General features: G+C 47.6%; 3 protein-coding genes across 11 annotated transcripts; 2 read left to right on the top strand and 1 right to left on the bottom strand.

Moving 5' to 3' along the window:
- The first annotated feature begins 21,243 nt into the window (after positions 1 to 21,243).
- LOC124696346 (ATP-citrate synthase alpha chain protein 2-like) lies at positions 21,244 to 23,966 on the top strand. Of its 9 annotated transcripts, none has more exons than XM_047229080.1 (6): positions 21,244 to 21,360; positions 21,431 to 21,500; positions 22,289 to 22,375; positions 22,477 to 22,528; positions 22,797 to 22,881; positions 23,707 to 23,966. In XM_047229080.1, exons 1-5 carry the CDS (start codon positions 21,308 to 21,310, stop codon positions 22,838 to 22,840), a joined length of 306 nt encoding a protein of 101 aa, XP_047085036.1. In that variant the 5' UTR covers positions 21,244 to 21,307; the 3' UTR covers positions 22,841 to 22,881; positions 23,707 to 23,966. The 9 variants fall into 9 exon arrangements, 7 of the variants coding, with proteins under 7 accessions (XP_047085036.1, XP_047085039.1, XP_047085038.1 ...); XM_047229083.1 differs by having other exon boundaries at positions 23,606 to 23,966; XM_047229082.1 differs by having other exon boundaries at positions 23,566 to 23,966.
- A 3,818-nt stretch (positions 23,967 to 27,784) lies between these two features.
- LOC124696345 (E3 ubiquitin-protein ligase Os03g0188200-like) lies at positions 27,785 to 29,020 on the top strand. Its single transcript, XM_047229077.1, has one exon. It carries the CDS (start codon positions 27,834 to 27,836, stop codon positions 28,911 to 28,913), a length of 1,080 nt encoding a protein of 359 aa, XP_047085033.1. The 5' UTR covers positions 27,785 to 27,833; the 3' UTR covers positions 28,914 to 29,020.
- A 1,873-nt stretch (positions 29,021 to 30,893) lies between these two features.
- On the bottom strand, positions 30,894 to 49,649 carry LOC124701664 (protein DETOXIFICATION 27-like). The gene is made up of 8 exons (XM_047233761.1): positions 49,223 to 49,649; positions 32,744 to 33,285; positions 32,375 to 32,461; positions 32,188 to 32,244; positions 31,850 to 32,088; positions 31,616 to 31,734; positions 31,408 to 31,494; positions 30,894 to 31,311 (listed from the first exon to the last, which is right to left on the bottom strand). The coding sequence occupies exons 1-8, from the start codon at positions 49,565 to 49,567 to the stop codon at positions 31,264 to 31,266; spliced, it is 1,524 nt and encodes a 507-aa protein (XP_047089717.1). The 5' UTR covers positions 49,568 to 49,649; the 3' UTR covers positions 30,894 to 31,263.
- Between the last annotated feature and the right edge of the window lie 22,054 nt (positions 49,650 to 71,703).

Here is a 71,703-nt window from a genome sequence, read left to right as displayed (position 1 = left end):
AACTCGATAATCCGTTTGGCAATAGGGTTCGAACTTCCGTCCACTCGGTCGTGGGGTGGATTCCGGAACTAGTTAGCTACTGCTCGGTTTGTGTTCGTTCCGACAAAATATTCTACTTATTTTACCCGACCGAACAAATTAATAGGTGCCCCCATCCCTGAAGCTTTTTTTTTTTTGAAACGAGCCAAGACTTGTCATTTTCATTAATAGAGAAGAATAGGTGGTCAGTTTATTAACGGAAAACCGACCAAAAACCAGTACAAACACCCATGCCGACCGTCATGGAACACGACCGTCACATGGGCAAACACAACCACCCTGGCAACCTACCGAAGCTGCACAAACACCACCTACGCGAAGATCGTCGTCGAGGTTGCTCACCGGCGTCATCGTCATCACTCCGCACCCGCAGCGACTCCGACTTCCCCGAAGAAGCGACCAACAAAGAAGACCTTGTCGAAGCAGCACTGCGAGATTCAACCTGGCCAACGCCAAACAGGTGGCTCCTCGTGTAGGGGAATGTAGCTCCGACTCGGATGACAAGCTCCGGCGAGGGGATGCGCAAGACCCGCGCCGAAGGTGAACTTCACCTGGACCGCCCCTTGAAGGTCATCGTACGCCGCCCAAGAGAAGACCTCGAAGAACATGGCAGCTCCGACTCCATGATACGTCCAAAACGTATCTACTTTCCCGAACACTTTTGCTATTGTTTTGCCTCTAATTTGTGTATTTTGGATGCAACTAACACGGACTAACACTGTTTTCAGCAGAACTGTTCTGGTGTCTCGTTTTTGTGCAGAAATCCAACTTTCGGGAAAAACCTCGGAATTTTGACGAAAGGCCCTATTTTCCCGAATGCGACGGAACCAGAAGGACAATTCAAGTGGAGGCCCGAGGGCCCCACACCATAAGGCGGTGCGGCCTAGGGGGGGACCCGCGCGGCCCTATGGTGTGGCCCCCTCGGCTGGCCTCCGACGCCCTCCTTCGGACTATTTATCGGCCTCGACCTAAAAACGCACGGAGAGAAGTCGAAGTCGCCAGAAACCCTCCGAACGCCGCCACATCGCGAAACTCCGTCTCGGGAGCCAGAAGTCTCCGTTCTGGCACTCCGCCGGGACGGGGAATTGGAGGAGATCATCACCGCCATCACCGCCAACGCCTCTCCATCGACCAGCCATGCTTCCCCCATCCATGTGTGAGTAATTCCCCCGCTGTAGGCCGAAGGGGATGGTAGGGATTGGATGAGATTGGTCATGTAATAGCATAAGATTGTTAGGGCATAGTGCCTAGTATCCGTAGATGTTACTTTGATAATATTGTTGCAACTTGTTATGCTTAATGCTTGTCACTAGGGCCCGAGTGCCATGATCTCAGATCTCGAACATGTTATTGATTCATGAAGATATTCGTTGTTTATGATCTTACCCGCAAGTTGTATACACATGTCGTCGTCCGGAACCAATGGTCCCGAAGTGACGGAAATCGGGACAACCGGAGGGAATGGTAGCGATGTGAGGATCACATGTGTTCACGGAGTGTTAATGCTTTGCTCCGGTACTCTATTAAAGGAGTACCTTAATATCCCAGTAGTTTCCCTAGAGGCCCGGCTGCCACCGGCTGGTAGGACAAAAGATGTTGTGCAAGTTTCTCATTGCGAGCACGTACGACTATAATTGGAACACATGCCTATTGATTGATTAGTACTTGGATACTGTTTTATTATTATCTGAAATGCCCTGCTATGATTGTTACATGAGTTTCTCTCATCCATGCAACGCCCGTCATCCGTCCTCGTGCCTACGATATTTTAATCCTGCTTGTTTACTAAAATCACTACTCGCTGTTTCCGTTACTCTGCTGTCGTTATTTCACTACTGCTCTATCGCTATAAAGCTGTTACTACTCGATAAACTCTTGCGAGCAAGTATGTTTCCAGTGCAGCTGAATTGACAACTCCGTTGTTAAGGCTTTCAAGTATTCTTTGTCTCCCCTTGTGTCGAATCAATAAATTGGGTAATACTTCCCTCGAAGACTAGTTGCGATCCCCTATACTTGTGGGTCATCAAGACTATTTTACGGCGCCGTTGCCGGGGAGCATAGCTTTATTTGGAAGTTCACTTGGATTGATATTGTTCGCTGCAAATTCTCCATCATGGGTAAAACTCGCGATACTAAGGTCGCCATATTACCATCCACTACAAGAAAAGGTACAACTGCGAGTACCTCTGCTGCTCTTGATTCACCATCTCGTGATAAGTAAACTTGTTTCACCACCACAAGCTTCAAATGCTTGGTACTTACGCTGAATCTGAAAATTCCTCTTATAATATTGATGATGCTTCTGCTGTGCTTGATGATAGTGGTTCATTAGGAACTTTTCTAGATGCTACAATTGCTAGGTCTAGACAAATTGAAAATACTGAAACTCCGATGTTACTACACCCGTTAATTCACACGAACTTGAATACTCTAGTGATGATCTTGATGAAGATTATGTGGAACTTGATGATGATTTTATTGAAAAATGCCATGCTACTACTGATGCAAGAAAAATTAAAAAGTTGCTTGCGGAACATACTGTTAGATATAAAGCTGTCTCCTGATCCTAAATTTGCCACATCTCCTATAAACATTAAGGATAAAGATTATGATTTTTCTCTTGATCTATCTCATATAGCTATTGTTGAGAAAACACCTTTTTGTGGTACTTGAAAAAGAAAGTGTTGTTGAACACATGACTGAGTTATCTACTGCGAGTAGCTTGTTTTCTGATGATGTTAAGAAGCGTACTTACTTTGTTGCTAAAATCTTTCCATTCTCATTAAAGGATGACGCTAAAACTTGGTGTAATAGTTTGCCACCTAGTTCTATTAAAAGTCCAAAAGAATTGCTTAATGTTTTCTTCCGGAAATACTTTCCTGCTAGTGCTCAACATGCTGCTTTGCAGAGAGTTTATAACTTTGATCAGGGAGATGGAGAGAAATTGCCTGAGGCTTGGGCGAGATTTTGCTCTCTTATTAGAGCTCTGCTCGACCATGATTTGGAAAAGCATGATTTACTTGATATATTTTATAGTGGACTAACCATTGAGTCTAGGGCATACCTGGATAGTTGTGCTGGTTGTGTTTTCAGGAAAAGAACTCCAGACGACACTGAAGAATTATTGGCTAAAATAGGCCGGAATTATGATGATTGGACTACGCCTGAACCAACTCCAACGCCAATAGTAAAGAAGAGGGGTTTAATTAAATTGAATGATGAAGATATGAGGGAAGCCAAGAAGTCTCTCAAGGAGAAAGGTATTAAATCTGAAGATGTGAAGAATCTACCTCCCATAGAAGATATATGTGAGATAATTCCCCCTTCATCCATGATTGAGGTAAACTCCCTTCAGCGCTTTACTAGGGAAGATATTCCGTATTCAAAACCTCCTGCGCAATGCTTAGATGAATTTGATAATTATATTGTTAAGCAAGAAAATTTTAATATGAGAGTAGAGAATCATCTAATGGAAAATTCTCAAGCTATTAGTCAATTGCATGATATTGTGGAGAGAACCTCCAATGATGTTAAGATGCTTGTTAAACATTTTCATATGGTTCAAACTCAAATTGATCAACTCACTAAAGTGCAAAATGACTTGCTAGGAAATAATTCTAAAGAAAAACATGCTTATAAAGTAACAACTAGAGGTGGTGTCTCTACCCAGGATCCTCTATATCCTGAAGGGAATCCCAAAAGAGTTGAACAAGATTCTCAACAAATTGAAACTAGTGCTCCATCTAAGAAAAAGAAAAAGAAACATAAGAATGTTGTAGAATCCTCTGAACCTGCTAATGATCCTAATAGTATTTCTATTTCTGATTCTGAAACTGAAAGTGGTAATGAACATGATAAAGATAATGATAAGAATGATACTCCTGATAAAGAAGAGGTTGAAAAAGAACCTGAAAAGCATGCTAAAAATAAAAAGTATACTAAAGAAGATTTTATTGCTGAGAAACATGGTAATGAAAGAGAACCTTGGGTGCAAAAGCAAATGCCTTTTCCTGCTAAGAAACTAAAATCAAAGGAAGAAGAACACTATAATAAATTTTGTGATTGGATGAAACCTTTATTCTTGCAAATCCCTTTGAGTCGATGCTATTAAATTGCCTCCTTATTCAAAGTATATGAAAGATATTGTTACTAACAAAAGGAAAATCCCCAATGAAGAAATTTCCACTATGCTTGCTAATTACTCTTTCAATGGCAAAGTTCCAAAGAAGTTGGGCGACCCGAGTATACCTACTATTCCTTGTTCTATTAAGAATAATTATGTTAAAACTGCTCTATGTGACTTGGGAGCCGGTGTTAGTGTTATGCCTTTTTCTCTTTATAAGAGACTTTACTTAGATAAGTTGATACCTACTGATATATCTTTGCAAATGGCTGATAAATCTACTGCTATTCCTGTTGGTATATGTGAGGATGTTCCTGTTCAAGTTACTAATAATTGCTTGATATTAACTGATTTTGTTGTGTTGGAAATGCCTCGAAGATGATAATATGTCTATTATTCTTCGGAGACCTTTTCTTAACACCGCGAGGGCTGTTATTGATTGCAATAAAGGAAAGGTTACTTTCAATGTTGATGATAAGGAACACACCGTCTATTTCCCCAAGAGGATTGAAAAAGCGTGCGGAGTTAATACTATTTCTAATGTGAGAACTATCAAAGTGGGAACTATTGATTGTCCTATATATGAGCCTAAAGAAGAATATCAAGCTCTTGTGATTTGATCCATATCAATACAATTCAAGGTAACATGATTGATTTGAGGTTTATTTCTTCATATGCTATGTAAAATTTATTTGGTGGCAAGACTTGATCAACCTTGTTAACAAATACATTTTATATGCATAGAGGAGGAAAACAACATCTCTTTCTTCCTCCACTTGCTTTAGTTGCTGTAGCACTTTTAATTTGCAAAGTTTCGTAGTTGATTTGAGTTTTCAAAAAAAATTCCTGGCCAGTAATAATAAACTTAATACCCAGAAATGTGCATTTTTCAAAGTTTTCAAAAATTCGCGAAAATTACACCGTTGGTCCTATTTTTCGACGAGGCACCTGGGAGCACCAGAGGATGACTCGTGGGGTACCACGAGGTGCTACACCACAGGCCGGCGCGGCCAAGGAGGGGGGCGCGCCACCCTGTGGTGTGGGCCCCTCCTTGCCCCACTACTTCATCTCTTTCTCCCAGCATCTTCTCTCTCCCGAAAAAACTCGAACCAACTTTCTCTCACTCTCGTTTTGGCTCAAGAGCTCAGGATTTTTCGATCTCTTTGCTCAGCCCAGATTTCTGTCTGAAATTTGGCACATTTGCTCTCCGGTATGTGACTCCTTCGATTATCCAAATAGAATTTTGTTTGGTGAAGTTGTTGCGGTCAGAAACCCACCGGCGGGCAGCGACGGGCAACACCGTAGAGCCGGGAATCTCCCAGGACTGCGGCTGGCCCTGGTCCCTCCGAGCGACGGCCCGCAAAGCCTTCTGCGCACACGTCCGATGCTGTCGCAAGGGCGTGCCACCTGACCTATACCTGGTCAGGAAGGTGTTGGATGATGCCTCGCTTAGTTTCCTGCATGGCATACACGTAAACGTTAAATACGAGCCTCAATCGGCTCTCAGGTTGTCCTGTGAATCGGCTCAAAGAGCCGATCCACCCATGATGCGTACGAGGTGTACGATCAGATGGTGGTCCCGCTTGATCAAGATAAAGCTCGAAGCGACCTACTACGATTTGGGGTTTTCACCGCACAATCGGAACATCCTACTCGTGATTGGGCCTCGCGCTCGCGTACGGTGATCGTAAGCCGATCCTAGACAGGGCCTAAAAACCAACACGAGGTTGATCCTCGGAACATCCTGTCTAGGGCTAGCAAACTACACCCTACACGCCGCTGGATCCTCCAACCCTTTGTAAGGCCTAACAATGAAGATATTAAACTAATCCTTGAAGAACAAGGAGCAATCATAACGGATCGGATCTACTAAATAATGATCAAGCGGGGTGCCGCCCTTACACCCGTGACAGGCGTAAGGGCGGCTAGATGCCTAGGGGTTGCACGACGATAGCGTATGATACGAAGAACAATGCTAACCCTAAAACATCTATGATAACTACGTTGCTCGCCATCAAAAAGGCTTCAGTACGAGCAACGCATGGGAGACGAATAAACGCGTGTGCTGCCTAGATCGCAAGATGCGATCTAGGCAGCATGGTGCTTACCCGGAAGAAACCCTCGAGACGGGGGAGTTGGCGATGCGCCGAGATTGGTTTGTGTTGAACGTTGGTTGTTGTTTATTTCATAAACTCTAGATACATATTTATAGTCCGGGGGACTTTCTAATTCAGGCGTGCACCTAACCGTGCACGGGTAAAACTCTAACTTCTAAATTAAGATACGATCTACTATAATACAGATACACGGGCAATTTAGCCCAACCTCTTCGTGTCAGGCCGCTTCAGAGATCCTCCACGCGTATATCCTTCAAGCCCATCTCACTTACGGCCCATCTCCTGATTTGGCCAAAATCCGGTGATAACACATGCCCCCTGGTTATGGTAATGATAATTTCAAAACCACTCTGTTTTTTCCTCCGAGGGGTCATGTCGTGGCGCAGCGTAACCGTCGCGATATTTTTTCATCATGACGACTTGCCTTCCCAACTTCTCTGCACGATTTGACAATTTTTTGGCACCACCTCCTCGAAAACTGTTCGAACATTAAACCTTCACTCCATCTTCTTTTATTTAACCGCATCGAACAGTTCTCCTCCTCATCCTCTCCGCATTAGCACTCCAAAAGCCCTCCTGCGCCCACCATGTCTTCTTCTTCCTCCGCCTCATCGGGACTTTCCCTCGAGTCTTCTTCCTCCCACGAGCCGACACCAGAACGGGACCCACAGGAGGTCCATGCGGCCAACATCCGCCGTGCCATAGAGGCCGGGAAGGAGCCCGGCCATGACTTCTCCGTCTGGTCCGAGGACGACAAGTCCTCGACGGACGGGGAGAGCGACCTCCGCTTCCTTGCTGACGGGGAATCGGAGGAGGAGAGCGATGACGATCGCTTCTCCTGGGACGACTTCACCTCCTCCGAGGAGGTGAAGGAGGAGGAGGAGGAGGACGACGACGACAGCTCCTCCGACGAGCCGCCGACCAAGCGCCACTGACCCTGGCCGGGGAATCTCAGTGATTTCGACAGTGACGACGACGACGACGAGGAGGAGGATGAGGACAACGAAGGTCCTGTCGGCGGCCGCTACAGCAGCGACGACGAGCCCGCCGGGAGCAGCGCCGACAGCAGCGACGATGGTGACGACGAGGGCAGCGACGGCCCGTAGATAGGACCCTTAGCATCGGATCAGTAGTAGTAGACGGGGCAATGTATCCCCTTAGTACTTCCTTTTGAGAGCAATCAGCTCTTCTATGTAAGAAATCTCGTTTATCAATGAAGAAATTCCCCAATTTGATTTTGCCGATTTCCTTTATGCCAATTTAGCCGATTTCCCCTCATACTGATTCCGCCAATCATCACTTAGCCAATGCTCAATGAGCCGATGGCAACGCATCGGTCTCTCATCATCCGTTCTTCATCTCTTTGACGTCGGAGTGATCGTGAACTTGGTCAATGCTCAAAAGCCGATGTTAACGTATCAATCCTTCACGATCTATCCTTCACCTTGTCGACCGATGAATTTGAGCTCTGGTGGACAATGAGGCAGACCAACGCCTTTAAGAGAGCCCCAGAACCGCTGCTGAAACGACTTGACGCTGAAGCCGATACCTCTGGATATTCGAGATATTCAGTGATACTCTTCAAACCTGCCCAATCCCCTTGAAGAAGATTATGATGGAGGGCCGGCCGATGAAACCTCAATCGGCTTCTTAAGAAACGAGAATATCTACGCGATCGCGTTGCCCCCGAGCCTCCATCAAGGCGAGAACAGCGATGGGCCAACCAAATGTGCCACCATCGGCTTCCAAGTCATGATGCAGAGCCAGCCGATTTCAACAAAATCGGCTCCCCAGAGCAGAGAACCTTCAGGGTGAGCTGCCCCCCGAGCTTTTCCAGTCCACTTCTTGCGCCTTGCTGATCAGATCGGCCCCTTTCCTTTGGCGGATTGATGTAACCCATCCTTAACCTGATCTGCACGTCCATGCTGCTCTTGGCATTGGTCAGGGTCATGATCCCTCAAACTTGAATTTGGAGGTTCTTGAAGAGAGGATCTGAGCCACCAAACCATTCCATTGAGGAGTTATTCCAGTAGAGTCTCTCTTCGTGACCCACTTTCTGCCCCATTGAGCCTCTGCTTATAACAATTGTACCTCTTGAGTCGATGGCCATGCATCGGCTTTCTATCCTTAAGTCGATGTCTGCGCATCGGCTATGCTTAAAAAAATTTCATTTTTTTACGGCCGATTTATGTATCGACCCCCATACTTCAATACCCATCATCAAAGAATATCCTGGGCTGCTGGGCATTTGAAAGGCACTTCTACTTCATATCCTCGTGTTTTATCCACCTTGGTGCCCCCCGAGCCGATTCTTTCAAGGGATTTGATGGCATCGGCTCTTCAGGTATTCCCTGTTGGATCAAATGCTGAACCCAGGCAGAATGTATGGTGAGGATAATTTTGGCCGATTGCTGGAATCGGCCTCCATGTTGTTTGCTCGATGAAGGTTTTGTAACGTTCCTCCATAGATCCTTGGGGCCGATCTCCTGGATCGGCATCGCCACGTTCGTTCATCGATGTTGCTTTTGTTACACGGTCAAGCCGGTGGATAAAACCAGCCTCACCCCGTCCTTTGTCACGTCGATGCTTTCTCGTGGCTTCTCAAAGATGACCGGCCGTGGGCCGCAGTCCAGTTGTGCCACAGGTGCTTCGTCGAATCCTGGAGCGCTAAACTCCGTTGGAAGGATGAAGACCATGTTTGTGCCAGCCGATGTCTCATCATCGGCTTTCTTTTGCCTGGGGCGCCACTCTTTTCTTTGTGGCCGACCTTCTTCGTCCAGGGTTCGCTGGATTCTGGCGGCCAGATCAGGCCGTGCCTTCCTCAACGTGTGCGAGTATAACCTTTCGGCTTCCTCCAACCCACGTAGACGCTGAACCCTTCGCTTTTGGGAACGGCTGAGCCCATCGGGGCACCACCTTGGCCGATGATACTTGTCTTCTTCTTCATCATCGTCCTCTAGTTCCTCGAGATCTTCCACCCGAGCGGACTCGGCATGCTTGTTCCGAGGCGGGAGAGGCCCTAGACGTTTGAACACGGACACGTTATCCGCATCCTTCTTCCTTTGTTTACATTCTCGGGCGGTTGCCGATTGTAGGCAATCGGCTCATTCCTGAATCCCAGCAGTGTCTGAAGAAGGGGCAGTCCCAGTGCCTATCCACGTCGTCTTGCTCTCTCGACTTTTCCTTGGCGTGGCGCTCATATCGCTCCTCGTCGCGATCATGTCGGCGACGTCTCCTGTCGTCTTTAGCCAGACGATCTTTTTCATCATCGTCGTTGTATCGCCGGCGTTGGTCGTATTGACCCACATACTTGTTGAGGAGGTGATCAGAGAGAGGTCGCTGATATCTTACGTTCCTCACTTCTCCCTCTGTGATGTAGCGCTTGCCGTCGTGGCGGAGCCGATCGCGTGGAGCGGCTTCCTCTGTGTCTTTGCTATGAGAGCAGCTGCCCTCATCTCCATCCTTACCAGAGTGGTGCCCAGGTCCCACCATGTTGATGTTGCACGAGAAATCTGGCTGGCACCCTCCATGGTAAGTATACTCCACCATGTTAACGGCGGGGAAGGGGTGTGTGTCGACCTTCATGGCGTACTGGTTGAAAATTAGCCGCCCTTGTTCTATCGCCATTTGGACCTGCTGACGCCACACCCTGCAGTCGTTAGTGGCGTGGGTAAACGTGTTATGCCACTTGCAGTATGGCTTTCCGTTCAGCTCCTGCACCGTGGGGATCTTGTGGCCTTCGGGTACCTTTAGCTGCTTCTCCTTGAGTAAGAGGTCAAAAATCTGCTCAGCTTTGGTCACGTCGAAGTCGAACCCTTTTGGAGGACCTTGTGGCCTAACCCACTTACGAGGACACGGGGCTTGCCGCCCGAGTCCATTCAGCCACTGCTACCTCTTGATCTCCCGCAGACACCTTCATCCTCGTCCGCCTCAACCAGGACCACCGCACGTTTGAATTTGTCCCGGTAAACATCCGGGTGGCGCTGTTCATATGCCGACAGCCTTCGCACCATGTGCGCCAATGAAGGGTAGTCTGCTTGGGAGGCCACGTCCTTGATCGATGATGAGAGACCCACCACCGCCAACTCGACTGCTTCTTTTTCACTTACGTGAACCGAATAGCATCGGTTCCTAATGGTCCTGAAGCGCTGGATGTATTCCGACACTGTTTCCCCGCGCTTCTGTCGTACTTGTGCTAGATCGGCAATACCAGCCTCGGAAGCCTCTGAGTGATGCCGTATGTGGAACTGCTCTTCCAACCGCTTCCAAGTCCGGATTGAGTTCGGTGGCAGCGATGTGTACCACCCGAAAGCCGATCCTGTGAGGGACCGTGCGAAGAACCTCACACGCAGCTCGTCTGATGCTGAGATCGTGCCCAGCTGTGCCAAATATCGGCTCACATGCTCGATGGAGCTGGAACCATCTGATCCACTAAACTTTGTGAAGTCGGGGAGCCGATATTTGGGTGGTAGCGGGATCAATTCGTACTCGTTGGGGTACGGCTTGGTATAGCCGATTGTCCTCCTTTTCGGCATCATGCCGAGCCGGTCTTTCGAATTGTACAAATCTGATCCGCGGTGATGGCTGAAGGTGTCGAACCCTGAAGATTCGCCGGGGTGGCATACTTAGCCAGCCATGCTTGCTTTTCCGGCTCTGAGCCAACTGCGGGAGCTGAGCTCTGGAGGTTTGTCGGAGTGGCGTACTTAGCTAGCCACGTCTGCTTCTCGAGATCTGTTGCCGACGTTCCTCCTGCTGTTCCGAAGTCCCTGCCGTTGCGCCTGGTTCGAGAGTGCCCGATTGCTTGCGGTCCGGCACGTATGCGCACGTGTATCCGTGCGGGATCTCCTTGGGCGCCTCATGTAGGAATTGGTAGTCACTAGGGTCACCACCAATCTTGTAGACGACGTATGTCGATGAGTTCGGCACTTCTGGTGCTGCCAACACGAACGGCAGCGGTGGACGGGACTGGAGTGGCATCTCTCCTTGGTAAGTCCCCAGAGCCGGTCCTGACGGAGAGTGTCGATGGCTCATGATTTCCTGGATCACGCGAAGAGCGACACGCTCCAAAGTGTTCACCGAGGCTCTCGAGTGGCGGTGCAGCGAATGAGCCACCATGAAGTTGATCTCCCGACGCAGCCGACCTGGTGCGTTCTTCGACGGGGAGGACAGGTCCACTTCATCGAGCGCGCCTTCGAGTGAGAACCCCTTCCACCCGATGCCATGGGAGCGGGTTCCGTGGAAAGAGCCGATGAGGTCGGCTTCGAGGACTGCTTTGATCTCGTCATGCTTTTTCTTGAGCTCGTCAGTCAGATCCTCGTACTTGACCGGAGTGCCTTCCGCCATCTCAGATGTAGATGGCGATGCGGTGGATGTCGAAGATCGTCCCACCGAGCGTGCCAGAATGTGTTGCGGTCAGAAACCCACCGGCGGGCAGCGACGGGCAACACCGTAGAGCCGGGAATCTCCCAGGACTGCGGGCTGGCCCCGGTCCCTCCGAGCGACGGCCCGCAAAGCCTTCTGCGCACACGTCCGATGTTGTCGCAAGGGCGTGCCACCTGACCTATACCTGGTCAGGAAGGTGTTGGATGATGCCTCGCTTAGTTTCCTGCATGGCATACACGTAAATGTTAAATACGAGCCTCGATCGGCTCTCAGGTTGTCCTGTGAATCGGCTCAAAGAGCCGATCCACCCATGATGCGTACGAGGTATACGATCAGATGGTGGTCCTGCTTGATCAAGATAAAGCTGAAGCGACCTACTACGATTTGGGGTTTTCACCGCACAATCGGAACATCCTACTCGTGATTGGGCCTCGCGCTCGCGTACGGTGATCGTAAGCCGATCCTAGACAGGGCCTAAAAACCAACACGAGGTTGATCCTCGGAACGTCCTGTCTAGGGCTAGCAAACTACACCCTACACGCCGCTGGATCCTCCAACCCTTTGTAAGGCCTAACAATGCAGATATTAAACTAATCCTTGAAGAACAAGGAGCAATCATAACGGATCGGATCTACTAAATAATGATCAAGCGAGTGCCGCCCTTACACCCGTGACAGGCGTAAGGGCGGCTAGATGCCTAGGGGTTGCACGACGATAGCATATGATACGAAGAACAATGCTAACCCTAAAACATCTATGATAACTACGTTGCTCGCCATCAAAAAGGCTTCAGTACGAGCAACGCATGGGAGACGAATAAACGCGTGTGCTGCCTAGATCGCAAGATGCGATCTAGGCAGCATGGTGCTTACCCGGAAGAAACCCTCGAGACGGGGGAGTTGGCGATGCGCCGAGATTGGTTTGTGTTGAACGTTGGTTGTTGTTTATTTCATAAACCCTAGATACATATTTATAGTCCGGGGACTTTCTAATTCAGGCGTGCACCTAACCGTGCACGGGTAAAACTCTAACTTCTAAATTAAGATACGATCTACTATAATACAGATACACGGGCAATTTAGCCCAACCTCTTCGTGTCAGGCCGCTTCAGAGATCTTCCACGCGTATATCCTTCAATCCCATCTCACTTACGGCCCATCTCCTGATTTGGCCAAAATCTGGTGATAACAGAAGTATATCTTGAATATTTTGCTGCTATAGGTAACATGTTTAGTGAGCTTGCATGCTTGTTCTAAGTGGTAGAAACTAGTTTTGATGCATGATTAGTACTCTAGCAAGTTCCTATGGTAGTTTCCCTCAATTATATGTCACCAAATCAAGTTTTATATTGTTTGTTGAAAATTTCAGAAAATGGAAGGAGGTAGGCACCAACTCAATCAACATGAGTTGGAGGTGCCACAGGTCATGAGAGTTCACCGAGAAGAAGGAGTATATCCCACTTACTATCCGTGTGCAGATTTCATGAGAAGTGCGAGGGATCTTGCAGGACGTTCAAAGTTTAATCTCTCGTGCGGGATTGGATGATTTTGTTGATGGGGAACCATGCCAATATGTGAAACCGACTATGTCGGTAGTGCAGGATTTTAAATTCAATTGGTCACGATCTAACCCCATGGTTCAGTACAAAATTTATAATAAAACTGTCAACTTGCCATTCAGGTGATTTTTGTGCAGCAATCAGAGTGCCGCAATGGGGATCATGCGAGAAGATAAAGGGATCGCCGCAAGAGTTCTTGGACCTCTTCAAGATGATTTGTCATGGAAGAAGCTTCTCAGAGGATGATGGTAAAATCAGTAGCATTCATTTCCCAGCTATTCGTTACTTTGCTTATTTCATTACCAAGTGTGTTCTAGCGAGAAAGAATGGAGGTAAAGTAACTATCCCTGATCCAGCCTTTCTAGCTGCTGCATTACAAGCTTATAACTTGGGAGCTTGGATAGCCAACAGACTTGCCACTAACCGTGAGAGGGGAGGAATTTGTGGGGGTCTCATCGCCTCTCGCTTATTAGCTATGCATAATGTAGGACCTCACCGTCTTGATATTCAGCTCCCCATAGAGAAACTTGACATAGCTTCCATGATTAAGCATGAATTTCTTTCGATTCGTCTAATTTAGGAAACCTGTCTTACAGAATAACATTTTACAAGAAATCTTGGACAAGGACTAAGAAAGTTGAAAAATTAGTAGGATTGCCTGCACCTTCTCTGTTTAACCTTGATTCCAGGGAGGATTGGTCAGTCACGGAAATGCATACATCGAGGGAGGAAGCCATCGTGCACGAGACAACACGGATGAGGTCGAGGAACACCTCGACTCGTCGTCAGATGCAGCAAGCTCTTCGCATCAACACATTGGGCATGAGGAGCCTCCACGTTTTTCTTCTCGCATCGGTACCTTATTACGACTACTCCATGTATGATCCACCGGCGTGGAACCCAGACCCTCGATGGGGTTGAACTCCACTTAGGCCAAAAGCCTAAGCTTGGGGGAGGTATACCGGCATCACTCATTCTTTGCATATTATGATTTCTGGATACTTATATATACTTGTTTAGTTTGTTTGAGTGGTTTTCTAATGAGAGGAAGATGATATTTGGGGAAGTGCTGCCTGAAAACAGATTCTGGACTGTTACTAGAAACATTCGTGCGCACAGCCAGAACGTTATTTTGAGCTGCCAATTTTTGTGCATGTTCCCCAGGTTGTTATCTAACTTTCATTAGTTGAACACTTTTCGAGCTGAGCAACGTAAGATTTTTGTAAAAATCGATTTCTGTACTGTTGTCAGGTTTTGGCAGATTTCTGCCATCTCGCTTTTCTGTGTTTCTTTTAGTTTGCTATTTCTTGTTTCCACTTTGTTTCTTTCCCAAAACACAAAAAGACCAAAAATATTTCTGTTGTTTCTCTTCACCATTTGTTTATCTTGGTCTCTTGCATTTGTTTCGCTTTATTTGCTATTGCTAGTTTGCTATAAGAAAACCCAAAAAGATTTTGCTTTGTTTGCTTGTTTCCTTTTGTTCTTGTTCTCAAATTCGAAAACACCAAAAATATTTGCTGTTCTTATTTGGTTTGTAAAGTTCATTATGAGTTCAATGGTCTTCGGTGGCTGGAGCGTGGTTTTCATTTCATATTATCCAAGCTACACAAGTGAAAAGGCAATAATGACGATCTACGACAATCTGATTGTGGTGAGAGGCTGGTATGAACTCTATTTGTTTTCATTTTTGTACATATACTCATCCATGTGAGCATGCTTAGTTGGTTCATGTGAGGTATATGTTATTTAAGAAAGTCTAGTAGTTCATGATCTCTCATGATTAGCTCCAATTTATTAATATGAGTAGCATGTCATGGATGTTTGCTTGCATTGTTTTATTCATAGATAGGTATGATATTGTGGTATCCTCCTCTGAATAATTCATTTATATCGACTTGGCACATGCTCACGCATGCACATGACTGAACAAAAGTCAATTAAGCCTCAATGATTTACATTGCTTCAGAGTTCTTGTATCACTTTTATGCCTCAGTTTAATTTATTTTGCCGCAAGCATGATTATGACAGCTTATTGCTCTCTTGATTTGTCGCTCCCTAGTATTTTGCTAGCCTTCACTTGTACTGAGCGGGAACGCTGCTCGTGCCTCCCAACACATGAAAACCAAGTTATTCCAAAGTGTCCACCATAAATACCTATGCATGGCATTTCAAACCATTCCAAGTAAATTCTCATGCGCTACCTTTAAAACCTTCAAAATGCTTCTCAATTCGTGTTAATGTTTCATAGCTCATGAGGAAGTATGTGGAGTTTAGCATTCAACCTTGTCATTTACTTTTGACGGACTCTCATATGGACTAGTGGCACATCCGCTTATCCAATAATTTTGCAAAAAGAGCTGGCAATGGGATTCCCGATCCCGAATTAATTAACTTAAATAGACACTCCTCCATGGTTTGTGATTGTTGGACGGCACCCGAAGGATTCGGTTAGCCATGGCTTGTGTAAGCAAAGGTTGGGGGGAGTGTCATCATCATAATAAAACTAAACTAAAAAGGCACTCCTTCATGGTATGTGATTGTTGGCAGTGCACCCGAGGATTCGGTTAGCCATGGTTTGTGTAAGAAAGGTTGGAAGGAGTGTCACATAAACATGCAAATAATTCATGGGAGCCGCTCTTGAAAGTCCGGTTGGCGAGGTAGTTGGTGTACCCATTACCATTCGTTGACAACAACAAACACCTCTCAAAATAATTTTACTCCTGCTTTACAATGAAAAGCTCTAGCGCATGTTAATCCTCGCTTCCCTCTCGCGAAGGGTCAATCTTTTACTTTTATGTTGTGTCTCCATCCATTCTTTGAGCACTTTCTTGAGAGCACAACCTGTCATTCTTAGTATAATATGCTTGTCTCAAAATATGATTGATTGTGGTATAACTTTGATGCTTTTATCTTTGACAATCACTACTTCTAGTCTTTCTATGAACTCCAGAGGTGCCCGGGCATTTATGTTTTGCCGATCAAATACAAGCAAGCGAGATACCACTTTATCATACTCTCTTATGAACATTGCAATCCTGCTTATATACATGATTCATGATGCTTATTATTAATTGTTAGTACCTCTTCATGATTGACATAGCTGTTAGATGATCTTACTTGCATGTATCTTATTATGAACTGCTTAAGTATTAGCCATATCATGAGAATATATACATCATATGAGCAAATGTGTTCGTGAAAGTTCTTTTATCGCTCGCTTGTTAACTCGAATTGCTTGAGGACAAGCAATAAGCTAAGCTTGGGGGAGTTGATACGTCCAAAACGTATCTACTTTCCCGAACACTTTTGCTATTGTTTTGCCTCTAATTTGTGTATTTTGGATGCAACTAACACGGACTAACGCTGTTTTCAGCAGAACCTGTTCGGTGTCTCGTTTTTGTGCGTAAATCCAACTTTCGGGAAAAACCTCGGGATTTTGACGAAAGGCCCTATTTTTCCGGAATACCGACGGAGCCGTAATGACAATTCAAGTGGAGGCCCGAGGGCCCCACACCATAAGGCGGCGCGGCCTAGGGGGCCCACGCGGCCCTATGGTGTGGCCCCTCGGCTGGCCTCCGACGCCCTCCTTCGGACTATTTATCGGCCTCGACCTAAAAACGCACGGAGAGAAGTCGAAGTCGCCGTAAACCCTCCAGAACGCCGCCACATCGCGAAACTCCGTCTCGGGAGCCAGAAGTCTCCGTTCTGGCACTCCGCCGGGACGGGGAATTGGAGGAGATCATCGCCGCCATCACCCCCAACGCCTCTCCATCGACCAGCCATGCTTCCCCCATCCATGTGTGAGTAATTCCCCCGCTGTAGGCCGAAGGGGATGGTAGGGATTGGATGAGATTGGTCATGTAATAGCATAAGATTGTTAGGGCATAGTGCCTAGTATCCGTAGATGTTACTTTGATAATATTGTTGCAACTTGTTATGCTTAATGCTTGTCACTAGGGCCCGAGTGCCATGATCTCAGATCTGAACATGTTATTGATTCATGAAGATATTCGTTGTTTATGATCTTACCTGCAAGTTGTATACACATGTCGCTATCCGGAACCAATGGCCCCGAAGTGACAGAAATCGGGACAACCGGAGGGAATGGTAGCGATGTGAGGATCACATGTGTTCACGGAGTGTTAATGCTTTGCTCCGGTACTCTATTAAACGGAGTACCTTAATATCCAAGTAGTTTCCCTAGAGGCCCGGCTGCCACCGGCTGGTAGGACAAAAGATGTTGTGCAAGTTTCTCATTGCGAGCACGTACGACTATAATTGGAACACATGCCTATTGATTGATTAGTACTTGGATACCGTTTTATTATTATCTGCAAATGCCCTGCTATGATTGTTACATGAGTTTCTCTCATCCATGCAACACCCGTCATCCGTCCCCGTGCCTACAGTATTTTAATCCTGCTATTTACTAAAATCACTACTGCTGTTTCCGTTACTCTGCTGCTGTTATTTCACTATCGCTATCGCTATAAAACTGTTACTACCGATAAACTCTTGCGAGCAAGTCTCGTTTCCAGGTGCAGCTGAATTGACAACTCCGCTGTTAAGGCTTTCAAGTATTCTTTGTCTCCCCTTGTGTCGAATCAATAAATTGGGTAATACTTCCCTCGAAGACTGTTGCGATCCCCTATACTTATGGGTCATCACTCCACAGCAACGGAAGACCAGCATGGAGGAAACTCGGACACGCCGGGCCAAGCCGACTAACAAGGTCTTGCCGCGACCAAACCATCCCACATAAGCCGCCACACGGAACACCGACATCGCCGGTTGGACACCTGCCAACCGCGAAGTTGTGTGCGTCCAGCCCAAAGGAAGTGCAGATGTGATCGAGGTCTTCTAGACGACGCCCCAAAGGAGGTAAGCGACGTGAGACGATGCCCGTCGCCCGACCCAACAGGGCCAAAGCTTTCACCCGAAGAGCCTGATCCGAGCTTGGAGGCCGAGGGAGCTCCACGGCAGTGCCTCCAACGAGGGAACAACGCCCGCAGGTGCAGTCACCGCCGGCCGGACATAGTCGGGCAGACTTTCGCCCGGAACTTCAAGGCCACCATCCCCACGCAACTGGCCGAAGCCAGCCTGCAGTTCCACTAGCCCGCACACACCTGCAACCACGACCGCGCCATCGCGAAGCAGGGCCACCATAGACCTCGCCGCCGACGAAGTCGACAGGTCAGATCCTGCACGATCCGGCGACCACCTCCAGGGCGCCATCGACGACCAGCAATAGCCAGCAGGCCGCCACCCCGCACAAAGGAACCACATAGAAGGAGGGGGGCCGCCACCCCACCCCATCGCGACGAGCCGCAGCCACAGGGCTGCCGGGGTCGACGCCGCCGGGCCGGTGCAGGGGAGTCGGAGCTCAGCCACCGGAGGCGCAGCAGAGGAGTCCACGACGCGCGAGGGGGGCTCCAGGCCGCCAGGAGCCGCCGGACCGGCCGCCGCCGCAGGGGGCCGAGCCTCCCCAACCGGAGCAGAGCCGCCGCCCCGATCCGCGATTGCAGCGCGGCCGTGCGGGAGAGGCCCCACCGCCGCCGTCTTCCACACGGGCTTAGCCCGGCGAAGTCATCCGGCGACGACGAGGGGGGCTGGAGCCTGGGGGCTGGGGTGGCGGGGGCGGCGTGTTAGGTTTCCCCCGAGCCGCCCCTGGAGACGACGCGGGGGTCGGGAGTGTATGATTCTATTGTTAACAATATCCCTGAAGCTTGGGCTTAACAGTTTAAGAATTAAGAAGCATTCACCTGGGACGTCTAATACAGCAGGCTGTTGTGCCGTTGGAATCAGCCCAGATCAAATCGAACTAGAGCTCATAGTACTTCGCGTGAAAGCACACATGATTGTGATCCCAAAGTTCATTTTACAGGTTCCATGTTATGTCAGCTCAGGAATTTTATCTGCGACAGGAACCAGGCGCGCGTGAAGTCGTGAGCCACGACTAGTGCAGGCAGGTGGCGGGCAGGCAGGTCGGAAAGTGGCCAGACACAAGATCGGATGAGCCACACCAGGTGCCGCCCAATCGCTGCTTTAGCTATCTTTCGGCCGGACATTTTAATTCGTGTTTGCTGAGGCGCTTAACCTTTGTTCTTGGACTGAACCGGAAGAAAGACTTGTTCTCGAAGACCTTTCTACGATCGATGGGCAGCTGATGCGAATATGTGATCATGTGAAACCCCAACCGTAATGTGAAGATGCTTGCCCTGCACCCTGCAGGAAATGTATAAACTAAGAAAACAATAGTATACAGGTCTGTCCGGGTTATCCGTTAATAGAATTTGACCCATTGAATCTGTAAGCACGAGTGTTTATGTGTACAAAGACTCTGACCAAATGCAGGCATGAAGAATGGCGGTGATAAAACTAAAATAAATCAGCATTCGTGTTGGTGTCCACACGATTCCAACATGCTAGACAAATCTAAAGAATATAAGGGCATCTTGGCCTTTTTTACCTGAACGGATCGAGGCTGTCTGAACATGTTTGTGCATAGGATCATGGACCAACGGCGCGACTCAAACAGATCGAGCATGGCGGATCTGACCGCGATGACACATTTGTAGCATAAATTTAGGTTGGGAATGCGGTAGCACGAACCTCACGTGGATCCCCGTCTTGACCTCCTCGGGCCTTCCCGCCAGTGGCACATAAGCAAGTCCCTCTCCCGCCACTCTTATAGGATTTTAGCCGGCTCAGCTGCGGCAACCCTATCCTGCGATGGAGGAAGCATTTGCGGCTCCCATAACCATAACCATCCCCAGGCGCAAGGCCAAGAACAAGGCCCCGGCCAAGCCGAACAAGGATTTGACACCGAAGCGTGCAAATGAGACTAAGAATAAGAAGCACGTCGGTCAGCGCAAACGCCATGAAGGCAAGAGTTGTCAAACCAGCAACCGCTAACGCAGCAAGGAAAAGGCCAGGCTCATCCCGGCCCTTAAGACCAAGATCAACGCCGACGTCATCACCTCTTAGGACGCCTCCCAAGTCGTTGTCGTGATCAAGCAGGAGCTGCTCACCGTCGCCATGGGCCAAGTCCAAGGTGGCGGCGACGCCTCTTCGACAACCTCAATCTCATCCACATGCGCACAACCGCCTCTTGAACCCTAGACGCCGTCGACAACGGCGGAGGCTCTGTGCACTATTCAGCATGTGCCCACTCCCCCCCCCCCCCGCTCGACGGCTCATCATCGTCGACGCTGGAGACCTCGCCATGCCAGGCGGCTCGGCAATTCCTACCATCAACCCCAAGCACACTCTTGTGGCCGATGACTCAGGGGCAGGGACTGGAAGCATGATATGGGTAGGGATGGCAATGGGTACCCATGACCCGCGTACCCGCCGGGTAAAAACCCAATAGACGTACGGGTATGGGACAAAATATTACCCATGGGTTTGTAAATGAGAAAATATCATACCCATCGGGTTGCGCGGGTACGGATATGGGATCATAGAACCCATACCCACGTACCCATATCTACACTACTTAAAAAGGAGGAACATGTTCCCTATTCTGCCTAGCTCTCACTACGACAAAACCTTCGTCGTCCCGCTCGTGGACCTTCCGCTCGCCCACATGCGTCTAATTCGTCTAATTGGGCCAGGCCCACCTCTCGCATATGGCACTCCTTCCTCGAGCGACCTGGTCGCGCCCCCCCTTCGTCCCTCTTCTAACGATCCCCATCCCATGTCTATCGATTCCAACCCCAGCCGCCTCTGCCTCTACTCACGCGATCTGGTTCCTCCTCCACCTGCGTGACCCCCATCACGTGCGACGGTGGCGGCGCTGCTGGGCCACCCGGTGGCAGTTCTTTCGGAGAGGCAGGTGCCACGGCTCACGACGCTGCTGGGGAACGTGACGGTGGAGCGGAGTCTGTGGCCGGTGCACGTTGTGCTGGGCGTCCATGTCACCGTGGCCGACCTCGCGCGCGCCACCGTCGCCGCCTACATCGCCGAGGTACGCAGGCCGCCTACATCGCCGAGGGATGCAGGCCGCCACTCCCCACCGACGCCAACGACGGCGACGCGGCCGCACGGTTCGAGCTGCATCTCTCTTTTATCTCCTCTCCCGTCCTCATGTGCAGCTCCATACCAGCCATCCCCAGATCTCCTCCACCACTTGTGATGAGGTAAAGCTTAATTTATGTTTGCTTTTGTTCAAGATTTTTTTGAATAATCATGATTTTTACTACTTACAAGGTTGTGTAGGCCCCTGCTAAATATTGAAGAGGTGTATGTTCCAGCAATCGGCAATCCTTCTGCATACAAGGTATTTGAAAAAATGCCGATGCCAAGTTGATCATGCTAAAACACTCCTTTTGGCCGAAATTCATGATGCAATCATTCATGTTATAGTGCAGTCTTTGTATTCATATGGAATTTTTGTGAGTTATCCCAAATTTAATTTTTCAGTGCCATTGTTTTATTTAAGTACGTCTGTTTATGTTTGACTGAATTTTGTTCCGTCAAATGCCTGGTTGACTAATATATACTATTTGGTGTTGTGAACGCTTCAGAGCAAGCGAGTTGAATAGCATTTCCTTTGCTGGGACTGTTTGTTTAAATTTGATTGTTTGGTTTGATTTTTTTTAATGTTCAAAGGGAGCAACAGAAGCATGCACATCTTCAGATTGCTACGTTGTACGTTAGAACTGCCAATTATGTCGTGTTTCGGATAACCATGTGTTCTTCTGTTTTGAGTTCATTTGCGTCGATGCTTGTTATCGGCTCTGAGTAATAAAGTGCAATAGATGAAGCTGTGTAAAAGATTAGTTTTTCTTTGTGTGTTTTCTTGTTCTGTATTTTAGTGGAACCTGTGAGCTGCTATCTATTTTCAAAAAGATGGCATCTTGATCTCAAAAAAGAGACAACATCTTGAATTCATAATTCTTGGGTGTACTGGTCAGAATCAGAGTATCATTTTGACTTGTCTAAGCTGAAGATGATCAGATATTGGGGGAGTATTAGCCAGAATCAGAGTATCGTTTTGCATAGGTTTGTCATCTTAGGTTAGCAATCAAAAAAATGAAAAGAATCACTTTTACTCTACCATTGCAGATTCGCTTTAAATACCTTTTTCTCCAGCTGGACTATTGGATTGTTTTTGCTCCCAAAACAGATGTTGTTCCTTATCTCATGCAATCTGTAATGTTCTAATTCCTTATATTAGGAAGTAATTTTTTACTGCCACATATAATCTAATTCTACATTAACCAACATTTATAAAGTTTCTCTGTAAATATCAGGTCCACACAAAAGAACGCGATTTCATTCGAGGGGCATTTTTTATATTCCAAGGTAACTTGCACTTGCCTATGCACACAAACTGAAGTTATTGCTTTGCTGTCAAAATCATTTTATAACTATTTATTTTTACCACAAACTTGGATTTCTCATTCATGGAGATGAATCCATTGATCCTGGTAAATGGGGAAGCATACCCTGTGGACATACGTGAACTGGATGACACAATTGCTTTCAAGTACTTGAAGAAGTATGAGTATAGCTTACGGAGTAGTGTCTTTTTTCTGAACATATCATTCTGACCATTGATTTCAATTTACAGGTGGAGTAGCCTTGAGTTCCCGCTGCCTTTCGGAAGAGTCATGAGCCTCTTTCAAAAAGGTTATATCTATGAACTGGATGAGAAGGTATACCCATATTTTGTTTTTTTTCGTTTTTTTTCTAAAGTCTTCTTCCTATGAATAGTTTTAGAGTCCGCATTTTGTCTTAAGTTCAATTATTCATATAGGAGTGTCTAAATTGCTTACTTTCTTTACCACACATTCAGGTAAAGTTCAGAATGTCGAAAATTTCAAAGCCTCCAGTCAACTTATGTATGCTAAATGTGCACAGGAACTTTAAAAGTTGGATAACTGTATCATCATCATCAACAACAATATACATGACACAAACTAACTTTAGGTGTTCCGATATTTCAGTAGATCTCTCCATTGAATTGTAGTGCCCTTTAATTTCCAATTTATGTTATCTTCACTGGGAAGATCAGAATATATAACATTTATGTTTTGCAAACCTGCGATTTAGTGCCCATCATGGTCATAGGTTCCTCTGTAGTTTCTTCCAAGCATAATACTTGTGATAAGACATCAAAGGTTCATATAATACTATCCCAGTATAGGTTGCAGTGGTTCATTTCAGATTAACTTACTTCCTCACTATTCTTATTTTCAGCGGTCCTTTTTTAGATTTCTTTATTCCTCACTGTTCCTCTTTTTCTGTGTTTCTGACAAGATTAGTATTACCACTTTTGTTTATAAGCTATTTAGTAGGTCAGTACCGTATCTTAGATAAAGGACAAGCACCTCAAACAGGTTACCAGATCCTTGGAGTTTTCATAAATTCCGTTTATAGCTTCAGGCCGAACCAGCCTCTGTTTCAAAGGGGCATTTTAAGTTGAGACTGTTGAAGGAAAACATGTCACTACAATGACATAAAATGGGTCTTTTCTTCAGCTTCTCTTGTCCTCTCGTTGCTTGAAGCACAATTTTCGGCAGTATACTGAAAATTTCAGCAATACTGCTGTGAAAATGCAATCATCTGGGTTGAGTGTACCATATGGGTGGAGCTGTAGCAGAAGCCCTTGGAGCTATCTTCAATGAAATATTCTGAAGAGAAACGGTGTTATACTAAACTTGATATCCATGATGTGAGCCCTTGAAGGTATCTTGTCCAATGGCTCTCTATATTAATTACTTGAATACTATTTACTAATTTTCCTGCAGTGCTTTTTTGCGTGCTGAATTCCCTGGTTAACACATAGATAACCCAGTCAAAGTGAATAACTCAAACTCTGATGGCACAACTCACTGCATAGGTTCAGTTTTAGTGAATGGTAACCACTATTTCTGCTTTGTTGAAAATAAAAATTCGAAATAGGGAAATTTACTGAAGTTAAGCTGAGCGGTAGCATGAGGGAGATGGAACTCGGGTATCACCAGGGTAGATATTTAGCTGCCCAAATGCCATACTTTCAGGTTGTAGCCTAGCCACCCCAACCCGTAGGAAGACAAGTAGGCCACTGAATCATGATGGGGCATGTATGAACTGAAGCTCCTTTACTTGCAGAGGCTGCAACTGCTAGCTTGCATTTTCTTGCCCAACCTTAGTTGTATCTTCCTTTTCATCTCTTGCTTGGTGAACTTACCGAGTGCAAACCATTTCTTGGCACATTGTTGTGTGTGCCATTTCCATCATTTAGACGTCTCATAGAGATCTCATAGAGAAAATCAATATAATCAAGAGGTCATGGCACATAGTTCTGGATATAGCAATGTTGGTTTATAGCCTACCAGACTATTTTTTGGCTGGACTGTAGCGGTCATTGTGAGTGCCTTTTTTCCTTTCACTCGGGCAATTTTTTAACCAGCAAGAGAGATAGAAGCAGCTATCCTTATTAATGTTCTCTTGACAATAATTTTCGTGAAAAGATGGTGAAGATTTACACCAACATTCTTGCTCTCTTTATTACATATCACCACTCGACAATAACACTTTGTAGCTACTATTTCAGGTTTACAATAACATTTGTGACTTTTTGCAATTCATGTTAGAGTATCTATATACAGATCTAAGTGATCTTTAGGAGGAAATACAACCAGTTCACCTTGTAGTTCGTACATCTGTATTTCAGTTGTTTATGGAACAACATTGGCTTAATACAGTTGGTACCATAGCCTCCCGATTCAGCTATAAATTCCCGTAGATTATAGTTCACAATTTTTAGCCTGCTTGTATTTTTGCTACAGTTTGCTGGTGCTACAGTTCAGTTACAAACAAACTAACATTTTCAGCTCGCAAGTTCAGACTTCCTTAGAACGTGCTAAATGATTCTCATACATGGCTTGTGCAATATCAATACCAGTTACTTGTTTGTTCCGTTGTCCTGCTTAACTCCATATTGTCTGACATTCTGTGGAGCTACTGGAGTTCAGACTTCCTTAGAATGTGCTAAAGAATTCTCACTGTTATTTTTGTTATCGATTTCCTATTGTACCGTAGCTATAAATTGTCGTATAAATGTAAGAGTTGTCTCTGACTAATTAACGTTGTAGCTACTAGAATTCATGGAGTCCCAGGCCAAAGAGGAGGGAGCCAACGAGAAAGATGAAGATCCCAATGAGAGCAAGAAGTGGACTAGCGCTCACTCTAGCTGCACTCACATGATGTTTTAACTAGGAGAAAGTAATAAAGGGGTGAACATTGCCTAATTTTGGTAAAAAATTATGATAATTACCATTCCGAACTTCCGAAGGAACTACAGTCACCTATGTGTTTGGCTATCTATATAAATTGGAGTAAAGGTTAATTTAATTCTTGCTTATCCTAATAATAAATGCTCTCTAGCTCTTATGAGGATACATCGCTGCCTAAAAAAATAGCATTCGCACCACTGGCCTTCCGACCAAGTTTTTTACCCTAGCTATTGTTGAACATTTCCTAAAGCCCTACAGAAGGATATAGGGTTGTATCCGGATATTTATTAATATCAAAGTGTTGTTTGAACTAATCAGAAAAGAAATATTCCTTTGTACCATTCACATTTTGTGACAATAATACATCCGGAAGGATAGGTTGTTGACAGTTATAACGACCTTGAACACATGTGTGAGACTATGTGTGAGACTTAATCGTGGAAAATTAATAAAAAGATCTAGAACTTGGAACCACATAGATGCATAACAATAATGTCTTACTATTGTGTTTGGTAGTATCATGTTATAGTACATTATGATATCTTTGATTTGTTTTAAATTTTCATTGTGAGTTGTGAATTATATATGTGTATTGAGAAATATAATTTGAGAACCCGTGGCAACGCACGGGCATTTATACTAGTACTCATCTAAATTTGACAAGTAGGCCGTTGTAATATTCGAAAGTACTTAATTTTCCCCTAGCTAATCACACATTCACATAGCTAGGTTGAACCTCACGCTTTCCGGTCTTACAAATTTTGGCAGGTTAGTGAGGATTACCCTATTTAGGATCGCTTCACCTCATGTCATATTTTTTTATCTATTTGATGTGTTATAAGTGTGGATATTTTTATCCGCGGGTACCCATTTACCCTGTTGGGTGACAGGTATGGGAAAAAATTTTACCCGTTAACGGGTATGGGTACGGGTGATGGGTAAGATTTTACCCGTACCCATACGCTGCGGATGCCATCCCTAGATACGGGAGATTATGTCGGCGTACATGTATGAGCCCCGCAACTTGCTTGACAAAATGACATGCCCTACATCTGGCAACCTAGTATGCTTGAAACAGCCATTTCGTCCGTCCATTTGCATGTGAAACCAGCGTGTCAAGTCCAATTATGCGTAGGACTACTATGTTGAAAACAGTGGTGCCTTCATGCACAACATGACCAATTGGACCACTATATCATGCGCGGACCTTGGGCCGATTCTATGGGGGGAGAGGGGGGGGGGCGAATTGGGCTGGGGAGGCTTGCTTTGATCATTATATGTGCCACATACTGGAATATCCATTTCGCCCCCAAGAAGGTCCGCCAGTGCACTATATGGACGATGATCTAGGGACCAAGCAAGAAACTCAACAAGAGGGTTTCACTATTGATGGGAAGCCATTGTTTGAGCAAAGATGGTGACCCTATGTAGGATGCCACATATATGGAATATGATGGCGATGATATGGATGATGCCAATGTACCAACAACAAAAAAGAGCCAAAGAACCGAGGATTCATGGTCAAGCAGGACAAGTACCTTTTAGCCAAGATTCAGTATGCGACGCTAGGAAAAAAAGAGGGACGTATTGGTTTAGGGTTCTTTCGTGAGCGTTGGAAGTTCTCTCCCTACAATATTTATAGTGATCGAGGCCAAGTCTCAATTCAAAATGGATGGACATTCATCCAAGTGGAGTGTAACAATTTTTGCGGTGCAAACAAGCATGTGCCACGGCGGCCCGTGAGCGGCATCTATGTCGAAGACATGGTAAAACCTCGGCCATTTTAAATATGGCAATATACATTGCGTACATGAGTGTATCTAATAGATTGCATATGCGTGAACTATATGATTCCATAATTAATGACAATTTATTAGCTATTAAATTTAGTTTTTGGTGTTAACTTTTTTCATGTGTTGGACAATTAGGTAAAATGGAGACAACACTTGCTAGCGTGGACCAAATGAATCTAGCCGCTGGGTTTGCCCTCGCCACCAACATACCACCCGGAAAATCTATCCCTGGACGATCTAAAAACACCAAAGCAAATACATTTCATGTTCAAAATAATTTGGACCGGAGATCAGTAAAAGTCTACAAATAAAAGAAATCAATAATGGCCGCGCTGACGAACATGTCAGCTGCCAATCAGAATCCCAATCTTGGCCACCGCCCCCTGTTCCTCCACCCCTCCAACATTCGCTAGTCGCCACGCACGCACTGCCCACAACGCACATCCCTATCTTCTTCTTACGTTACACACTGCTTTTCTCATCCGCCACGCGCCCAAGCACTTGCTGTTCCTTCAAAACCTTCCTCCTTTTCTCCCTCACCGACGAACGCGGCAAGTCTGCCCGGCCGACAGCCGTTCACACCCCTGCCCGGAGATGGATCGCGGCCAGACCGCCCTGCTCCTCCTTCCGCTTCTGCTCTTATCGGCCGCGCAGCCATCTCTGGCTCAACAGAGCAACGGCACGAGCAGCCACCGCTCCAGAACCGCCGGCGGGTTCACGCCGACCACCGCCATCATACTCGTCGTCCTCATCGCCGCCTTGTGCCTCCTCACCGTCTTCTCCCTCTACATCAACCGCTGCGCCCGGGCGCACCCTCTCCCGCGCCGGCCGTCCCGCCGCGCCGCCCCTGATCAGTTCGTCGGCGACAACGCGGCCGCCGGCGGCATCCGCTCCGACCAGTGCCGCCCGAACGGCCTCGACAGGGAGGTCGTGGAGGCCTTCCCCACGGCCGTCTACGGCGACGTGAAGGCCCGCATGGCGACGACCAAGTCGGGCCCGCTGGAGTGCGCCGTCTGCCTCGCCGAGTTCGCGGACGCCGACGAGCTCCGCATCCTCCCGTCATGCTGCCACGTCTTCCACCCGGACTGCATCGACCCGTGGCTCGCCGGCGCCGTCACCTGCCCGCTCTGCCGCGCCGATCTCACCGAGCCCGCCGCCGCCGGGAGCGCCGACCTGACGCTGACGGGGCGGCAGGAGATGGCCGTGCAGGAGGAGGAGCCACAGGAGGCCGACGAGGAGTCCTCCGTGGTTTCTTTCACCGCTGAATCTCTCAGCAGCTTCAGCACAGTATGGAGACACGAGTTCGCCGGCGCCGAGTACAACCACTACCGGAGGACGCAGTCGGCCATGGACGCGCCCGACCGGCACACTCTCAGGCTGCCGGAACACGTCATGAAGGAGCTCGCCGCCGTCCGGAGGCACCGGCGCGCAGCTAGCCTCGCCGCGGAGTACCCGGGCACCGTGGATCAGAGGACACCGGGGTGGCTCACGTCCTTCTTGCGGTCCATGTCATGGCAGCGGCAGCGCCGGGCGGACTCCGATGCCGGCGAGGAACAAGGCAGCGGCGGCGGCAACAAACGGGTTTATCCGGTGACCGGAGCGCCGAGCGGATCGGGATCCGGTGGGGACGAGAAGAAAGACAGCTCCGACGTTGACGCGTTAAACCGGGTTTGACCTCTTCGTTCTTGCGTGTAATCTTCGTCTGAGTTTCTTATGCACTGTGCATCGGTATAATATGGCACAAACATTTTACCTGCAAAGTAGGAAAATTTAGACCTAAACACATTGTTGTACCCCGCAAACCCTTGCTTGCGATCGCCATGGATTTGTGCACATGGAGCAGATTGTTTTGGGATATGAATTACAGGGTCTCAAATTAATTCTTCCAGTTTGTTATGCGCTCATAAATTTATCTCCTTTGTAGAGCCATGGGAAAATGCCCCCATGTTGCCTCCAAGGAACCATTCCCCTAGCAAAACCCTAGCCACAGCTGTCGCAGCTAGAGGATGCATGGAAGAGTGAAAATGAGGCGTCAGGAAGTGAGATGGCAGAGTCACCGTAGGAGGGGTAGATAAAGGGCAAGGAACGCGGTACGTGAGGGGGCGCCAGCATCACCAACGATGCGTGAGGAAGCTGCACTGACGGCGTGTGGGAATTTGCAGGGCCCGCATGTGGAACCGATGTGACGGGTGGGCGACAACATTAAATTTAGCCTAACTAGCTCATGTGGGCCATCGAAAGTTTAAAACCCACCGCTGACGGGTAGGCTGACGTCCACGTGAACTTACCCTGAAGCCAGTGGCGGACCCAGCCCAAAATTCTAGTGGGGGCCTTAGTGAGTGGGGGGCTTATTCCTTGGCTAAGTAGGGACCCAAATAGTAAAATAGTAAGCTTCAACATTGCAAAACAAAAAATTGACTGGGGGCCTAGGCTCCCACTGGGCCCAACATGGGTCCGCCCCTGCGTGAAGCCATAGGGACATGTCCCGGCACCCCCTAGGTTCGGGGCTGATAAGCGGTGCCAAACATATTTTACACTTCCCCGAACCCATGCCCCCCTCCCCCCCTAAATAGTTAGCCGATTTACCTTGTTTCATAATGGCAAGGAATTCATTACTTCTCATGGCAGGCTTTTATTATTATTTGCCAATGGTGAACGTCCTTCCTTGGATAATATTCCATTCGCCGTTTCAGGCAAGTGTGGCAACTTATTTCGCCATTGGTCGAAGGCAGATTTCTAGTCCCAAGCGATACTTTCAGTGGAACAAATGACTAGTGTCTAACAACAAGGATGAGAGCATCAAAACCCGATACCTTCATGATTTTGACACCATGGCCATACGGATTCGTTGGAGGATCTGGAAAGAGAGGAACGTCAGGATTTTCCATCAAGAATACAACACAGTAGATCGAGTGTTTGAGATGATCATCGAGGAGAACTAACCTGTGGTTGGATGGTTAGGAGGGTAGTGGCACCTCCAGTCCACCAGAGCTCAAATCCCAGATTTGACACTTTGGTGTCTCATAAAAAAGGCAGAATATTCTTCAGTGGGAGGCGACGTTTCCGTCCTGCCGGATCAGTTCTTCAACACAGTCTTTTGGAGGTGCTCATAGGGGTAGGATGTGCGTGTGTACGTTCATAGGGTGAGTGTTGCGCGTGTATGAGCATCTTTGATTGTACTGTGTTTCGCAAAAAAAAAGATGATTATCGAGGAAATCAAGGGTGCATCATAGCTCATTAACTGAGTCCGGGATGCGCTAGTTTCTTCGAAGATGCGCTACAAGGGTGCATCATAGATCATTAAGTGGGTCCTAGGCTCTTTGTGTCGAGACTGTTTTCTCATTTTTTTGGCTGCCTGCAGCCTGCTTTGTGCGGGCTAATCTCAAACCCACGTAGACTTTTTTTTTTGTACTACTTGTACAACTTCCTCTTTTCTTCTTAGTAAAATTCAGCCACCGGCCCTTCGAAAAAGAAAGATAATATTCTATTCGAAATGCCAGAGGTCATCTCATTTAACGTGCTCCCGTTCTTTGTTCTTTTCCAAAGGTCAACTCATGTTGACGTTATCCATCGGAATGATGTATATGATGGCAGCGGTAGCTTGCAGCCACCGAATTCTGTTGCAAGATAGTATTTCGGTTCCCTCCATTCAAATTGAAGTCCAAACATTTTTCCTTTCTTGGAAACACGAGCAAACGCAACATCCAGAAAGAAGAGAAAGAATCACCTTCAGTCCAATTAGTCGTACAATTGCTTAGATACGAGCAATAAGTAAACGGCTAAAGACATACGAAGATCAAAATCGGTGTACAAATTACTTGCACACATATAAACAAACAAAGCCACCGCCACCACCACCGCGTGCGAGAGCCTAACCGCTTGAAGCCACTCTCCCATGCATCCGTGTCTGAAGTGCGAGCATCATAGCCCTCTTGCCCTTCGATCCGAATGGGAAAACCCAGAGACCATCCCTCCGGCCTCACTTATGCTTACCAGATGCCCCGGCCGATATTTGCTCTTTCCATCAGCGCACCTCCGACCACTTGTCCATGCGCGTGCTTGCGACCAAGGCCTGCCAATGGCGTTAGAAAAAACATATCAGTGCTACTTCGTACCAGCACCCAATTGACATGTAAATATTCGCAAAAAGTTCTACGGGCTCGCTCACCTCCTTCTCCCAGTCGCACCGTATGGTTATGATGGCCAGAATCAGGGTTTGGACGGCGGTTCCGCCGATCATGCCCGCCCATATCCCCTGCAAAAAAAAAACAGTTAGCGCAGCAACAAAAAGAGACTTGACGACAGTTCAAGACGCCAAGGTTGAAGAGAGATGTAGGCCGGGTCAAAAAAAAAAAAGAGATGTAGGCAGGTCGTACCAGGACGCCAAGGTTGAAGAACCAGCCGAGTAGGATGCCCAAGGGGAGGCCGATGATGTAGTAGCTGCCGATGTTGACGTAGGCCACCATGGACTGCCACCCAGACCCAACAGCCACACCTGCATTTCACAAAGTACATCAGTTTTAGTAATTTAGAAAGCCCATACGTCAGTAAGCACTGGGCTACCCGGCCTCGGCCTAGATAACAAAAGGGATCGAGCTGGGCCTGGGTACCTGATAGCACGGGCTGTATGCTGTTGAGTAGGATGGTGAAGGCGAGCAGGATGGCGAGGTTGTTGACGGCGTCCAGCACGACGGCGCTGGAGGTGAAGATGAGCGCGAACTTGTCGTGGAGTCCCATGACCAGCACCCAGAAGAATAGCCCGATCACCAGCGAGGTCAGCGTCGCCACGATCGTCGCGAACCTCGCGCCCTTCCCGTTCCCGGCGCCCAGCTCGTTCGCCACCCGAACTCTGCAAATTCACGGCCGATATATGCTAAGATTAGTATCCTGCAGTCTGCGTCAAACTGCTCAGTAGATCAAGACCAACAAGAAAGTAGTGCGTGCTTACCCAGTGCCCGCGAAGAACGCCAATGGAATCATCATCTCCCATCCGTTAATCGTCATGCTGTCCACGCCCAAGAAAGAAAAAAAGAAAACATTTGCATCGTCAGAATGACCGTCGATCAAATTAACAGCATTCCTCTGGTAATTACGATTAGTTATCTTCATGGACGAAAAAGTAGATCACCACTTACCAGATGGAGAGCGCATCCACCGCGATAGCCGCGTTCTTCAGGTTCCCGGTCAGAAGGACGAGTATTCTGTAGTACCAGTTCTCGAGGCTGGTACACACAAAAAAAACTTGGTGTCAGTGGACATAGAGATGAAACATTGGAACCTTAATTTATCGACCGTCGTCATCTGGAAATTATGCTTATCTATGCGCATTGGGTCTGACGCCCGATTGCCGGGAATCAATCAGCAAAAACACAGGCGCATCGCATATGTCAGTCAGGTTTACATATGGCCCATGCAGCCGGATGTCCTAGGCGGCTAGGCGCACTCTATAATTAACTAAGACGTGCAATGGTAAAATGGAGCACACGCAGAGTATCACGAATTACCATAGCATAACCCCTGACGCGGTTGAGAGCTTGACGAAGTCCCAGATGTCGGCCAGGGCCTCGAAGGAGAAGCCGTGCCACGTCTCGGGGCAGCCGCCGCAGGCGACGTAGGCGAAGAGCATGGCGCCGGTGGCCCACCAGGAGAAGTTGAGCGTGAGGGCGATGCCGACGAGCCCGTACCCGAGCTTGGTGATGAAGAGCCAGCTGACGAAGAGGTGCACGCAGAGCGCGATCCCGGACACGGCGGCGTTGACGAAGTTCTTCATCTGGCACTGCAGGAACCGCTGCAGCGGGAACATGAAGGCGAAGGAGAAGTGCAGCGGGATGAACCAGACCGAGACCTTCCCCGCCATGGCCGATAGCTCCGGGGACTGCCCCGTCAGCAGCAGCACGTCCTCCGCGTAGAGGTACATGGGGAGGAGGAGGACGGCACACCCGAACAGCACGATCCACGAACGCTGCATGTACACGCCCATCATGTGGTACTTCTTCGCCCCGAACGCCTGACCGCACAGCGTCTCTAGCGCGCTCGCCATGCCAAGCTGCAACACCAGCAGTTAATCCACAGTTAGATTAGTTAGATACAAGCAGTGCCAATATTTGGTTTGGCGATGATAAGATACTGATAGCGATCGTAATCAATCGCGTCTGTATTTTCAGACGTGGAGATGAGCAGGGCCATGTACTTCCTCAGTGTCGACAGTAAATCATCATGTATTCAGGTTCACCTCGTAGTTCAGGAAAGGTGATTTCATTTTTACCTGTAAAATATATGCACGTGCAGGGATATATGCACCTCGTAGAGTAGTAGTTCAGGAATATATGCACCTCGTAGAGTCGTAGTTCAGGTACTTCCTCCGTCCACAAATAAGTGTATTTCTAGCTTTTGTACTAAGTCAAATATTTTAAATTTAGGGTTTAGGAGAGACTCAAGGGCATCCTCGACGATTTCGCTGCCGCCACCGGCCTCGTCATCAACTTCTCCAAGAGCACCCTTGTTCCCATGTCCCTGGACCCGGAGTCTCTCGCTTCCGCCGCCGAGGTGCTCGGCTGTGTGGTGGAGGGTTTCCCCCAGACCTACCTCGGCCTGCCGCTCTCCTGCGACAAGCTCGCGCTCGAGGCGTTCGCGCCCCTCATCGGCAAAGCCGACAAGTACCTCTCGGGCTGGAGAGCGCTCCTGCTTTCCCCGGCTGGCCGCCTCGTCCTCGTCAACGCTGTGTTGGACTCCCTTCCCACACATGCAATGACGGCGCTTCAGCTTCCTCCCTCCGTCATTGCCGCCCTTGACGCCCTTCGTCGCGCTTTCCTCTGGGGGGTTGGCGATGAGCGGGCCTCCGGCGCGAAGTGCCTCGTCGCCTGGGACAAAGTATGCCGTCCCAAAGATGAGGGCGGCCTCGGCGTTCACGCTCTTGGGCTCCAAAACGCGTGCCTCCTCGTCAAGCTTCTTCACAGGCTACACACTCAGGCGGATTCCCCTTGGGCTGCTTGGCGCTGGACTGAGATTGGCGACGGATCCATCGTCGCTGGCCCGGCAACCTCCTCGGGTGGGCATTGGGCGGCGCTGCGAAGGCTCTTGCCTCTCTACCGCTGCCTCACTCGGGTTGAGATCGGGGACGGTGGCCGCACCTCCTTCTGGCACGATGACTGGCTTCCTGGTGGGCCACTGTCGATCTCCGCTGCGGCACTCTACTCGCATACTACTGCGCCCGAGGCGACAGTTGCTCAGGCTCTGGCTGGTGGGATTGACAGTATCCTGGCTCCGCGCCTCTCGCGGGTTGGAGCAAGGGAGCTGGACTCGCTCCGGGCCGCTCTTGACGAGGTGGCGCTGGGCGATGGGGCTGGTCGGCGCTCTCTCACCCGCTGCTCCGGGCCCCGGAACAAGCTGGTCACCGGCGCTCTATACAGGCTCGGCAACTTTGGCGGGGTTAGCTCCGCCAACGCGGGGTTTCTCTGGAGATGCCATGCGCCATCTCGAGTCAGCTTTTTCGGATGGCTGCTCACCTTGTCGCGTGTCCAGACTCCCGACACGCTTCTTCGGAAGACCATTGTGGATGCGGCCGGGGCTGGCTGCCCCCTGTGTGATGCCACCCTCGAGACCGCCAGCCACATGACACTCCACTGTCCCGTTGCTGCTCGCTTCTGGTCGACGATTGGCGTCGAGGTGCCGCGAGATTTCCACGTCAGGGACCTCCACCTCCTTCCCATGCCGTCGTCGATCTCCATGGAAACGGCGCCGGCCTTTGCCTTGCTCTGCTGCTGGCAACTTTGGAAGCAGCGGAACGCGGCGGTGTTCATGAAGGAGATATGCCCTAGAGGCAATAATAAAGTGGTTATTATTTATATCTTTATGTTTATGATAAATGTTTATATATCATGCTAGAATTGTATTAACCGAAACATTAGTACATGTGTGATATGTAGACAACAAGAAGTCCCTAGTATGCCTCTTAAACTAGCTTGTTGATTAATGGATGATTAGTTTCATAATCATGAACATTGGATGTTATTAATAACAAGGTTATATCATTATATGAATGATGTAATGGACACACCCAATTAAGCGTAGCATAAGATCTCGTCATTAAGTTATTTGCTATAAGCTTTCGATTCATAGTTACCTAGTCCTTATGACCATGAGATCATGTAAATCACTTATACCGGAAAGGTACTTTGATTACATCAAACACCACCGCGTAAATGGGTGGCTATAAAGGTGGGATTAAGTATCCGGAAAGTATGAGTTGAGGCATATGGATCAATAGTGGGATTTGTCCATCCCGATGACGGATAGATATACTCCGGGCCCTCTCGGTGGAATGTCGTCTAATGTCTTGCAAGCATATGAATGAGTTCATAAGAGACCACATACCACGGTACGAGTAAAGAGTACTTGTCAGAGACGAGGTTGAACAAGGTATAGAGTGATACCGAAGATCAAACCTCTGACAAGTAAAATATCGCGAGACAAAGGGAATTGGTAATGTATGTGAATGGTTCATTCGATCACTAAAGTCATCGTTGAATATGTGGGAGCCATTATGGATCTCCGGATCCCGCTATTGGTTATTGGTCGGAGTGAGTACTCAACCATGTCCGCATAGTTCTCGAACCGTAGGGTGACACACTTAAAGTTGGATGTTGAAATGGTAGTTCTTGAATATGGAATGAAGTTGGAATATTTGTTCGGAGTCCCGAATGTGATCCCGGACATCACGAGGAGTTCCGGAATGGTCCGGAGAATAAGATTCATATATAGGATGTCATTTTATGTGAATAAAATGTCGCGGAAGGTTCTATGGAAGGTTCTAGAAGGTTCTAGAAAAGTCCGGAAGAAACCACCAAGGAAGGTGGAGTCCACAAGGGACTCCACCTCCATGGCCGGCCAGCCCTAGTGGGGGTGGAGTCCCAAGTGGACTCCACCATAGGGGGCCGGCCACCCCCACATGGGAGGTGGGAATCCCACCTTTGGGTGGGAGTCCTAGTTGGGCTAGGTTTGCCCCCTCCTATGGAAGGTTTTGGTTTCGGGTCTTATTCGAAGACTTGGACACCAACACTTGGGATCCACCTATATAATGAGGGGCCAAGGGAGGGGGCCGGCCACCCCAAGACCACAAGCTGGCCGCCCCCATAGAGTGGCCGGCCACCCCCTCCCAAACCCTAGCTTTGCTCCTCCACTTCATATTGCCCGGTTTGCTTAGCGAAGCTCCGCCGGACTTCTACACCGCCACCGACACCACGCCGTCGTGTCGTCGGATTCAAGAGGAGCTACTACTTCCGCTGCCCGCCGGAACGGGGAGGTGGACGTCGTCTTCATCAACAACCGAACGTGTGACCGAGTACGGAGGTGCTGCCCGTTCGTGGCGCCGGAACCGATCGTGATCAAGATCTTCTACGCGCTTTTGCAAGCGGCAAGTGAACGTCTACCGCAGACAACAAGAGCCTCATCTTGTAGGCTTTGGAATCTCTTCAAGGGTGAGACTCAATACCCCCTCGTTGCTACCGTCTTCTAGATTGCATCTTGGCTTGGATTGCGTGTTCGCGGTAGGAAAATTTTTGTTTTCTATGCAACGTTATCCTACAAGTGGTATCGCAGCCGTGTCTATGCATAGATGGTTGCACGAGTAGAACACAATGGTTTGTGGGCGTTGATGCTCTTGTTATCTTTAGTTGAGTACTTTGCATCTTTATGGCATAGTGGGATGAAGCGGCTCGGACTAACTTTACATGACCGCGTTCATGAGACTTGTTCCTCGTTCGACATGCAACTTGTATTGCATAAGAGGCTTTGCGGGTGTCTCTGTCTCTCCTACTATAGTAAAGATTCAATTTACTCTTCTATTGACAACATTAGTATCAACGTTGTGGTTCATGTTCGTAGGTAGATTAGATCTATATCGAAAACCCTAAACCACGTAAAATATGCAAACCAAATTAGAGAGCGTCTAACTTGTTTTTGCAGTGGTTTGGTGATGTGATATGGCCATAATGTGATGATGAATATGTATGAGATGATCATTATTGTATTGTGGCAACCGCAGGAGCCTTATGGTTGTCTTTAAATTTCATGTTGAGTAGTATTTCAAAGTAGTTGTAATAGTTGCTACATGGAGGACAATCATGAAGACGGCGCCATTGACCTTGGTGCTTCGCCGACGATGATGGAGTTCATGCCCGAAGATGATGGAGATCATGTCCGTGCTTTGGAGATGAAGATCAAAGGCGCAAAGACAAAAGGGCCATATCATATCACATATGAACTCGCATGTGATGTTAATCCTTTTATGCATCTTATTTTGCTTAGATCGCGACGGTAGCATTATAAGATGATCCCTCACTAAAATCTCAAGATAATAAAGTGTTCATCCTTAGTAGCACCGTTATCAAGTCTTGTCGTTTCGAAGCATCTCGTGATGATCGGGTGTGATAGATTCAATAAGTACATACAACGGGTGCAAGACAAGCTTTGCACATGCGAGATACTAAGGTGGCCTTGACGAGCCTAGCATGTACGTGACATGGTCTCGGAACACATGATACCGAAAGGTAGAGCATGAATCATATGGTTGATATGATGAACACTTTGAGTGTTCGCCAATGAAATCACACCTTTTCTCGTGATGATCGGGTTTAGGTGCGGTGGATTTGGTTCGTGTGATCACTAAGACAATGCGAGGGATATTGTTTTGAGTGGGAGTTCATCTAGATTTTTAATTATGTAGAATTAAAATTTGAACTCAATTTGTCATAAACTTAGTCTAAACTATTGCAAATATATGTTGTAGAGATGGCGTCCCCAATCAATTTTAACCAGTTCCTAGAGAAAGAAAAGCTTAAGAGCAACGGTAGCAACTTCACCGACCGGTTCCGTCATGTGAGGATCTTCCTCTCCGGCGGAAATCCGCAATATGTGCTTGATGCACCGCTAGGTGACCCTCCCGCGAAACTGAAACCGATGAAGTAAAAGCTGTTTACGCGACTCGGAAAACTCGGTACTCTCAAGTTCAGTGTGCCATCTTATGCAGCCCGGAATCCGATCTTCAAAAACGCTTTGAGCACCACGATCCTCATGAGTTGATGAAAGAGTTGAAGACTATTTTTGAGACTCATGCGGCCGTGGAATGCTATGAAGCATCGAAACAATTTTTCAACTCGTATGATGGAAGAAGGCAGCTCCGTTAGTGAGCACATGCTCGCCATGACCGGGCATGCGAAGAAACTCGATGACTTGGGAATAGTGATTCCTAATAGACTCGGGGATTAATCGTGTCCTTCAATCACCGCCACCAAGTTACAAGAACTTTGTGATGAACTACAATATGCGGAACATGAACAAGGAGTTACCCGAACTCTTTGGCATGCTAAAAGCTGCTCGAGATTGAGATCAAGAAAGAGCACCAAGTGTTGATGGTCAACAAGACCACCAGCTTTCAAGAAACAGGGCAAGTCTAAGGGAAAATTCAAGAAGGGTGGCAAGAAAGCTGCCACGCCTCCCGTGAAACCTAAGAACGGCCCTAAGCCCGATGTCGAGTGCTATTACTCGTAAGGGAGAAGGGACACTCGGAAGCGTAATTGCTCCAAGTATCCGGCTGATCCGAAGAGCGGCCTTGTCAAGAAGAAGAAAGAAGGTATATATGATATACATGTTATAGATGTTCATTTCACTGGTTCTCGTTCTAGTACCGGGTATTTGATACTGGTTCGGTTGCTCATATTTGTAACTCGAAACAGGAACTAAAGAATAAACGACAACCGCCGAAGGATGAAGTGACGATGCGCGTTGGAAACGGATCCAAGGTCAATGTGATCGCAGTCGGCACACTTCCTCTACATCTACCTTCGGGATTAGTTTTAAGCCTAAATAATTGTTATTATGTACTGCGTTGAGCATGAACATTATATCCGGATCTTGTTTAATGCAAGACGGTTATTCATTCAAGTCTCGAGAATAATGGTTGTTCTATTTTTATGAATAATATCTTTTATGGTCGAGCACCACAAAAGAATGGCTTATTTCGTTAGATCTCGATAGTAGTGATACGCATATACATAACATTGATGCTAAGCGAATTAAATTGAATGATAATTCTACTTATATGTGGCACTCGTCGTCTTGGTCATATTGGAGTGAAACGCATGAAGAAACTCCATACTGATGGATTACTAGAATCACTTGACTTTGAGTCACTTGATAGATGCGAAGCATGTCCGATGGGAAAAATGACTAAGACTCCATTTTCTCGGTATGATGGAGCGAGCTACCGACTTATTGGAAATCATACATACCGATGTGTGCGGACCAATGAGCGTAGCATCGCGCGGTGGTTATCGTTATGTTCTAACCTTCACAGATGATCCGAGTAGATATGGGTATATCTATTTCATGAAACATAAATCCGAAACTTTCGAGAAGTTTAAGGAATTCCAAAGTGAAGTAGAAAATCAACGTAACAAGAAGATTAAATTTCTACGATCCGATCGTGGAGGTGAATATCTGAGTTATGAGTTTGGCATGCATTTAAAGAAATGCGGAATACTTTCACAATTGACACCACCGGGAACACCACAACGAAACGGTGTGTCCGAACGTCGTAATCGAACTCTCTTAGATATGGTTCGTTCTATGATGTCTCTTACCGATTTGCCGTTATCTTTTTGGAGTTATGCATTAGAGACAGCCGCATTCACTTTAAATAGAGCACCATCAAAATCCGTAGAAACGACACCGTATGAATTATGGTTTAATAAGAAACCTAAGTCAGTCGTTCTCGAAAGTTTGGGGTTGCGAAGCCTATGTAAAAAAGTTACAACCGGACAAGCTAGAACCCAAAGCGGAGAAATGCGTCTTCATAGGATACCCTAAGGAAACTATAGGGTACACTTTCTATCACAGATCCGAAGGCAAAATCTTTGTTGCTAAGAACGGAACCTTTCTTGAGAAAGAATTTCTCACTAAAGAAGTGACTGGAAGAAAAGTAGAACTCGATGAGATTGATGAATCTATACTCGTTGATCGGAGTAGCGCAGATACGGAAGTTGTACCTGTACCGCCTACACCGGCAACGAGAGGAAGCAAATGATAATGATCATGAAACTTCGAACGAGGAAACTATCGAACCTCGCAGATCGACAAGGGAACGTACCACTCCCGATTGGTTTGATCCTTGTCTAAATGTCATGATTGTGGATAACAATGATGAGGACCTCGCGACGTATGAAGAAGCGATGATGAGCCCAGATTCCAACAAATGGCAAGAAGCCATGAAATCCGAAATGGGATCCATGTATGATAACAAAGTATGGACTTTGGTAGACTTACCCGAGAGCCGAAAGGCCGTCGAGAATAAATGGATCTTCAAGAGAAAAACAGATGCCGATGGTAATATTACCGTCTATAAAGCTCGACTTGTCGCAAAGGGTTTCCGACAAATTCAAGGAGTTGACTACGATGAGACTTTCTCACCGGTAGCGAAGCTAAAATCTGTGAGGATTTTGTTAGCAATAGCTGCATTTTTCGATTATGAGATTTGGCGGATGGATGTCAAAACGGCATTCCTTAATGGAGACATTGAGGAAGAGTTGTATATGGTACAACCCAAAGGTTTTGTCGATCCTAAAAATGCCGACAAAGTATGCAAACTTCAGCGTTCAATCTATGGACTCGAAGCAAGCATCAAGAAGTTGGAACCGACGCTTTGATAAGGTGATCAAAGACTTCGGGTTTATACAAAGTGTCATGGAGAGGCCTCGTATTTACAAGAAAGTGAGTGGGAGCTCAGTAGCATTCCCGATATTATATGTAGATGACATATTATTGATCGGGAATGATATAGAACTATTAAGCGAGTGTTAAGGGTTATTTGAATAATAGTTTTTCAATGAAAGACCTTGGTGAAGCATCATATATATTAGGCATCAAGATTTATAGAGATAGATCAAGACGCCTAATAGGGCTATCACAGAGTACATATCTCGGACAAGATTCTAAAGAAATTTAGAATGGACGAAAGTAAGAAAGGGTTCTTACCTATGTTACCGTGCAAGGTATTGAGTAAGACTCAAGGACCGGCTACGGCAGAAGAAAGAGAAAGGATGAATAATATCCCCTATGCCTCGGCAAGTAGGATCTATCATGTATGCCATGCTATGTACTAGACCGGATATAGCACATGCTCGTTAGTTTGACTAGCAGATATCAAAGTGATCCGGGAATGGAACACTGGACAGCGGTCAAGAATATCCTGAAGTACTTGAAAAGAACTAAGGATATGTTTCTTTGTTATGGAGGTGACCAAGAGCTCGTTGTAAACGGTTACACCGATGCAAGTTGGAACACCGATCCCGATGACTCTAAGTCACAATCTGGGTACGTGTTTATATTGAATGGTGCTCGCAGATAGCTGGGCAAGCTCGAAGCAAGGCACGGTGGCGAAGTCTTCAACGGAATCGAGTACATAGCGGCTTCAGAGGCTTCATCGAAGCGGTATGGATGAAGAGGTTCATTGTAGAGCTCGGTGTGGTTCCTAGTGCATTGGACCCATTAATCATTTACCGTGATAACATGGGTGCCATCGCCAATGCACAAGAACCAAGGTCACACAAGAGGCTGAAGCATATCAAGCTGCGTTACCACTCGATTCTGCGAGTACATCGAAGATGGAGAAGTAAAGATTTGCAAAGTACACACCGATCTGAATGTAGCAGATCCGTTGACTAAAGCTCTCCCTAGGGCGAAGCATGACCAACACCGTAATGCCATGGGTGTTAGGTATATTACTATGTAATCTAGATTATTGACTCTAGTGCAAGTGGGAGACTCGAAGGAGATATGCCCTAGAGGCAATAATAAAGTGGTTATTATTTATATCTTTATGTTTATGATAAATGTTTATATATCATGCTAGAATTGTATTAACCGAAACATTAGTACATGTGTGATATGTAGACAACAAGAAGTCCCTAGTATGCCTCTTAAACTAGCTTGTTGATTAATGGATGATTAGTTTCATAATCATGAACATTGGATGTTATTAATAACAAGGTTATATCATTATATGAATGATGTAATGGACACACCCAATTAAGCGTAGCATAAGATCTCGTCATTAAGTTATTTGCTATAAGCTTTCGATTCATAGTTACCTAGTCCTTATGACCATGAGATCATGTAAATCACTTATACCGGAAAGGTACTTTGATTACATCAAACACCACTGCGTAAATGGGTGGCTATAAAGGTGGGATTAAGTATCCGGAAAGTATGAGTTGAGGCATATGGATCAATAGTGGGATTTGTCCATCCCGATGACGGATAGATATACTCGGGCCCTCTCGGTGGAATGTCGTCTAATGTCTTGCAAGCATATGAATGAGTTCATAAGAGACCACATACCACGGTACGAGTAAAGAGTACTTGTCAGGAGACGAGGTTGAACAAGGTATAGAGTGATACCGAAGATCAAACCTCGGACAAGTAAAATATCGCGAGACAAAGGGAATTGGTAATGTATGTGAATGGTTCATTCGATCACTAAAGTCATCGTTGAATATGTGGGAGCCATTATGGATCTCCGGATCCCGCTATTGGTTATTGGTCGGAGTGAGTACTCAACCATGTCCGCATAGTTCTCGAACCGTAGGGTGACACACTTAAAGTTGGATGTTGAAATGGTAGTTCTTGAATATGGAATGAAGTTGGAATATTTGTTCGGAGTCCCGAATGTGATCCCGGACATCACGAGGAGTTCCGGAATGGTCCGGAGAATAAGATTCATATATAGGATGTCATTTTATGTGAATAAAATGTCGCGGAAGGTTCTATGGAAGGTTCTAGAAGGTTCTAGAAAAGTCCGGAAGAAACCACCAAGGAAGGTGGAGTCCACAAGGGACTCCACCTCCATGGCCGGCCAGCCCTAGTGGGGGTGGAGTCCCAAGTGGACTCCACCATAGGGGGCCGGCCACCCCCACATGGGAGGTGGGAATCCCACCTTTGGGTGGGAGTCCTAGTTGGGCTAGGTTTGCCCCTCCTATGGAAGGTTTTGGTTTCGGGTCTTATTCGAAGACTTGGACACCAACACTTGGGATCCACCTATATAATGAGGGGCCAAGGGAGGGGGCCGGCCACCCCAAGACCACAAGCTGGCCGCCCCCATAGAGTGGCCGGCCACCCCCTCCCAAACCCTAGCTTTGCTCCTCCACTTCATATTGCCCGGTTTGCTTAGCGAAGCTCCGCCGGACTTCTACACCGCCACCGACACCACGCCGTCGTGCCGTCGGATTCAAGAGGAGCTACTACTTCCGCTGCCCGCCGGAACGGGGAGGTGGACGTCGTCTTCATCAACAACCGAACGTGTGACCGAGTACGGAGGTGCCGCCCGTTCGTGGCGCCGGAACCGATCGTGATCAAGATCTTCTACGCGCTTTTGCAAGCGGCAAGTGAACGTCTACCGCAGCAACAAGAGCCTCATCTTGTAGGCTTTGGAATCTCTTCAAGGGTGAGACTCAATACCCCCTCGTTGCTACCGTCTTCTAGATTGCATCTTGGCTTGGATTGCGTGTTCGCGGTAGGAAAATTTTTGTTTTCTATGCAACGTTATCCTACAGTTCAGAGGCGAGGCGCCCTCCCTCCCCCTCCTCCTAAAACTGTGCCGGGATGATGCGACCATGTGGCGTGGACGGTTTCCGGATTCACAGCACTCTCATATCGATGCCTGGCATGTTTGCCTAGGCGGTACCTAATTTTTTTAGGCTACCCTCTTCCCCTTATGTAACTCCACCTCTCTGCCCCTCTATCTCTCTGCTGTAAACCATCTGGGGTTTTCCCCTTTTTTTCAAATATATTCAGGTGGGGAACCTCTCCCCCCGGTGACCATTCGAAAAAAAAAATATTTTAAGTTTTGACCAACCGTGGAAAAAAAAGTAGAAACACATATAATAAGATTTTAGTATAATTCGAAACTACATTTCAAAACGAATCTCGGGATACTAAATTAGTGTCATAAATGCCACTACTTTTCCCTATATATTTGGTCAAAGTTTAAAGAGTTTGACTAAACAGAAAACCTAGATGTACACTTATTCGCGGACAGAGGGAGTATATATAATGCGACTGCTACTACATCCACAGGCCGGCAGTCTAATGGAAACGTCTCGTTGATTACTGTCCGCACACCAGGTGAATCAAACTCGACAAAAGGCGGTGGAATTGATTCCATCCGGAGCACCACAAGACGGAAAGAAAAGGCTAGCTAGCAGTGCAGAGCAACTTTCAGATTAACATAGCTGATCCTTCTGGACTTCTGGTATGGTGCCTTCTCAGTTGCCACATTAGATTACCATGATGGAAGAAGAAAGTTGTGTAAGCAGATATGCTTTCTGAATATGCAACTATCTCCTTGAGTTTACCCGCAAAAAAAAAAAAACTATCTCCTTGAGTTGAGAGTCATGATATGCATGCCAATCAATTTCTTACACTATAAAGAGAATGCACTAGAAGTGTATGGTCGGCAACCAGAGCGCCGGATGGATATCATAGTAAATCTCATCCAACCATACATATATTTCTCCACGAAGACAGTCGATCACCCTGGTCCCTATATTGGTGATATGCTGATTTGGAGACCTGATCCCTCCTGGTACCTTTCAGATTAACACATAGCTGATCCTTCTGTAATTCTGACCTGGTGCCTTCTCACATCGATCCATGATGGAAGGAGAAAGTTGTGTAAGCAGATGTGCTTTCTGCGTATGCAACTATCTCCTTCAGTTGAGAGAGGAATTTCCTCAAGTGTGTGGACTGTGGTGCACAGTCATGATATGCATGCCAATCAATTTCTTACACTGTAAAAAGGATGCACTAGAAGTGTATGGTTCCCAACCGCGACCCCGGGAGGGAAACCATAAATCGCATCCAACCATACATATATTTCTCGACGAAGACAATCAATCACCCTGATCCCTATATTGGAGAAGTGCTGATTGGGAGACCTGATACTTCTGGTGCCTTCTCACATATACTAGTACCACGTTGGATCATGGAAGGGGAAGGTTGTGTAAGCAGAATTGATTTCTACATGTACTAGTTGATAGGGACCTTCAGTGCCATGGTGCAGGCCAGTCCATTTTTTTGACATTACAATTTGGAGTACACCCTATAAGTGAAACAATATATAGTTGGCAAGCGGAATTCCGCATAGCCAAAAGGGGAATCATAGATTGCAGCCAATGAAACCGGAAAAGTGCCTCTTCATCAGGCTAAAAGTGTATGAACTTCTCCGCAAAAGTAAGACCTATTTTGTTTTTGTCAAGAGTAATAACAAGTGGGCAGCTGGAATTCCGGTAGCCAGGAGAGGGAATATGGTAACCAACCATAATTTAACCTTAGACTTGTCATAGTGGGTACTATAGTACCATAATATGTGATGTGATAGTACCTTCTTAGTTAGACCTGAGAAGAGAACCATTCCGCATCTAATATTTCTCTACTAGAGTCCAGACTGGGTTCTAACTTCTAAATCTCAACTAAATTGTAAAGAAATTTTTGCAACTGTAGTGGGTTCTCAAATATATTTTTTCCTCGATTTCTTGGACTAGATGTAAATCAAGTTCAAATGAAATTTCAATTTGGAAACAATTGTTTTGACAAAATGTAGACGAGATAAATTCTAAACCTTTAGAAATATTGGTGGGGTCTGGAATAATTTTTTGAATTGCAAATTAAACCTTGGCCCAATCACCACATATTAGACAAGTATCTTCACTACAATTTTCTTAAAGTTATTGTGAACATTATCCTATAACAAATAGTAAAATATATAATTGCAAGTTTTTAGTGGAAACTTAGTGTGTGTTACGTATACACAAAAAACCTAGGCCACATTTTTTTTCCTGTGATGAGGATTAATTTTTGAAAAAAATTACGAGCATTATATATCTTTTTGGCTGCTTATATATATAGAAATATACCCATTAACTCTAGACCCACAAATCTGGCAACGGATGAAGCCTAGTGATCAGGTGTATACGTGAGCACGCGGTTTCCATCCAACACGTGTCTCACGCCGTGTGCTGTGCCGTTGGGCTGTGTACCTCCGCTCCTTGCGCGGACGCTCCGAGAAACCACCCCGTCACCCGTTCCCATCACCGGGCCCACTCCGCGTGGCCTCTTCCATCGCACCGCCCACGCCACTAGGAGCCCGATTTTTCCCAAATTAAGGAGCCCGGGTCGAGCTCGTCGGTGATGCGTGTGTCCGCTCGCATCCCCGTCCAGCTGCCCGTCGGCAGGGTTGCCCCACATCCGGCGGCGCCCTCGCGTGGAGCATCAGGACGCAGCGCGAGGTTGGGAACGAGGGGCACGACGGCGGCTCGCACCCTGCTTATTCCGGCCAGGATCTCCTCAGCGAACAAAATATCCCCGCAAAATCTCTCTCCAATCTCCATGCTCTTTTTCTTCTATAGAATTAAATCTCCTTTCTCGATTGATGTAGGTATACGAACTAAGATTAAAATGTTTCTGTCTAACACATCTACGGTCTGGGAGAATTCCAGCGAGAGCTGCGAGCAGCGGAGCAATCGCTTGGAGCAGAGCCTTGAGTCTGATTTGAAGAATCACGGCCAGAACGTCCATCTACTCCTGTCTCTCCAGCGCTGGCGGCGGAAATCCCCCCAGAATCCTCCGTCTCGACCTCCAAGTCCTCCGTCTGGTCGCCCTCCACGGCACATCGACACCCTCGTGTCGACCTCCAAGTCGGGGACAGCGCTGGAGGCGGGCTGGGGCGCACGAACGTTGGAGGCGCGGGACGCTGCTGGGCAAGCTATCTCGCGCGGCGCTACTGTTGATACTGCTCGTTGATGCTGCGAGATGCATCAATGGAATCGTGCGGAGCCTCGAGCCTCCCAATTTCCTCGCTAATGCGCCAGCGCCGCCGGCAGCCGCACGAGGCACTACACAGTCTGCCGCCCAGCAACTTCCAGTGCCCCCTCGCGTCTTGGCCCTATCCGTCTCAGCTCGAGCAGCCTCGACTGACCACGACCCCGACCTCTACCTTGAATCGAACTGTTCTTGAGCAAGATGTGGGAGAGGTCGAGCAGGATGGCGCCCATTAGGGAGTAGGAAAGCGGCCGGCGACAGCGTAGGCCATGTCGGCGGGGAGGAGTGGAGGGGCGCTAGGTAGCAGGCAAGCTAGTCGCCTGGTGGCAGAGGAATGTCAGGCCGCCTGAGCTCGCAGCCGGAGGAGGGACGGCGCCGGCTGGGGGCCGAAAGTGGAGGTGGCCGCGGTCAGCCAGGAGCTCATCGTCCAGTAGCACCTCGATGGTGAGGTCGCCAGGAGCTCCGTTGACTCGATTGGGTCATCAATCGCGAAGACTCTTCAGAAATCATCTAAAGTGCTGCTGAAGGAAGAAGACGTCGCGGTCAGCACTGTTAAGATTGATTTGACGCGCTCACGCATGCGCTAGCCGACAGCAGCTGGCCTCAGGTCCACTCAAAGCAGATTCCGCACCGTTAGGTAGCCGTGAGCATCAACGCATGGAGAGATAATCTCAAAGCAAATCGGACGATGCGGGGTGCGTGCACACGTATACACCCGGTCACTAAATCCACTCTCAATCTGGCAATGCATAAGATCAGTATGGCACGAACTGAGCTACTCGAAAGTTTGGCAATCTTAAACATGGTAATTAGTCCGAAACTTCAACCCAGCCAGACGAGGCAAATCATCATCCTTGGGGCCGCAGTTCCAAAAGTAAAATCATCCTTGGGGCCCAAAATCTAGCACTTTTAATCAAGAAAAGATCAGGTCTCGAAGATCGAATGCAGAAGAGGGACCCGCGCCAGGGTAACAGAAGTTACATTTTTAGAAAGGAATTAATTATGGTTTGCACTTTTGATTCAAAATTATGACCGTACATCTGCGTTATTCCGTTATTATGTATAAAAAAGTCGACGCAGCTTGCATATTTTCTTCACGTCACATTCCTTTTAATAACCTTTTTTGAGGTGATGAAACCAAAATCACTATAGAAACCTCCAAATCTATATATAGGAAAAATAAATATAAAAAACAGTAACCTATAGGAAAAGATGCCGATGCAGCTGAGCAGCTTGTATTGGAGTCGACGCGGTCGCTCTTGATCACTCGTCCCCCGGTTTGGAGCTATCCAGAACTTGCGAGTATGGCCAGCCACAACATTCCAAAAGCAGCCAAATTATTTTCGTGTGATGGGTATCCGTTTCCGTCCCGACGAAAGTTAGCGGCTGGCAAAAATCAACCGAGCTTTCTAGACAATAAATCTGACAATGCATGTAATCAATATGACACTGACGTGAGGCAGTACTCCAAATTTTGACAATCATGAACTTTTTTGTTTTGTTTCGAAACAAGGCAAAAGCAATATTGAACATTTGGCCATGTGAACTACTCCGAAATTTAACCCAGACGGCAGAGGAGGGAAAATGTAGTCCTGGGAGAAGATCAGTTATTCAAGATCAGATATGAAGGAGGGACCCGGCGAGGCTTGCGCCTACTGAACCCAAAATAAGCAGCCCAAAATAATTCGGTACTGGCGGGTCTTCCACAATGCAGGGTAGAGGGTCGTGCTGTCGTACGGCGTGACGTATATACAGTATCACGAAGCGTGTGATGGGGTCGAGTCGGGTCAGTTCAGCTCGAGGGCAACGTGAACTATGCAAGGGCAGCGATCGAAGGCCAGCCAGCTCAGGCCAAGCTAATTCCTGTGGGTTTCAAATAAGCAGCAGCTGTTTACGCGACATGTTTCGCTGGAAACATTCGAGATTTATTGCGTGGATTTGCTGCGCTGGAGCAGCCCGGAATACCAGCCATATCGGGAAGACCATACCAGCCATATCGGGAAGACCGTCCGGTCGTAACGGAACGGAACAGACCGACGAGACGAACGAACCAATGAAGGTTGAAGGACGGATGGAAATTAAGTGGGGGATGAAAACGTGGGGATCGGACGTACCATGAGGCCGAAGTTGAATCCGACGACGACGGTGTTTGCGATGGAGATGGCGGCGAGCTCGAGGTCGCCGATGTGGCCCGCGAAGGCCTGCGTGATGACGTTCATGCTGAAGGTGACGACGCGGCTGAAGATGGCCGGCGCCACGATCACCCACAGCTTCTTCGACTCCGCCCACACCCTCCGCCCGAGCTTAGTATTCTGCTCGTCGTCATCGTCCTCCTCTCCGGCGGCGGCGGCGGCGGACAGCACCTGCCAGTCCGCCTTCTTCGCGCCGCCGTTGAGGAGGCCCGCGCGGCGCTCCTCGTCGTCGGCCCCTCGCCGTGATGCAGCATCCCGGTCGGCCATGGCGGAGCAAGGACCGATGGAAGCCTCTGTCTCCCTCTTGTTGTTGTTGGGCCCCTGGGTGTTGGAGGTTTCTGATGAGTTGTGTTGCCGATTTGGTTTTGGAGAAGGGAGGAGGTGGGCGACCGCCTTTAATAGCAGCGGAGGAGCTAGTTTGGCACGTGGCTATTGCGTGGACGCGTACGTGGTTGTTTTGGCCAGTCCAAACGGGGACGGAAAAAATATGTATACTCGAGCTTTAGTTTTGACGGCATGATGATGAGTGCGTGAGCGGCCCGCGGTCGGAACCCGGCCATGATTGTGCTCGGCCCACTGCTCGATCGGCACACGGTTACGGCGGCGGGACCCGGTTGCAAGCACAATACTACTACTCACTCGCTAACCTCGGTCGTCATCATCAGTCAATCCCGTGTTCCGGGAGACGCCGAAATCGGGCGGCGCCACACGTACTCCACACTCCACAGTCCACACGTCTCTCTGCTTCGTCTCCGGGAATTCCTTCCTGATGCAATTCCACACTCGATCACACGCACCAACATCAATTTATATAATCCTTCACGTGCTAGCACACGCGGATTAGTATTCCTTCCAATTAGCGTCGGCGTGCCAGGATAACGCTGCGGAAACGGAGTGGGCAGTGGCTAATCCAGGTTGAAGATGTAGGTTAGGCTCAATTAACTAGTACAAAAATATTTTTTGAAGATAGAAGACATCTTTAGTGTTGTGTTGCACCAGCTAAAAGGTTGTTAGGGCATCGGCGGCCCAATATTTCGAACATTGAGGTAATGGGACCAGTCCGGGTGCCCGCTGCGGTGACCCAGCATACCATTGCATGTTGTAGTATACAAGTCGTTGATATGATCTTCATGAAGGGACTTCTTCACAAATATCACAACCCTCAGAGTGTTACAACAGAAACATTGTAGGTCATAATACTCGAGATAATATTACAATTATGGTCTTAACAAGTTGGTATTCTCAGAGGTCCGATGAGAACACCCTAAGATAACTTAAGTACTATTACAATACAACATAAAGATAAAAGAGAGCTCAGCAACTTATTTAAGTATGCCACTACGCTGCTCGGCTCTAAGATAACTACGGTAAACTACTACTTCGCTGCCTCTGTGTTGTCAGCTCCGTAGACTATCCCATAGTCTACTCCTTCCACTCCTCCGGACAGATCAGGTTCCTCGTAGACCAACTCATAGCCCCCTTCCGGTGCTCCGTCGTTGGCCTCCACTTCCATGTCACAGTCTAGCAAGGGTGTCGAAAGAAAGTGAGTACAGAGGTACTCAACAAGTTCAAAAGGGAAAAGGTGTATGATGCACTAGCTACGACCATCGATCAGAAAATCTTAGGTCAATGCATGTTTCGACAACATTTCTTCAAAAGATTGATTTTATTCTGAAAACTATGCCCGCCAGTCTTCACAGGTTGACCAGAACTTCACGGAGTTCCTTTCCTTCCGCGTTCGTAGTTCCCTTCCCGGAACTGGGAGTGACAACCACAATTTGATACACTCTGCAGAGGTGCGTTACTTTTCCCATAAGAAACCTTATCCTTTTTGCCAGCCGCAGGAACTTGTCCCCGTTCACACTTCCTTGGTGTGAGGCTAGGAAATAAGATTCAAGCCCACACCGCCTTCTCCGCCTTCTCCGCGACCCCGCAGACCCACCCTTTTGTAAGTCTGTCCTCTCCTTTATCTATGGGTAGACCAACCCAGGCATTTGTTCTCACCTATACCATTATGGTAGACCGTTCTGAACAACTCATGTGCCTTGTCCTATACACCATAGATAGACCGATCTGGACAACCCTTATAATCCTTCATAGACCTTTAATAAGTCTACCCTCTCTTGTATCTAATGGTAGACCGTGAAGGACCACATGTCCCCACCTTTACCAAAGATAGACCGATACAGGCAACCCTTATCACTAGTCCATTGGCATGCGAGAGGGAAAAGATACAGCTGGCTTCCCCAGAGCCATTATAGATCTTATGGTCAACGCAAAATGTACGGCGCTAGAATCACTAGACGGCATTGGTGATTAGTCCTAAATAAATAGACCCTTGCAATGGAACCTCCACCATGTCAACACATACCATGGTTCCATTGCCAGCCACATAGTCATATTCATAATTGAAAAAGTAACATTTCATTTTCAATGCAAGAATGATAAGTATATAGATTTACGGTAAATTGATAGAAAATACTCAAGATGACATGAGCTAGGGTGAACTTGCCTGTGGACTGCGAGATAGTGCAGTTCAATGTGTTGGATGGAACCTGGACCTCGGGTTCTGTAAAGAAGCATCATTGTCCGGTAAGGACAATGTTATAAAATCCAAATAATGCATGCATGGATGTATTATTTTATGTTGAATCCCTTACCCCAATATTTTATTAAGATCTAGGGTTAAATTAAGATTTTATGCCTTTGGCAGTAATTTGCAATTACTTTTAAGTTATAAAATCACTTTCTTTTTAGAAAGGAAAGAATTTAAAAGTAATAAAATTTTCCTTTTTGAAAATATTTATTTCAAAAATAATTTGAAATAATAGAGTTTTCTCTATATTTTAGGAATAAAAGAAATAAGAATAATAGAATATTTTCCTTTGGAAAATATCTTTCTTAAAAGAAATGACTTGGAATAATTCCTTTTTAAATATTTGAAAACAAATATTTGAACTCATTTGAAATTTTTCCTTGATTTTTAAATACAAGGAAAATTACAAATTAAAACTTCCAAGTTTGAATTTAGATTCAAAAATTTAAAAATTCGAATTGTTTTCTAAATTTTATTTCTTATTTTATTCTTGTTAAGAATAATTTTTCATTCACTAATCCAAATTTTCTTGGATTTTTAGAGGTATATATATTATTTAAAATTTGGTTAAATTCAAGGGTTATTTTCAAATAGAAAATGACCAAAATACCCCCTGACCCAATTGGGCTAGCCCACTTATTTGGCCCATTTGGTCAGCCCGTTAAGGCCTGCACAAAAATGGTTCGGTGGAACCGAATCGGTCCGGCCCACCTCACTCACTCACTCACTCACTCACTCCTCTCTCTCACGAAAACCTAGCGCTGTGGCGACCGCGAGGCGATAACGTCGCCGCCATGGCCGCCGCCACGCTCCAGCCAAGTCCGACCGCCCCTGACCTCACCGCCGACACCGCCTGAACGGCCGCGCGAAGATCTATCGATCCATCCGCACTGTTTCGTCGAATCCTTCCTCCTCTTCCAGATCGCCACCTCGCCAGATCTGGAAGCAAATCACCTCCGGCGATTGGTGGTCTCCGGCGAGCTGTTGACCTCGTCGTCGACGCTAGTGTGTTCCTTGGACTGTCCTGGTGCGGGTGCTGCGTTGGCAGCGTCTGTGCCGTCGTCCCCAGGGTGCTGTGTTGTTCGTGGAGCTCGTCGGCGTAACGCCGGCGTCCTCCCTGGATTTGCAGCTGCTACGGCCGCGCGGGCACTTCCTCGCCATGCCGTAGCTTCTTCTTCCAGGCGCGGGTAAGATCTTCTCCTCCTCCTCCTCCTCCTCCTCATCACCAAGTATGTGCGCCTCTATGCTACTGTACTTCTTCCTCCTCTGGCTCCCAGGCTTCCTGATGATCCAAGGATCACAAAGGGCCTTGCTGCTGTCGCCTATGCATTCTACGCTCCCTCTCTGCAAGCCCTGGCCAATTAACCCATCTCTGGTTACTGGCCAAGTGTATGCTGCTTGTTGTTCATGGTCATTGTTGCCCTTTTCACTTCTGCCATGATATGCCTTGCTATGCCATGCTCAACATGCTACCTAGGCTTACTGGTGTCCCTTGCTTGCTTGTCTAGGTATATTGCTATGCATTTACTTGTTGGTGATGCTTATTGTCATGCTATGCTATTACTGTGGCACTTGTGATGCCTGTGAGGTGATTCTGTGCCTTCTATATGATCCAATGATTCATTGGATGAGTAGATCCTGGTGGCTAGACTCTCTGTGTTGCTTGGCTTGATCTAATTGATCCATTTGATCAATTAAATGTTAGTGGCTGGTTACTGATGGATTCCTTTGCTAAAGGAATGGTTTGCTTGTTGATGTCGCTACTCATGCATGCTTATGCTTCTCCGTGTGTGTCTTCGTTGCCATCCATAGCTCCTCGGACTTGATCCAGTAGCTAGGATGCAATGGTACATGCTTGTGTTGCCTCACAGTGATGCTACTATATAATTGTTGCATGGATTTGTTATGTATTCATGCCTGGATGGATTAATTATTGATGAACTGCTTATGCAGTGTTAATTAAATGACTTGCTAAGCATGATTTGATATTTCCATGATCCATTTGGAAATAAATGAAGTCTGAATCCATTACTGGATAGTGATGATTTAATGTTTTGCTTTAATTAGATGGATTTGTGTTTGTTGTGATCTTAGTAGCATTGCTACTGACTGGTTGCTCACATAATTGGCTGGATCTTGTTGGCTACTCATCTTTGCTTGCATAGTTGGGAATCATAATTAATATGAATGCCATTATGCTTGCCTGTCAAGAAAATCTAGGGTTTCCTGATGGTTACTTGCTTAGGATCTCACTGGGTGGTTCTTGGTAGCTGCTATTCCTAGTAATCCATCTACTCGGTGCTATCCGTGCATGTGTGCTTGCTTGTGTGCACATCTCGTGCATGTATTCTAGTTTATATGCACAGGATTTGTATCTCGATGGCTCTAGCTCTAGTGGTTTTCCTCTTCTGCCAGTGATCCTTGGTGAAATCCAAGTGATGATCACCCCTTGAGCATCTGCTCAATCCCATGACCTGTGTCATGCATAAATAATGGATTGGATCCACTGGATCCACTCCAGGAACTAGGTATACCGTGTTCCAACTCCTAGAAAGAAATATTATTTTGATGCAATGCTTCTGGTTGGTTTATGTTCACAGCCCTTCACCTCCAGCTCTTGTTTGATCTCCTCCTTAGGTCACCATGCTTCTCTGGTTGATTACTTGGTGGTTTTGGATGGATGGTTGGGTTCTGTGATGGTTGGTGCTGTTCTTGAGCAAGAACAGGATGAACTCTATCCTATTTTCTTTCTCTGGTTACCTGGTGAATACTTATCTGGTCGACTGTACATCGTTTCTAGGATTTCTACCCTACTTATACCTCTGGTCCTTCTTCTCTGGCCATGCCACACAAGCCTGGAGACTAGGCCTTGCCTTGCCTTGCTGTTGCTTGCACAACAACCCATGAGCTGTGTGCTCATATGGTGAAACTTGAGCCCCTGGGTGTGCTCAGGTTTGGTATGCTTCATCTTATCCTTGTGTTGTCCATGGTTTTGGACAAGCACAAGTGTATGTGACACTTGGTTCCTTCCAAAACTGGATATTGGCTTTCTATTTAACCCATGTATAGTATTTCTGTTTTATTCTTGCAGGTTTTGAAGGTGAATATGACTACAGAAGCATTTCTTCCAAGTCATTAGTCTAGGATTTTAATTTAGGATCAAATAATGTAATCTTCTTTCTATTTCGGTTTATTTTTCATTAAATTCTTGTATCAAGAATATTGTAAAGACAATGTATGTGTGTGTATATCAATAAAGCTCAAGGTTTCTCTATGAGCTTATTTGTATTTGTAATAATTCTATTTTTAAATGTTTGTTGTATTTATTCATTTCTAATTTGAAATTCAAAGTCATTTGAATTTATGAGTTGTATTAAATTATGAATTCATATTTCATATTCACTTTTGCTTATTGTTTAATCTTTGAGTTATCAAGTCAATATATCTTGTTATATGAAATCAAATCCCAAAATCAACAAGATACAAAAGAGTTCATGTCAAAATTCATAACTCAACTTGCCTAACCCTAGTTGCAATTGAGAGAGAACCTCGATCCCTCTTAGGTTTAGTTGCAATAAGGCGCGAAAATTTCCCTCGTTTTGCGATGAAATGCACATCCCATTCCTAAATCTACCCTTCGTTGTTCCTATGTTCTGGGTTATTACACCCGGGCCGCGAGGTGGGGAATGTGTACCCCACCAGCTCCTCCTTTGACACCCTCGTTTTTTCACTTGTGGCGCTGGTAACTAGGGCGGTGCCACCTGTTTCGCCTCATCCTTGTGCGCCTTGTAGTCGACGTCGGAGTCGTCGAGGCCCTCCGGGTGGACCTCAATGGTTTGATGCCGAGTGTGCCCACAGGGGCGAGTCCACCCGGCTCGTGTTCGTTGCAGCTTCTTTGAAACCAACAGTCCCCCTTCACCGTGGACGTAGTTTTAGTGGTCTAGGGTTTGGAAGCGGAAGCTACTAGTGGGCAGTGGACTGGAGCTCGGCCACATATGGGGCCTCGGGAGAACGAAGGATCGCCATTAAGGACTACATGCCCCTCGACTGCGTGGACCCACGTCTCCTCGCCTCCTTCGGTCGTTGATGTTCGAGCTCGGGAATATCTAGGGAGGACACGTACGGATGTGCATGGTGTCCGCAGCACGTGCAAAGTCGGACCAAGTTTTGACTAGAAATAGGGGTCAAACAGACTGGTTTGACCGCGTTATCCGTTTTCCGGTTACCATTGGACCTAGCGTTTAGGTCGCACAGATAGAAACAGATGCATTAAGAGATCGATTTATTTAAGGGGATCGATTTACCTTTGTTTTAACAATTATTTTGCTTCCCTTATTTACAAAACTTTTACCTTTCATCATAAACCATTGGTGAGCAGTTAAAAAAAACCATTGGTGAGACATATAAATTTGATGGTTTCTTCCTGAAATTGGAAGGTTGGCTTGAGCCTATCGAAACCTATTTGGTACCCATAAACTTTCTGAAGCCTCTGCAAATCAGCATGAGCGGACAAATTTTGGAATACGTCACTATAAAAAAGTTCACAAAATACAAGCGTCGCCCATGTCCGGCTGCCTGTCTACCAATACCAAGTCCGCCATGGCTGTGTGCTGCCGAAGTAAGAGCATCTCCACTCGTCCCCCCGAGGAGGCCCCCGGCGAGCGTTTTTTCCATCCGGACGGCGAAATTCGGCCCAGTCACGCCCCGGGTTCCTCGTTTTCGTCCGGATTTGGGCCTAAATTCATCCGGCGATCCCACGCCCCCCCCCCGGGAGCTCTCGAGGACTCCGGACGAGTGAAAAGCGGGAAGGGCCCGATCTGTCGGTGACTCGACGCACGAACCCCACCGCCACGTCGCTCAAAATCTCCCCCACCCCTCGTATCTCTCTCGCCGCCGGCACCACCCCGCCGGCTTGTTGCCCAGATTGCGCCGCCACTCCTGCCTATATTCCGCCGTGTTTGGACGACGGCCTATCTGGCTGCTCTTCCGCCGGCCTGTTTTCCGGCCTGCTTGCTCGTCGTCGCTCGCGGCTCGGGTTGCCTCGACCACGCCCGTCAGGTGTTCGTCCATTTGCCTCGCCGGCCATGGACTCGGACGAAGAGGAGGAGCAGATGTTCGTCGAGCTTATGCAAGAAGAGATGGCAGCAGCCGCCCAAGACGACGAGCACATGATGATCCTTGGTTGCTTGGCAAGCATGTACGCCGGACCGGCAACTCGTCGGCGTGGTGGGTCGGCACGAGGTCGCCGGAAGTGCAAGCCGAGACAGCGAATGGAGGGCTACCGCATGTTGTACGCCGACTACTTCGCCGACAATCCATTGCACGGTGAGAGTGTTTTCCGGCGTCGTTTCAGGATGAGCGAAAGCTATTTCTGCAAATTGTGTATGCCATCCGCCACTTTGATCCCTACTTCGGATGCAAGGCGGATTGCAATGGTTTGGTTGGATTTTCGTCACTGCAGAAGTGCACGGTGGCTATGAGGATGCTGGCGTATGGAGCTCCCGGTGATACCGCAGATGACTATCTTCGGATGGCGGAGTCCACCGCCCTTGATTGTTTCTACCGGTTCTGCGGGGCCGTCATAGCGAGTGTTCGGGGACTATTACTTGAGATCACCCACTGTCGAAGACACTCGGAGGATCCTTGCAACAAATGAAGCTAGAGGTTTTCCAGGGATGCTTGGAAGCATTGATCGCATGCATTGGCAATGGAAGAACTGTCCGTTTGCGTGGCGGGGAATGTACAAGGATCACAAAAAGGCTGCACCTGTGATACTTGAAGCGAGTGGCTACCCATGATCTTTGGATTTGGCACTCTTTCTTTGGTATGCCTGGATCCAACAATGACATCAACGTCCTAAACTGCTCCCCGGTCTTTTCCAAGCTTGTTGAGGGTCATGCTCCCCGGTGGACTATGTGATCAATGGTCGGCACTACAACAAAGGATACTACCTTGCGGACGGTATCTATCCAAAGTGGGCAACATTTGTGAAGACGATCTCCAACCCTAGCACCCCCAAACTTTGCGAGTTTGTCAAGAAACAAGAAGCTTGCCGAAAAGACGTCGAGCGAGCATTTGGTGTCCTACAGCAGAGATTTGTCGTCGTCCGGTTCCCCGCTATGACTTGGTCCAAAGATCAGATGTGAGAGGTGATGAACTGCTGTGTGTGCCTACACAACATGATTATTGAAGATGAGCGAAAGCATCCGGTTCCTCTGGATGAGCAAGAAGCACCATATGAGAGAGAGGGTCCTCTTGCACAGCCTAATCACCAGGTGCCTCCATCATGGGCCGCCTTCATTGCTATGCGCCAGGAGATTCGAGACTCTACAATGCACCGAGCTGGCACGCAAGATGATCTGGTGGAGCACATATGGAGGCTCCGAGGCAACGCCAACGCCGACGCCAACTAGTCTGTCTTAATTTGTTTGAAAAATTGTGAAATTTGTGTGCTTCATTTGTTTCAGCACTTGTTAAACATTGTAATGTTATCGCCGAATTTGTTTCAGCAATTTTCGTCCTCTTGTTTGCCGAACTTGTTAAATTTTATGTTGAATTTGTTTGAAATATGTCAAATGGTCGAGGTTGTGGGTTTCCTGCCGGGGGGGCGGCTGGAACTTCGGCGCTCCCCACGCCAAATCTTCATCCAATCCGGACGAAAATTTCGCCGGATTTGGGCGTGGGGAGCGCCAACGAGTGGGGATGCTCTAACGTTACTCATGTGCGGATGTAGAGATCGTTTCCTCCTCTTCCACAAACGGAAAACTAGGATGCATATACGTCATGCATGTCGCAGCTAGTTGTCCTTGTCCCGCACAGGCTTCAGACGTCTCCGTTTGCAATTTACAAAGCAGACGCAGGCGAGCGATCTGCATCGACGTGCCCCGCTTCGGTTTGCTTGCTGTCTTGTCTTTTTTTTCTTTTCTAGGTGCGAGATGTGGCTACTAGCTAGCACGCAGGGATAGGGTTGTCGCGTCATTATCTGCAGCAGCGTGCATTCATTTGCTTATTAGTGGTAGTAGATCGCATCGTCCGGTCGAATCAGCGACGCTAACGTTCAATTAATAGTGTACTCTTACTTGATGTTCACGGAAAATATAGAACTCTCGTCGGTACGCAGATCCATCGAGGGCCAACTCGGCGAGAGCGAGTTATATATGCATTAACATACGAGCGCGATCCATCGATCAAGACTGACACAGACATGCCGCTCACAAACGTACTAATGTCTACCCGTGCCATTAAGCATGCATATGTCTGCAACAGAGCGAGTGATGCATACTACATGTACAACAGTGCAAGAGGCTCGGCATGCAAACATTTTTTTTTTCGAGAGTACACCAAAGGCGTACCATATCTTTATAGAAGGCAGAAGATTTAGTACAAGACGACTGCAACTCGCTGCAAACAATGAGCGCAGAACGAACTCCACACCGGCTAGTCCGAAGACAGCCAACACCGAAGCTACAACTACAACACAAAGAACCTATCCAAAGATGATCATCAAAGCCACGTCTCGCTCCGCACCGGACCCGTCCGAGGATCAACACCTGCAAGAGAACTCTCCTTGTCAACGCACCATCAAAGGAGAAGATGGCGGGACTTGGTCGGCTCCGAGAAAGGCGTCGTCTTGGACTCTCCGACGGCGTCGTACATAGTGCCCTGGAAGATCAACCTTGGACAATGACGGACACCGGAGGAACACAAAAGGAAAACGAGCAAGCCGTGTCTCCAACCGCAATGCTCCCAACAGAGGAACGACATCAAAATGCCGCCAATGCGCCGGTTCCACTCCAAACCTAGGCTTTCGCCCGGAGACACCACCAAACCAATGCGGGAGCAGGGGAGTGCCGGCACACCTCAACGACGCCTCCAAGGAGGGAAACAACGCCCACGGGCGCCGTCGCCGCCGGCACCGACAAAGCGGGCTAGACTTTCGTCCGTAATGCCGCACACCGCCCGCGCTAACCGCCAGATTGGGGCCGCTGATCCTGTTGAACACACCGCTGCCGCCACAGCACTTGTCATCGCAGCCATAGCCTGGTGCACCACCAGCTCCCGGCACGGCAGAACCGCTCCCAGCTCCCAGCTCCACCTCCTGCCTAAACGGCAAACAACAGCAGCAGGACACCACCAACCCTCCAGGCAGCAGGATCAGGTCACCGTCGCGCCGTACAGGCCCACAGCAACCCGGCCCGAAACCCAGATCAGGCCCAAGAAGGACCCAGATCCGGGCCCTGCGCCTCCACTCCGTCTTCCTCGTCGGCACCATCAGGGGAGCGAGGGCGCGCATCCTCCTCCTTGGCCGCCGGCCGGCCTCCGCTGCGCCAGGACCTCCCCTGGCCGCACTCCACGCCGCCGCCGCCACCAAGCTCCTTGACCCGCGTCACCGCCCCCGTCCAGCGCCGAAGCTCCACCGCATGCCCGCCGCCACTGCGTCCGCCGCCGAGGTCCACCACTCCTCCGCGTCTCCCCGCCGTAGCCGGAGCAACTCCGACTCCACGCACGCCACCTGCGCTGCCCTGGAGACGTCCCCCCGCGCGCGCGAGGAGCCCGTCGGGGCGCGCCGACCCCCACCCGCCGCCTTCGACGGCCGGGCGCGGCCGCCACCGCCGGCGCCGGCGCCGGCAGCAGCCAGGGAGAGAGGATTTGGGGGCCTTTTGTTTTAGGGTTTGGGTGCCTCCGGAGCCGCTCGCGCGAGCGGCCCGTCACCCCGGGAGGCATGCAAACATTGATCACTGGGTTAGCCAATTATATGCACCTACACGACACTCGTGGAAATCACTGGGATCGCAATAATGTTCCGGTCTACACAAAATTGATAATTTAGTGTTTCAAAATATACAATAATGTTCGCTATACTCATATCAATGCTTTTAGCCTGGAATACAAAATATTTCACATTATAACTTTATGCACATATACTGTACATCATTGAACGCAAACGTTTTGCATTCCTGTCATCATATTTCTTTGTTCTTATTTAGATATTCTTTATGTGATATATTAGAGCTTGTTATCTTCAAGAAAAGCTCAACTTCATCAAAAGGCATATTTCATATGGAAAACTTGTCGTGTTTTTTCTTGAAAGTTTGGACGGCTCTTCATTTGTAAAGAGGTCACACATCTTGTTTTGCAGCTATATCCTGTTTTCTTGTTATTTGGTGTTGTGTGGAGAGCTAAAGTTGTTGTTATCTTTAAAGCAAGCATGAGATCATTGAAAATGGAGTTTTTATGCAAAATTTATAACCGTTTTTGTTCGTATTCGTATGTCCGGAAGTTCCGAGGAAAACTCCGGAGCAACCTCTGAGGTTTCAAAGCTAAGTTCATTCCGGTGCCAAGATACACCACAATACCTCTCGCCCTACTCGGAAGTTATTGGAACCGCTCTATGTTGATTTCGATGGACCTACTTAAGAGGGTTCTTTTCCCAATAGATTTTCAACTTTTGAGCACTTTTCGCTCATCTATTGTTGATCTTCAAAGCTCGGTTTTTCTATGTACCCCTCCCATGATTATTTGCATCCCATGATTTTTGCATCTCATTGAGGAAAAATAGAAAGAGATCTAGATCTACTTCTTCACCAATTAATTTCACTTATATGTGAAGGAAAGCTTTTTGATCCAGAACTTGGTTTAATTTTTTGAACTCCTCATTTGTTTGTCATCTCCAATTCCTCCATAATATTAGTTGTATTTGTGGGATTTGAGAGAGAAGGATTTAATCACTTCTTATGTTTTTGCCTTCTATTTGGTTGCACTGGTTTGATTTGTTCGTGAGGATTCATTGAAGGGAAAATCATGAGCTTGTTACTCCTAGGTTCTCGGAATTCTAGATGGTTGGACTTTGTTGCTAAGCATAGCCTTTGTGACGTAGAGGTTTCGTTAAATTTAAAAGCTATTAATTAAGTTGTGAAGATTGTTCCAAACAAACACAAGTATTAGGTTGCTCCCTCGAGGGACACCTCTTAGTGGATCAATGTGCTTCTCAATGTGGGAAGCCTGGCAAAACAAGGTGATTCATGGTGACATTTGGGAAGCATTGTACCTCCACACCTGTCCAACAAATAATTAGTTTTGCAAATTTCGTCCGAAACATGGTCGGAAGATTTTTCACTTCAGCCCGTCGATCCGCCCCAAACGCACACGGACCATATGCCTTTTCTTTTACCGCAGGCACGCACCATTGCCGTACTTAACTTACTCGCACCTTTATCTCAAAAAAAAAAAAACTTACTCGCACCTCAATTTCCACCAACGAATCTTCGATCTCGTGGCCGGCGTGCACGATCCAGGTCTGGCCGGCGTGGTTCACGTGTGGAGCCCGAGCAAGCTCTCGGTAGCGGTCAAGAAGACAGGAACCGAGCTGCTCCCCTCCAGGAACCGGAACATGCGCGTCCCCATCGTGCATATCGTGCCCAGCTACTGGCTTGATGTGTTTTGTCCTCCGGCGGTTTTAGATGAGGTTGGCGTTGCGAGTGAATACGCTCTGCCCTGCGACCACGACAGAGAACAGAGAAGGGATCTGCTCGAACGAAATTTCTTTCTTTCTTATGTTCATAAAAAAGAATTTCCCTTTTTTCTCTGAGCAAAGCAGCATTTGTGTTGAAAATATTCTTTTCGTAATTGTATCAGCTTATTTATAGTGAAACAGATTGGGAAGAAGTAGCTAATCAGAGATTGCCCAAAAAATAGGTAAAAGAAGTTTTTTTTTTGCGCAAAAACCCAGATCTATTAACGAATCACAGCAGTACAATGGACCTCAAAGAAACAGAAAATTACAGCCCAGTCCCTGAACCACTCCTCTGCGCCCGCCGACGCGGACCGGAGACGCGCCGCTGCTCTGCCTTCGCCGCTCCCTCCCGGAGCCTGCGAGAACCTTGATTCAATCGGCAGTGTCGATGCAGACGGGAAGTCGCCGATCTCGGTCTCTGCGTACCCGCACGACGACGAAGAAGAGGAGCGAAGCACCGCCGTGAAGAAGACGTCGTCTTCCTCTCCGAACGACGAGGAAGAAGAAGATCCGGAGCACCTCCTATACAGGCAACGGGAAGCAGAAGCCGAAGCCAAGCCACGACCTCAACGCCGCACCACCCCCAGCACCTCCACAGCTTGACCAAGAGAAGGCAAGCTGCAACGAAGACAAGGTCGAGGGACAAAAGCTCCAGAAGTCGACCACCGCCTCCGTCACGGCGAGCCGACCAAGAGCACCCACTCTCACCGAATCGACAGATCCGGGAGCACCTAACCTCCACAGCCTCCCCGGCGTCGATGCCAGAACGGGGAAAGGAGGGGGAGCACCTAATCCACCGAGGCCGCGCCATCGCCACCGTCTTCAACGGCGCCGCCAGGAAACACACACCTAAATAACCTAGGACCTATACACACACGACGAAAACCAAAAAGAAGTTTTCATCCAAGATTTATTAACTGATCCATTCTCATGCTATGTAAAGTCCATTTTATTGTGATAAAAATGAAGAGAAATAAATTATAGCTTTAGTTAATATAATAAAGATAGGAAACTGCTGGGCGCCCCCCGGGGGATCTGATTCCCCAGCCCCCGGGTCCCCAGCCGTCGGATCAACCATTTTGACGGTTAGATTTGCATGTAGCAAAAAAACATCTCCGGTAGCAAAAAATCACCCCCGGCAGCAAATGACTGAAGCAAAAAACGGTTCATTCAAAAAAGAAAATAAAAAGGCTGGACTCGCCGGAGACCTCGCCGGAGACCACGTAGCAAACATATTACGCAGATGTAGCAAAACTGCAAATAAATTGTAGCAAATTTTTTTATTCATATGCTGCAAATCCTCTAAGACATCAATGGAGACATCGCCTGCAGCCGGCAGCAACGCCGTCCGAGGTTGCAGCAACTCCGTCCGTCCAGGACAGCAACGCCACAAGCTGCTAGTAGCAACGTCCTATGCCTATGGTAGCAAAAATCTGTCCTCCGCCGGTAGCAACGCCGAAGGTCTAAGTTAGCAAAACCGGACTCCGCCGGTAGCAACACCGGAGGCCTAAGGCAGCAACCTCCTGGAGACGCACTGGGTCAGCGTAGGAGGCACTCTAGCACGGGTTTACTCACGTTGCAGCACTGCCTTGGGTCATCTTCTTCGCCTAGACGGGGTCACACCGCTGCAAAGGTCGGGCATGGCGGAGGGCGTCGATGGGAAGACGCGAAGAAACCAGATCTGGCTGGTGGTGAGCAGGTGCAGGCATGCGTCGAGAATGTCTGCGGTCCAGGCGGAGATTGACCGGTGGAGGTCGACGACGACTCCCGGGGAACATGGCGAAGTGGTGGAGGTTGGACGGTGGCCGGCGAAGTGGAGCTAGAGCGGGGATTTCTGGCAGGCGGTCGCACGCAGGAGCTCCATGGCGCACGCATCACACGGCTGGGATGCGGCGGCGCGCGGTTCAGGAGGCGGCGGCGGCGCGCGGCTCAGGAGGCGGCGCCGGCGAGCGGCTCAGGAGGCGGCGGCGCGTGGCTCGGGGTGCTGCACGCGCTCAGAAGGTGGCGCCGGAGAGCGGCTGTGAGGCGGCGTCGCGTGGCGGGGGCGTTGCCGGCGAGTGGCTGGGAGGCGGCGGCGATGGCTGGAACACGGGACCATGATGTGGTTGACGAACAGATGTGGAAGAGATAGGAATGAGGGAGAACATGGGTGGTCCCAGTTTGATTGCTTCCTTGTGCCAGGCTGCCAGCGACGTGGGATGGTGGGCGCACGATGTAAAAAATCAATGACGCGCAACCAGGAGGTTGCGGAGCGTGGATCCCCCAGGGGAAAGCAATCATTTTCCATAAAGATACCCAGTGTTACTTCCAAAATTCCCAATGTTATTTACTTGGAAAATATATTTAAAAAATATGTAGGGAATAGATAAATTCTGCCCGCCCTAAGTAGAGCACTAGGTAAGGCCACCAGACACCGCAAGAATGGAGGTCGTGGACGCATCCACGATGCATCATTTCCAGCCCATATTCTGGTTGAAAAAAATATGCCCTCGACGCGTCGCGATCGCTCGGTTGTCCACACTTGTCCTCCCCTAGTCTAGAGGTAAGTGACTAAACAAAATAAAAAGATATTTTTCCATTGCATAGAAGGACATTCATCGAAAATTAAATAAAATTAAAAGGGCAGTTTCTACTCCTTGTCTCCTTGCCGTCTGTCACCTTTGCCTTGGCTCCCTCTCCGTCGTCGCTTTGAGCGCCCACCAACGCCCCTCCACTGGCGAGCGAGATGCGTAGACCGTCCACCTTCCAACGTTGCATTACCGCCTCTTGTAAGGGTACATTGTCCCTAAGTGTGTTTTTGGTAATTAATGACAATTCTCTATAGACTAATTTTTTTTGTGATTATATGAAGGAATATTTCATAGGTATTTCTTGAAGTCCATATGTTGTGTGGATGCCGTGAATGTAGTGTTATATCCTTGGTATTGACATCAAGTATGGATGTCATCAAGGTTGAGAAGGGCAAGTTCAAGATGCGCATATCGAAGATATCATACTTGAAGCTTGTCGTCCATGTGGTGATAATGAACATGTGAAGATGTGCCTCAATGAAGCTATCACATCATGGTGTATGGGGGAGCATTTGTGAGTCTTCACGAAGAAATAATGATCAAGTGAGGCATTCTGGTTTGAGTGGAGCTTGAAGTGTTGTCATCAAGATCAAGAGGGATGCGCAAGACAAAGGTATGACCTTGCTAGGTTTTCCTTTTATCAGTCCCAAGGTGATTGTTGGGAGACCGGGTTATAAGATAGATAGCCGCACTATCAAGAGGGGATTTCGGTTGGGTAACTTGATCACATCATTTTATGGAGCTCAATCATTTGCATAATTTGCATCCCTATATTCTTGTTGCTTCTTGGTGTTCCTCTGTGTGAGGTTCTTGAGCTTGTTGCTAGCTTTTCAACAAACCAAAACGGAATCCGCATGCATCCTCTATTGCGTTTTCGAGTTTGGACATCTTCACCGTTTCCTGATGTTGGGAGGCCCCCTTTCTAAAATCATCTAAAAATATTTTGTGAGGAGTCTCAGTATTTTCAACAAAAATTGGTTTCATCTCAATCGGAGTTCGGAAACTTTGTCAAAGTTAAGTTCTTTCGAGAAAACTGCGTTTGAGGGGTTCTGGCGATTTCGGCGCTGAAGCCGGTGGTGCCGGCTCTCCTGCCGGAATATCTCGGCCAGCCGAAATGGTTCCGGTTTCGCCGGAACACGTTCCAGTACGCTGTTCCGGCAAAACCGGTTTTGTTCCGGTGAGCCGGTCTCGTTCCGGCGAGGGAACCGGTGTGCCAGTTTCAGAACCGGTCCAGCCTCATGTGCTGGAGAATTCCGGCGGTGGTTTCGGTTAGCCGGTTTGCTCGTCGGACCATTCCAGTGTGTGTACCGGTGGTGCCGGTTTTACCGCCGGTACGGGTCGCAGGAATTCCCCAAACGGCTAGTTTCCCCCCTTGGACTATAAATAGTCCTTCTTCCTCCTTAAGGAGGTAAGGTCAACCATTCTACTTGCTCTCTCTCTCCTACTCCATTGTTGAACCTCAAATCCTTGATTCCTCTCCATCTCTCCTATGATTCTTGCATATTCTTGAGGGATTTGAAAGAGGAGATCTAGATCTACAACTCCACCAATCCATTCCTCCTCTTTGTGAGGGGAACTCTTGGGATCTAGATCTTGGAGTCCTTTGTTGATTTCCTCCATTGCTCTTCCTCTCTAATTACTCCGTACCATTTGTTAATTCGGTAGGATTTGAGTGTGAGGGATTTGAGCACATTTGGTGTTTTTGCTTTTGCATCCTTGCATAAGCGGTGAGCTCTCCATTACGATTTGTTCGAGTGAGAGACCGTGAGCTTGTTACTCTTGGAGGGGTCACCTCCTTGTTGGCTTGGCGGTTGGTGCTCTGGTGACCCCTTCGTGGAAGATTGTGAAGAGGCCCGGGTGATATGGGCATTACCCTACGGGTAACTAATGTTGCACTACCTCTTGCGGCCCAACAAGGGGCCCAAGAGGGCACTCGATGGCGAGGTGGGCCACTACGTCGGTGCCGAAGAAGAATCCTTGAAGAACAAGACAAGAAGACGAAGAATACAAGGAAAGTTTAGAACTAGGACCCTTTGTAACCTAGTCGTACCCGGACAGATCTCTCGAGACCTGGTTCCCAATATAAGGGCCAGGACAGAGGCTGCCGAGGACACACGCAATCTTAGCAACCATAGCCACCGCAAGTCTAGAGCTAGGTCCCTGCAGAATTTAGTCTCTCGACGAGATCATAGCCGAAACCTCCGGCACCCCATTGTAACCTGATATTTTCATAATCAAGATCAGACAGGCAGGACGTAAGGGTTTTACCTCATCAAGGGCCCCGAACCTGGGTAAATCACTCTCCCCGCTTGTTTGATAACCGATGTCTCGTGTCAGCCTACAGGATTCCATCTACCCTAAGCCCCATACGGAGGGCATTGCCCAGGAGTACCCTCGACAATTGGCGCCGTCTATGGGAAACCTGTTGGCACAAGATCCGTCATCAGCAGATTCGGCCATGTCATCGGCAGCTTCATCGACACCACCGGCACCTTCTTCGCCAAGCTCGGGGAGTTCGATTCGACTCGGCTCCTTCGAGTTCACCCCGCATCTCGACTGTCGGGGGGGAGACCCCGGGTAGGGCAATGGACGCGGAGCAGCCGGCTAGAGGTTGGCCGGCTCGCGGCAAAGGCCGGCTGAGGAGCAGCCGGCTGGAGCCGTGGCCGGCTGCTTCGGAAGCCGGCTGGCTCTAAGTCCTAGTCGGCCTGGCTACGGCCGTCTGCGCTGTGGCTGGGCCGGCTTCTACAAGCCATATCCGACTGGGGTTTGTACCTCAGACCGACTCGAGGCTAGCGAGTCTTGCATGAGAAGGAACTGAGCGGGTGGTCCGGGTTCGCAGGTCCACGCTGACCTCATCTCCCGTAAAGCGCGGGGCACTGTAGAGCAATAGTGCCACATGGCGGACAGGCCATCATGGCGTACGCTGATCCGTACCGGCTACAGGGCATGATGGCAACAGAGACACCACCTCTCCATACCGCTGATTTCGGCAGGCGGATGGGACAGGCCATGAGGCCTCAACGGCTCCTGACGTCAACGCCTCGGGAAGGAGCGGAAGCCGAAGCCGGCCAGTCGGCCATTAGTTCTTAGGGACTTCGTTGTAAAGTGCCAGCGCCTATATAAGCTGCACTACCCCCCTCGTGCGGGGGAGGATCGATCATTCTCACTTCTTTCTAGTCTTAGCGCTACTCGAGGAGAGAGACCTTCGTCTACCTTAGCCTCCCCGAGCAGCCGGATACAGCTCTAGGAGCACCATTGTACTGTGTGATCTCCATATACACTCATAGCAGGAGTAGAGGTGTTACCTCCACGGGAGGGCCTCGAACCTGGGTACGTCGACCGTGTCACTCGTCCCCATACCCGCATCCGGATACCACCGTGAGACCATCTAGGAACCACCTTCGATTAGCCACCCTATGGCATATGCCGTGACGATACCACGACATTTGGCGCCCACCGTGGGGCCTTCAGCGTCCGCGGCCGGTGTCTTCATCCGGACGGGCCTCACCATCACCACCGGCGAGCGGGTCGCTTCAGGCTTGATCTGGAGATTCGGCTCCCTCGACTGCGTCAGCGACAACGCTGGCTGTTTCGCCGACAGGTGATGACCCACAAGTATAGGGGGTGTATCGCAGTATCTTCGATAAGTAAGAATGTCGATCCCAACGAGGAGCGGAAGGTGTTGACAAGCAGTTTCGATGAAGGATTCACTGTAAATGCTCACAGACAAGTATTCAGGGAGTTTTGATGTAACAGATGAATAAAGTACAAGTAAGTAAAGTGCGAGAGTAATAATTGCAGCGAGTGGCCCAATCCTTTTTAGCACAAAGGACAAGCCGGTTTGTTTACTTATAATGACCAAACGTTCTCGAGGACACACGGGATTTTAGTCTAGTGCTTTCACTACATACGGCTAATTAATCTTCATTGTTTTGATAAGTGTTGTGTGGGTGAACCTATGCTAATGTACCGCCCTTCCTAGGACTAATACATACTTGTGATTATACCCCTTGCAAGCATCCGCAACTACAAGAAAGTAATTAAGATAAATCTAACCACAGCAAGAGCAATAGATGCACACTGTTCAACTTTAAAATCACTATTAGGCGAATCAATTTTATAAGGAGTTTTGGTAAATTTAAAGAAGTTAAACTCATAAGATTCACCAGCAAATTTAGTCAAAATTTTCTCTTTCTTGCAATCTATAATAGCTCCACAAGTATTTAGAAAAGGTCTACCAAAGATGAGAGGACAATATTTACTAGCAGCAGAACCAAGTACCAGAAAGTCAGCAGGATATTTAATCTTACCACATAGAACTTCAACATCTCGAATAATACCAATTGGAGAGATAGTTTCTCTATTAGCCAACCGAATAACCACATCAATATCTTCAAGTTCACAAGAACCAATTTCGTGCATAATCTCCGTGTAAAGCTCATAAGGAATAGCACTAATACTTGCACCAATATCACATAAACCATAATAACAATGATCACCAATTCTAACAGAGAGCATAGGAACACTAGCTTTCCTAGACTTATTAGGATGCGAAACAATATTAGAGGCATCTTCACAGAAAATAATATGACCATCCTCCACATTTTCAGTCACAAGATCTTTAACAATTGCAACAGCAGGTTCAACTTTTATTTGTTCTTCAGGTTCTACAGGTTTCTTTTCACTTTTATGAACCGCACTATTTATAACAGAGTACTCCTTCATTTTAGCAGGGAAAGGAGTTTTTTCAATATAAGCTTCAGGAATAAGATGATCAACAGTTTCCACTACAACACATTTATTTATAGATGAATCAATTTTATCTTTATACGGTTCATGATACTTATCAAAGTTCTTCTTAGGCAATTCATAATGAGAAGCAAAAGCTTTATAAAGATTTGCAGCAACTTGAGAATCAAGACCATAAGTAGCACTCATATTACGAAATTTATCGGTATCCATAAAAGCTTCAATGCATTTATAATCATAATTTATACCCGATTCTCTATCCTTGTCGTTCTCCCATCCTTCAGTATTTTCTTGGATCCGATTAAGAAGGTCCCTTTTAAACTCTTCCTTGTTGCGTGTAAATGATCCGGAACAAGAAGTATCCAAGCAAGGTCTTGTCTTGAAAAGAAAGTCTTGAATAGAAATTATCAATAATAATATTACCAGGAAGCTCATGAATGGGGCATTTGAGCATTAAAGACTTCAATCTCCCCCACGCTTGGGCAATACTCTCTCCTTCATGAGGCCAAAAATTATATATGCGATTCCGATCTTTGTGAATCTCACTTGGAGGATAGAACTTAGAATAAAACCGGGGCACAATATCATTCCATTCAAGAGAATCCCCATTATCCAAGTAATTTATAGCAATGCGCCGCTTTACCGGACAACGATACAGAGAATAGTTTCTTCCTCACTTCATCCATAGCAATACATGCACACTTGAATAAACCGCATAATTCATGTAAGAACAGTAAATGATCTCCGGGGTGGACAGTTCCATCCCCTGTATAACGGTTACCCACTACACGTTCAATAATTTTCATAGGTATTTTGTATGGTATTTCTTCCTTACCTGGCGCCTCATCCACTACCTTTGCAGTAGTAGTAGATTTCCCGAATAAACACTCAAGAGAAGATCTCTCCATAATGAATTATAGCAGCGAGCAGAAATAAAATCAGCACAAACAAGTAGAAATTTCCCTTACCAATTCCACTTACCAATAGCGCTTCACTCCCCGGCAACGGCGCCGAGAAAATAGTCTTGATGAACCACAAGTATAGGGGGTGTATCGCAAGATCTTCGATAAGTAAGAATGTCGATCCCAACGAGGAGCAGAAGGTGTTGACAAGCAGTTTCGATGAAGGATTCACCGTAAATGCTCACGTACAAGTATTCGTGGGGTTTTGATGTAACAGATGAATAAAGTACAAGTAAGTAAAGTGCGAGAGTAATAATTGCAGCGAGTGGCCCAATCATTTTTAGCACAAAGGACAAGCCGGTTTGTTTACTTATAATGACCAAACGTTCTCGAGGACACACGGGATTTTAGTCTAGTGCTTTCGCTACATACGGCTAATTAATCTTCATTGTTTTGATAAGTGTTGTGTGGGTGAACCTATGCTAATGTACCGCCCTTCCTAGGACTAATACATACTTGTGATTATACCCCTTGCAAGCATCCGCAACTACAAGAAAGTAATTAAGATAAATCTAACCACAGCCTTAAACTCGAGATCCTGCTATCCCTCCTCGCATCGATATACCAACGGGGGCTCGAGGTTTCGTCACTCCGGCAACCCCGCAATTAGCAAACGAGTACAAGATGCATTCCCCTAGGCCCATAAAGGTGAAGTGTCGTGTAGTCGATGTTCACACGACACCACTAGAAGAATAACACCACAACTTAAATATCATAACATTGAATATTACTCAACCATACTTCACTACTAACATTTAGACTTCACCCATGTCCTCAAGAACTAAACGAACTACTCACGAGACATCATATGGAACATGATCAGAGGTGATATGATAATGAATAACAATCTGAACATAAACCTTGGTTCAACGGTTTCACTCAATAGCATCAATAACAAGTAGAAATCAACACCGGGAGAGTTTCCCCTATCAAACAATCAAGATCAAACCCAAATTGTTACAGCGGTGACGGTGTGCAGCGGTGGAGACGACGGTGATGATGATGAAGATGAT

The sequence above is a fragment of the Lolium rigidum genome, chromosome 3, assembly GCF_022539505.1.
Source record: "Lolium rigidum isolate FL_2022 chromosome 3, APGP_CSIRO_Lrig_0.1, whole genome shotgun sequence".
Lineage (NCBI taxonomy): Eukaryota > Viridiplantae > Streptophyta > Magnoliopsida > Poales > Poaceae > Lolium > Lolium rigidum.
This window is presented reverse-complemented; position numbering and strand designations above follow the sequence as displayed.

Excerpts from the sequence above, each read along its gene's own strand:
- LOC124696346 (XM_047229078.1), top strand. The coding sequence starts at position 22,630 with ATGGAGATGAATCCATTGATCCTGGTAAATGGGGAAGCATACCCTGTG. Across the intron at positions 22,725-22,796 it reads GCTTTCAAGTACTTGAAGAA|GTGGAGTAGCCTTGAGTTCC; the intron begins GTATGAGTATAG and ends TTCAATTTACAG. Across the intron at positions 22,882-23,706 it reads TCTATGAACTGGATGAGAAG|CTTCTCTTGTCCTCTCGTTG; the intron begins GTATACCCATAT and ends TCTTTTCTTCAG.
- LOC124696345 (XM_047229077.1), top strand. The coding sequence starts at position 27,834 with ATGGATCGCGGCCAGACCGCCCTGCTCCTCCTTCCGCTTCTGCTCTTA.
- LOC124701664 (XM_047233761.1), bottom strand. The coding sequence starts at position 49,567 with ATGGCCGACCGGGATGCTGCATCACGGCGAGGGGCCGACGACGAGGAG. Across the intron at positions 31,735-31,849 it reads CATACAGCCCGTGCTATCAG|GTGTGGCTGTTGGGTCTGGG; the intron begins GTACCCAGGCCC and ends TGTGAAATGCAG. Across the intron at positions 31,312-31,407 it reads GGTGCGACTGGGAGAAGGAG|GCCTTGGTCGCAAGCACGCG; the intron begins GTGAGCGAGCCC and ends CGCCATTGGCAG.